Source organism: Cervus canadensis, chromosome 29 (genome assembly GCF_019320065.1).
Source record: "Cervus canadensis isolate Bull #8, Minnesota chromosome 29, ASM1932006v1, whole genome shotgun sequence".
In the NCBI taxonomy this organism is placed as follows: Eukaryota; Metazoa; Chordata; class Mammalia; order Artiodactyla; family Cervidae; genus Cervus; species Cervus canadensis.
The window spans coordinates 40,671,728-40,732,675 of NC_057414.1; the positions used below are offsets into that span (position 1 = coordinate 40,671,728).

Here is a 60,948-nt window from a genome sequence, read left to right on the forward strand (position 1 = left end):
CAGCATCAGTCCTTCCAATGAACACCCAGGACTGGTCTCTCTTTTTTTCTTCTGATCTTTAGGATGGACTGGTTGGATCTCCTTGCAGTTCAAGGGACTCTCAAGAGTCTTCTCCAACACCACAGTTCAAAAGCATCAATGTTTCGGCGCTCAGCTTTCTTCACAGTCCAACTCTCACATCCACACATGGCCACTGGAAAAACCATAGCCTTGACCAGACAGACATTTGTTGGCAAAGTAATGTCTCTGCTTTTTAACATGCTATCTAGGTTGGTCATAACTTTCCTTCCAAGGAGTAAGCGTCTTTTAATTTCATGGCTGCAGTCACCATCTGCAGTGATTTTGGAGCCCCAAAAAATAAAGTCTGACACTGCTTCCACTGTTTCCCCATCTATTTCCCATGAAGTGATGGGAATGGATGCCATGATCTTTATTTTCTGAATGTTGAGCTTTAAGCCAACTTTTTCACTCTCCTCTTTCACTTTCATCAAAAGGCTTTTTAGTTCCTCTTCATTTTCTGCCATAAGGGTCGTGTCATCTGCATATCTGAGGTTATTGATATTTCTCCCGGCAATCTTGATTCCAGCTTGTGTTTCTTCCAGCCCAAAGTTTCTCATGATGTACTCTGCATATAAGTTAAATAAGCAGGGTGACAATATACAGCCTTGACGTACTCCTTTTCCTATTTGGAAACAGTCTGTTGTTCCATGTCCAGTTCTAACTCTTGCTTCCTGACCTGCATACAGGTTTCTCAAGAGGCAGGTCAGGTGGTCTGGTATTCCCATCTCTTTCAGAATTTTCCACAGTTTGTTGTGATCCACACAGTCTTTAGCTCAGACATTTAGAAAGACCTCCTCCTTTTGAGGCAGTGACATTTGAGCCAAACACCCAGCAAGGAGTAAAGATCTAGCTTGGCTGTTGTCTGAAGATAGAGGGAGCAGCCAGAGGAGCCCCTGAGGCTGGATGTGCTCGGTCAGGGAAGGAGCAGAGAGAACACGGTGCAGGATGTTAGGAGAGGAAGGTGGACAGTGGGGATGGGGCCGCAGACAGCGTAGGACCTTTGGGTGTGGGGGCCTCTGAATTTTACTCATTGCAATAAGGACTATCATGTATGCAGCCCTACCAAAGGCCAGGTCCCGAACCCAGCTCCCCCCTGAGGTGTGTCCCTTATGCACAGAGGAAGAAGACAAACTCCAAGGTCAGGTTACCATCTGAGGTTAGGTTACCATCCAAGGTGAAGAGCCAAGTGTAAGTAGAGCCCCCCCCCCCGCACCTCTACTCCACAAGGCTCCTTGGCCTTCTTTAGTCTTCACAAGGGTCCTGCCAGGGGGCAGGGATTTTCGGATGAGGACAGTGAAGCTCAGTGAAGGAAACGACCTGCAGCTAAGGAATGCGGCAGCTGGGACTCTAAAGCCAGCCCATCTTAACCCCGAACCAGTTTCTCACAGACGGTCTTGGCCACCCGCATCAGAAGCCAGACAGGCAGGGTGATCACCGCAGCGCAGCACCTCTGAGGTGGGTTCTGCATGGGCAGGGCTCAGGGACCTACATTTGAATGAAGGCCTCACGTGGTCACTGTGCCAGGCTCTCCCTGTTTCCCTCCATTTCTTGTCTCTCCCTCTAGACTGGAGGCGCCTTGAGGGCAGGCCTGGGCTGAGGGTGCCTTGTCATGCCCCTGGAGCCCAGCACACAATTTCCACTCAGCACTCAGGAATTTCTGAATCTCAGCTGCAGAGCCCTCCTGTCTCCCCAAGTTCAGGGCCCCTCGCACCTACAGCAATGCAGGGGGAACTGCTGATTGGTGGGACAGAGAAGAGGTGGCCGGGCCGGGTGAGTGATGCCAGGGATGGGAAGGGAGGCATCCCCACCTGGTGCAGGGCATCCGCCTTGTTCGTGTGCTTCTGCCGGCTTCTCTGGGCGGCCGCCCGGTTCTTCTGTTTCTTCCTCAGCTGCCTCTGATGCTCCTCAGCGTCCTGTAGGGTGAGAGACTTGAGGGCTCAGGGGGCCCGACAGGGGCGGGCTAGCTATAAAGCCATTCCCTTCTCTTTTTTGGGGGGGGGGGGCTGTGCCGTGCGGCCTGTGGGATCTTAGTTTAGCTCAGGAGTTTAGAAAGACCTTCTCCTTTTGAGGCGGTGACATTTGAGCTGAACACCCAGCCAGGAGTGAGGGTCTAGCTGGGCTGCTCTCTGAAGGTAGAGGGAGCAGCCACGGGGAGCCACCAGGGTTCAAACCTGTGACCCCTAAATTGGAAGCCTGGAAACGTAACCACTGAACCACCAGGGAAGTCTTAGCCATAGCCTTCTTGAATCAAGTTCCCAAGGGTCCCCTCTCCCCCAGAAGCCCTCTCTGGCTCCGTTGGTGTCCACACACCCCATCACAGACACAGCACAACTCAGTGGAAAGCCAGCCTCACACACGTACTGCTCACAGCTCATGACGGGGCAGCACAAGCCCCAGACAGAACCCGCTTCACACCTACAGCCTCCTCATGGACCGTGTTGCTCTGGGCAGATCACTCACTTCCCTGAGCCCCGTTGCCTGATCTGCCACAAATGGAGGCACCAGTGCCTTCCTCACCAGCTGGAAGGCAGGCGGGGGTTAATAGCTGCTGTTCTTTCACTACTGTTTCCACCGTCAAGGTGTTGATTTCTTTAGCCCTGAGCTCTTTCTGTGAGGACAAGGGCGGGGTTTCTGATTCTACTCTGTGTTCGCTTGCCCAGCTCAGGCCCAAAGCTAATATTCGTTTATCCCACAAATATTTGCACACCTACTATGTGCCACACAGTGACCTGAGGGGACACGGAAGCAAACATAAGAGGCAGTATTTCCTGCCCTCAAGCTACTCACGTTCTTGCGGGCCAGCAGCCTAGAATGAGTGAATGAGTCCCTTCTGACAGAAGAGCGGACGCAAAGGGGAACAGCTGTGACCCTCACCCTACACTGGGGTTCATGAAACTTAGATGAAATGGTTAACCTAAATGCCCAGGGCTCTGGAAAATCAGACAAGAGGGAATGTTGGAGACCCCACAACCCCCTCCCTCAGGTCACTCTGGGAGGTGTGTTCTGAGTGTGGGGACCTCAGGCAAGACCCTGGCTTCGCTGGCTGAGGACTCTGCAACTCCTAGGTTCACGGCCACAGCAGGCCCCTTGCAGGTGCTGGGGGCCTGAGAGACTGGAGCCTGGAGGGGAAAGACCCGCCCTGAGAAGGGCTTGGGCCTCTGTACTTGGGTTCTGGACTAGGGTTCTGGACTAGGGGAATCGCAGCCAGAGAGCCTTGGGAGGAAACAGGAGGCTCCTGTAACGGCAGCAAGAGGACAGGGAGGCGAGGAGAGAGCTGTCATCAGAGGCCAAGCTCTAAACTGAAGGCTGGATCTGCAGTGTGAGAGCAGGAAAGCCCTCAAGCCAAACCCCTAAGGTGACTGAGGCCCAGAGACGGGCTGCGAGAGGCCTCCGCCCCCAACCCGTGTGAACAGAGCCGGCCCCCGGAGCCCTGGGGCATATTCCCCTTCTTAGCCCCCGAACCTGCTCCCCTGCACTCACCGTCCTGGTCAGAGGCCCGTCGCCCCCGCAGAGGTGCATGGCGGGGAGGAGAACAGGGGCTCACACCCGCTCAGGGCTTCCCTCAGCTGCTGTGACCTCCCAGTGCCCTCTTGGGGCCCAAGGAAGTGGCAGCTCTTTAAATCCCCGGTGACCACTCCGCCCCCAACAAGCCAAGTTTCAGTTTCTCCTAAAGCCACCGGCTGCTCAGAATCCCAGGCTCAGCTTGGCTCACGTGGCTGGAATTTCCTAACACGAACGGGCCTTCCGGTTAGGCCCCTTCTCTGGGATGAGGACGGTGGAGGGTGGCCAGACGAGGGGGGCTGAAGGCCAGGTGTGGGAAGGCTGTTATAGGAGAGGGCGGGCAGGCTGCCAGCGACAGAGCCAAGAGGAGAAGCCAGTGGGGCACCGAGGGCTCACCGGGGATGTGGGAGGACCCCTGGGCTCCACAATCGCAAGAGCCAGGGTCACAGCCCACTTTTGGCTCGTTGGAGCTGCGCAGCTTTGAGAAGGTGATTTATCCTCTCTGAGCCTTAGTTTCTTCATCTGTAAAGGGAGATGATACAGATATCCATTCACAGGCTTGATGTAGGAACTAAGCAAGATAATACAACCACCTCCCCCAACCCTCTGAGACTAATAATGTTGAGACAAGTCTGCAAAAATAAGCAACAGCCCTTAAATAGGCGAACAGATGGCTAATGGCTGTGTTTTCATACAACAGACCACGCAGCAGTAGACAGAGTGATGTCTAGCTGTTAAGAGCACAACTCCCAAGCTACGTGACTTGGGTACATCATTTCACCTTTCTGTGCCTCTGTTTCCAAGTCTGTAAAGTGGGGATAAAGATAATTTTGTTGCAAAGGTTACATATGTGAAGGCAGGCGAGGCACCTGAAAGCATGCCTGGTGCAGAACGAGGGCTCAACAAATATTCACAGTTGTGATGCGGTGGAAGAGTCAAAGCTGCGTGTATCATCATGTCTAAAAGTTCATTCCATCCACTTGGAAGAAAATGACAAGTGGCAACAAGATCTGAATAACACCATTTCTGTAATGTTGAATAATATGGATATGTAATTATGTAGGAAAACTATTAAAAATATGCATGAGAATCAGAAACACAAAATTCAGAGAGTGGTGGCTTGGTGGGGGTGGAGGTGGAGAGGGACTAAAGGGGACCCACAGAGACTTCAGTGTGTCTGTGACTTATCATTGCTTCAACTGTGGGAACACAGTTGTCTTGTGATAGTATTATTAGCTACACTCTGGGGTCCTGGAGAGGGAAAGGGCAACCCATTCCAGTATTCTTGCCTGGGAAATCCCATGGACAGAGGAGCCTGGTGGGCTACAGTCTGTGGGGTCACAAAGAGTCAGATACGACTCAGTGAGTAGACCACCACCACCACACTTTGGGGTAGTCCTGAAATGTTTCATAAAAAAAACTTTTGTTAAAGACCTAAAAAAACCGGAAGCCCCAGGCAAATCTGTATGGTTGCTGTATCTCTAAGACAGAGCATGCTTGGGAGCGACAGCAGTTCAGGGGATGGTGGAGCCATTAATCCCTGTCCAAGAACAGCATCATAACTGATATACAGTGAAGAGTCCTGTGGTCTGCTCACCAGAGTATCTGGGGGTTGTGCCTGAGTCTCAAGGGCTCAAGGCTGATGGTGTGGGTAAATACTGTGGATTCCATCTTCTGATAGATAATGGTTTCCTGAGAGATAATGTGTTGAAGAGTTCACAGCTGTCTCTGAGCTTATTAGAGAAGAACACTGTCAGGAATTCTCTGGTGGTCCAGTGCTTTGGACATGGCACTTTTACTGCCGTGGACTGGGTTCAATCCCTGGTGGGGGAACTAAGATCCCTACAAGACTCATGAGCAGCCAAAAAAGAGAAAAGAAAAACACTGCAATTGATTAGCAATGTCTGCCATGCCGTAATTGATCAGTGATGCCTGTCATTAGCAGGGCATTGACAGCAATAGTCCCCTGCTACCCACCCCAGTATTCTTGTCGGGAGAATTCTGGGACAGAGGAGCCTGGTGGGCTACAGTCCATGGGGTCACAGACAGTCGGACATGACTGAGAGACTTGGGCTTCCCCAGTAGCTCAGACAGTAAAGAATCTGCCTGCAGTGCAGGAGGCCTAGGTTCGATCCCTGGGTTGGGAAGATTCCCTGGAGAAGGGACTGGCTACGCACTCTAGTGTTCTTGCCTGGAGAATTCCATGGACAGAGGGGCCTGGTGGGCTGCAGTCCACTGGGTCCCAAAGAGTCAGACAGGGCTGAGCGACCAACACTTTCATAACACTTTCATGCCTAGAAGTGGGCATGAAAACCTGTTTCTGCTTTAGAGTCAGACTGGACTCTGACACCTGGCACTCTCCTCACCAGGTCTATACCTGGGATCTCAGTGTTCTCGTATATATGCTGTGGATGACCAGGAAATCATACCTGTTTACAAAGTTGATTTGAAGATGGGAAAGAATGAAATGAGAAGAGAGCTCTTTGCATATTGTGAAGTACTGTCTGGCTAGAGTCCATTCCCATTCCTGAGATTTGTGGGGACACAGGAGGAATTATGCCGCCTCATAATTTTAAATGCCTGGGTATACATGGGATTGGGCATGACAGCTGGGCCTGGCCCTCCTTGTGTGTGAAGGGCCTGGGGGAGGAGGCTGAAGTGGGGGCACCCCATGCAATGAGGCTGCCCCAACTACTCTGAATTATTTCTGTTTCCCAGAAACCAGGAGGGCTGAGGCCTCTTGCCTAAGGCGGGCACCTGAGGGGCTCATTAGGCCACAAGCTCCTCAGGGAAGGATCCGGGGGAGTCACATGCATGATGTAACCAAGGAAAAAACAGCTGGAGTTGGGGAGGGAGGGGCGAGTAGGGCTAGGGCCCAAGTATCCCCACCTCAAGCTCCTGGCCCCAGACTTGGACCCCTCTCAAGACTTGGCTTCCGGCGGAAGGGAGACAGCAAGTGTTCCTGTGACCCCTCTCAGAAGGCCACAGCCCCAGAGGAAAATCAAAGAAGGCAGGATTTATGGCTTGATGTCCCTGAGGAGTGGCAGGGAGAGAGGGACACAGAGTGGGTAATGTTTAACCGTGAATGGCCATGCCCAGCTGGCAGAGCAGGCTTCAGGGCCACCCAGTCCAACTTCTTACTTAGAAGGTGAGGAACTAATGCCCAGAGAGGCAAGGTCATCTGGGGGAAGGGGGTGGAGCTGGAGGGAGGACATACCACTTTCCTCCAAGCCCTTGGTCTTTCTCCACACCCAGCATGGAAGGCCCCAGTCCAAGAGTCCCAAGACTGGAGCACCTCCATGAGTGAAGGCTTGGAGGCCTCCCCAAACCAGAGTGACAGAGTGAGCTCCTGGGCAGCAAGATCACTGCCTGTCTTATTCTCTGAAGCATCTCCAGCACCTCAAACACTGCCTCCATGTAACGTTGTCGCTGTTCAGCCACTCAGTCATGTCCGACTCTGTGACCCCATGGTCTGCAGCACACCAGGCTTCCCTGTCCTTCACCATCTCCTGGAGCTTGCTCAAACTCATGTCCATAGAGTCGATGATGCCATCCAATCATCTCATCCTCTGTTGCCCTCTTCTTCTCCTGCCCTCAGTCTTTCCCAGCATCAGGGTCTTTTCCAATGAGTCAGCTCTTTGCATCAAGTGGCCAAAGTACTGGAGCTTGAACTTCAGCATCAGTCCTTTCGATGAGTATTCAGAGCTGATTTCCTTTAGGATTGACTGGTTTGCACTTGATTAACGAACACATGAGTGAAAGTCCGGCAGGCAGGCAGCTTGCCATCAGGGAACCCCACCAACTTCCTGGATGAGTAAAATACTTTCACTTTCCTCATTCCTAGGTTCCTGGGGGACTCTCCCTAACTAACTTCTTCATCTTACCAGTAGGGAAACTAAGGTGCCAGGAGGGGACAGTCACACAGCTGGTTGGGAGAGGCCAAGATGCATTGATTACCTTGTCCCAATTCCCTCCCACACCTCCTAAAGTGAGAGAGATGCCCAGGGTCTTCAGTCACCCAGGGAAGAGGACCCCTCTTTCTAGGTCCCGTCCATGTGCACCCCTCAGTTGAGGCCTGGCCTCTCCAGGGCACCTAGAGCGAGCTTCAGACGATGGCGAGGACAGAAAGAGGCCAGGTGTCAGCTGGTGGGGCTGAGGCTGGCTGTCGACATCCTGCCATGAGCATGGATGGGCCCTCATGGAAGCTAAGCCTCAGCTGGGAAGGGTTCACAACCGAATGGGGTATAGGACGCATGCCCAGCATATTGATGGGCAGGGCAGGAGGCTGACAGCCTGCCTCTGTGAGGGCGTCTGTGGCAGGCAGAGAGCACTTCCTGTTGGGGAGATCAGAGGCTTTCCAGAGAAAGGAAGGAAGGACATTGTCTTTGGGAAGGACATTGAAGAATGGGGAGAGGGACTTGACCCAGGGCCTGGACCTTGATCTCAAGCAAGGCATTTAACTAACGGGACTTCCCTGGTGGCCCACTGGTTAAGAATCTGCCTGGCAATGCTGGGCATGTGGGTTCAACCCCTGGTCGGGGAACTAAGATCTTAGATACTGCAGGGCAACTAAACCCACGAGCTGCAACTACTGAGCCTGTACATCGCAACAAAGACCCTGCATGCCGCCACTAAGACCCAACGCAGCCAAATAAATAAATAAACATTTTTAATTACAAAAAAACCAAACTAACCTCTTTCTGGCTTATTGTAAAATGGGGGTAATAACACAAGTATCTAGAAGTAATACATGTGAAGTGCTTAGAACACTGCCTTAGAACACAGTAAGTCCATAAATATCTTGTAAGCTTTTAACAGATGCACTTAATAAAAAGCTGATGAATTTTTTGTTCACATAGCGCAGGCTTGTCTTTTGTTTTTTTCATTAGTATTTTTATTACTATTATTAATTTTAAGGAAAAAAATGGCAGAGTGCAAGATCAGGCATGAGTTTTTTATTCTAATGAAATACATTTATGAAAAGAGAGTTAATGATTGTGTCCATACGTAAAGAGCAGCACATAATATTTGATGAAAACTGCTCAAAATTTCTCATGCTTACAAAGGAGTCTCAGTAAGAGATGGGAAATTAGCTGTCTCTAGATTCTTAGTTTGTAAATGATCTAGCTAGGCTTAAGTTACTGACAAGTTTTGAGTATACCAGCTTCAGGCACGGCTTGATCACGATGCCCAAACAAGGTCATCAGGAGTCAGCGCCTCACCCTATCTGCTCTGTCCCTGACTGGCTTCATTCTCAGGCAGGTCCTGCTCATGGTGGTAAGATGGCCACTAGAAACCCCAGCTTAGCTGCCCCAAGAGGGGCATCCCTGCTACTTTCCCATTATTCCCAACAAAGATATCAGACCTGGTTCTGCTTGGTCTGCCCTGAGTCATGTGCCTGTTCCTGACATCAGGCATTGTGGCCAGGAGACAAGGTGAGATAGGGAAGGCTGGGGTCCCCTAGGGACCGGGGATGAGGGAGGGGAAACTTCCAGAGAGCTCGGGGCACTGTTGGCAGGAGAAGGGGGACCGGATGCTGGGCTGATGTCACCTTGGCTGAGATTCAGGTATGAGGAAGCTGCCTTTCCGCAGTACATCCCTTGGCCAGGTCATGTCCCCGGGTGGGACAGGCTCGATCCCCACGTGTCTCTCACACCAAGCCCGGCACTCTCTCCTTTTATTGCCTCATGGGGACCTGTAAGTGGGAAAGGAAAGGTTTGCTAAGGGGACGACTCCAGATGAACAATGCTGGGCAAGGAAGGGTAGTGCCATCGTGGGGACAACCCACAGCATAGAGAGAAAAGGACTGACTTTCACCTCAGCACAGCACCTTGACTGTGGGGGTTCTCATTAAAGCTGGAATCTGCAAATAGCTGGGCCTCCCAGGGAGAGGGCAACTTCACGGGGGCCCTGTGATGCCATTACCTCCCAATCCTGCCAGGTCCCCTGGGGCCTCCAAAGCTTTGTGCTTCTGATTCTCTGTTATTTCTTGAATGTACATGTCTTTCTGGGAAGCTGACTCAAACCTCTGGAAGAGGGCAGGGAGTATAAATAGTAAACAACCAAGCACTGAAGAGTGGGCGAGCCTCCCAGGGCTTCTCGGGTATGGCAACAGCGACCACAGCACATGGATTTCCCCAGGTGGCCCAAGTCCCAAACAGGTTGAGTTCAAATCCCTGCTCTGCTTCTTCTATCCATGTGAACTTGGATAGGGCCATTAGTTTCTCTGGGCCTCAGTTTCCTCATCTGTATAATGGGCCATGGTGATAACCGAAACCACATCTGGACAGCAGTCACCAGCAAGCTCCTTCTTGTCCCCGTGTCCCTGGCTGGGCCTCCCTGGTGATGTCACATTTAGACTGTCCACTTTGGATAGTGGAGAAGCCCAGGCTGGGCACCCTGCTGAGACACTGGACCCTGGAGAGCAAAGACAGCCTCCCTGGCCTTGGAGGGAGCGTTTCCCTTCTTCAAACGGTTCTCTCCCCCTGAGCTTCTGTGTCGGTTCCCACAAGAGCTCTGAGAGGCAGGAAACTCTCACTAGGAGGCTAGTTTGGGAGGCGGGCAAGGGCCTGGAGCAACGGGCCTGGAGGACTGGGGTGAGATGAGGGCTAAAGCTCAGCCCCGAGTGGCCAGCGACTCATGGGCACAGACCAGAGAGCGCTCGCCACGGCTGACCCAGCCCAGGACTCATACCAAGGGTGCCAAGAGCTTTGGCAAGACAGACTGACAGTCTGCCATGGTCAGAAGATTCTAGAAATTGTCATCTAGTCTCCTTGCTTTACAGTTGGGGAAACAGGCTCAGGGGGAGGGGACTTGCCTGGGGCAGGGAGGTGGCAGAGCCAGGCAGGCCGGGTTCTGCTGCAGCCCCTGACTTCTCACTTATCCAGCTAACATCTCCCAGCTCTGCTGTGGAAATAGCAGGGACACAGGGCACCCTCAGAAGAGCAGGGAGCACTCACACCTGTGGCAGAAACCTTGGGAGAAGGACTCTGACCTTCGTTGAAGCACCGTTGAAGATGGGGCCTCCCACAGGTCCTGGGCCAGGGTTCCTAAAGCCAGGTGGGGGCCCCCAATCAGAAGAAGCCCAGGAAGTTGTCCCAGGAGAACTGGATTCACCTGCAGCTCAGGGACTGCGAGGGATGAGGCCTCCGGCAGACTTGCGCCCGCTCTGGGGCTCAATTTCCTCATATTAAAAGGAAGGAACGTGACTACTGACCTCTGAGAGTCCTCTTGCTCTGGGTGGAGGCTGGGAACAGCCTGAGGCCTATGGGGAGGGGACACCTCTAAGCAGGAGGGAGTTCCTGCCATTTGAGAGAACAGAGCCAGTATTTTACTGAACCAGGGGCTGCGCATGGAACCCAGGGTGGACGCAGGGGCACAGGAGACCCAGCGCTTCCCTGCCTTCCACACCAGGCCCCAGCTCCCACTTGACACCTGCTGGCAATCTGCCTGTGAGATGCCCTCCTTGGTTGGAGCCTGGTCTGGGCGTTGAGCTCTGTGGGGTCTCAGAGGAGAGGGTGGGGGCCAGGCCTGGGCTGAGAAGCCTGGTGGTTACAAACAAGACGGATGAGGCTCTGCTGCTTTCGGACCACGTGAGCAGCTAGGAAGCAGTTGGTGAACCCTCTGCCCCGTTCCTTTCACTCAACAGACATTTACTGAGCATCTATTATGTGGTAGGCCCTGTTCCAGGTACTGTGAACAGCTTAAAAAAAAAAATCCAAATCCTACTGTTGGGACTTTCCTGGTGATCCAGTGGTTAAGAATCTGCCTTCTAATGCAGCGGACACAGGGGACTGTGAAGCCTTCTTTACATTCCTTTTATATTGATATATGGTAGTTTCTTTAATTCTCAGATCCACCTTGCATGGCAAACATAATTATTATACTGTTTGTACAAAGGAGACAACAGAAACTTAAAACAGTTAATGATTTGGCCCAATTCACAAAGGTGGTGGTGCTGGTGGTTTAGTCACTCAGCCTGACTCTGTGACCCTATAGATTATAGCCTGCCAGGCTCCTCTATGTGATTTTCCAGGCAAGAATACTGGAGTTGGGCAAGAGTACTGGAAATGGGTTGCCATTTCCTTCTCCAGGGGAACTTTCAGACCCAGGGATCGAATCCGGGTCTCCTGTATCACAGGCAGTCTCCTGCATTGCAGGCTGATTCTTTACTGACTGAGCCAGCACGGAAGCCCCCTGCTTTCTAATGCAGGGGACACAGGTCCACTCCCCGGTCAAGGAACTAAGATCCCACATGCCTCAGAGCAACTAAGCTTGCACATCACAACTACTAAGCCCATGAGCCACAATGAAGATCCAGCGCAGCCAAAATAAAAAAGCAAAACAAACAAAAACAAATCTGTGCCCTCATGGTGCTTCTGTTCTTGAGGGGACAGAGGTGTAGGGGAGAATAAATTGTGATCAATTAAGGGAATTACATAGGCTGATAGAAGGACTTAGGTGTCACAAAGGAATACAGAGCAAAACAAAGGATTTGGAGAATGTGGGTGGGGGATTGGGCAGTTTCAAACCTAACAAGGCTGGTCACACTGGACCTCGTTGTGCTATTTGAACAGAAAAAAAAAAATTGTTTTTTTTTAATCTTTTTTTTTTTGGCCACACCCTGTGGCTTGTGGGATCTTAATTCCCTGACCAGGGATTGAACCTGTGCCCTCAGCAGTGAAAAGCACAGAGTCCTAACCACTGGACCCCCAGGGAATGCCCCCCTAAAACTGTTTGGAGACATTGAACATTTGAGCAAAAAATTGAAAAGAGGAAGGTGACAAGGAGGTATGCGTTAGAGGCGCTGGTCATTCAGAGGACTGATGAGCAGGGGAGGAACAGGCGATGGGGGCGCGGAGCATGGGGCGCACTCAGGGAAGGGGCTGGAAGGCCACTGAAGCCCTTGGGCTCTAACACTGAAAGCTACAGGAGCGCCCAGCAGACAGTGGAGGGCTTTGAGCGAAGGACGGACATGATCTGACCAGAGGTTATAAAGGTCTCTTCGCCTTGGGGAGGAGGAGCAGGGAAACCACTGGAGAGACTGCTGTAGCCATCCGGGTGAGCGGAGCCCTGGCTCTTCTGTTTAGTGGGCATAAGAGTGGTACCTGCCTCTCAGGTTGCTGAGTGAAGGCGCAGCAGCTCCTTCCTCGCCCCCTTCCCATCTGCCCCATTCACCAGGCCAGGCCCTGGGGAGACAAACAAGAAGCAGCCGGCATAGCCTTGCTCTGGAGGTTGCCAAGGCATGGGTCAGATGGACATGGAAGAGCTCAGATTTTCAAGTTCTTAATCATTCTTATGGAGAAGGGAACGGCAGTCCACTCCAGTGTTCTTGCCTGGAGAATCCCATAGACAGAGAAGCCTGGAGGGCTACATACAGTTCATGGGGTCACAAAGGGTCAGACACCACAGAGCAAGTAACACACACACACACCATCATTCTTGAGATTCTGGAAAGGTCTGAGGATGCCAGGTGCCCTGAGGAGGATGACTGGGCTGTAACAGCTCATTTTGTCATCTGGGAGTTGGAGAAGATACCTCCCCTGGCTCCCACGAGAGGCATCTGGGCTGAGACCTATAACGAGGATGCTCAGACACTCTGACTTGCCATTCAAGGCCTTCAGCTGTGGCTTGCATGTTGCACACAGGCAATGGGGACACGGTGGCCCTTGGATACTTCAGGCCCACTAAACCACCACCACAGGGGGAACGGGGTGGGGGTGCAGGAGCGGGCCAGAGTAGGACTGTGGTCCATAGGCAGCTATCGATGACTAAGTCATGTATTCAGCCCTCCAATTCTTTGTTCACTCATTAGAAGGACAAAAGCTGCACTTGGACAAACCAGGACAAAACCAGCCACCAAGTGCTGGTTGGAGCTTTCGTCATACATGTGTGATCCCCAAAATAAAACTTGCATCACAGATGTTTCACCAGAGAGAAAAACAGGATTCCTTTGATCAAAACTGTAATTTTTAAAAATATATATATAAGATGGTAAGCTTCTTCACACTACTTTTTTTGAACTCTATTTTTTTGGCCAACCCAGCCCCCCCACCATGGCATGTGGGATCTTAGTTCCCCCGTGAAGAACTGAACCCACTCTCCCTGCAGCGGAAGGATGGACTCCTAACCACTGGACCACCAGGGAAGTCCCTATAACTTCATTTTAAACAACCTCAATTGATCATTACAGTTTAAAAGAATCAAATAGGAAATTGACCTGGAGCAACCTTAAGTATATATACAAATAAATAAAATACATACTTTGGTATATACTCCTTGCTGGGCTTCCCTGGTGGCTCAGCGGTAAAGAATCCGACTGCTGGACTTCCACAGTGCTGCAGTGGATAAGAATCCACCCGCCAAAGCAGGGGACACAGGTTCACCCCCTGATCTGGGAAGATCCCACACGCCTCAAAGCAACTAAAGCCTGTGTACCATGACTGCTGAATCCAAGTGCCCACAGCCTGTGCTCTGGAACAAGAGAAGCCACCGCAGTGAGAAGCCTGGGCAAAAGCAGCAAAAACCCAGTGCAGAAATAAATTTTTTAAATTAAAAAAAAAAAAAAAAGAATCCGCCTGCCAATGCAGGAGATGCGGCTTTGATCCTTGGGTCAGGAAGATCCCCTAGAGAAGAAAGTGGCAACCCACTCCAGTATTCTTGCCTGAGAAATCCTATGGACATAGGAGCCTGGCAGGCTACTGTCCATGGGGTCACAAAGAGTCAGACACGACTTAGTGTCCTAGTGTGTTAGAGTCTGTCTTAACAATAATACTCAGTGCTAATGCTTAATGATCAACAGTTATACTTAAGTAGAGTCTTTTCCCTGGGCTTTTTTTTTTTAATATTATTGTTGTTGTTGTTCCATAATAACAAAGTTTCCTTTATGATTATAAAGGTGATGCAGTGAGTGGACTAGCTGGATCCAAAAGGTTACATCTCTGGGACTTCCCTGGCAGTCTGGTGGTTAAGACTCCATGATCCCAGTGTAGGGGGCACAGGTTTGACTCCTGGTTGGGGAATTAAGATCCCAAATGCCATGGGGTGTAGGAAAAAAGAAAAGTTTACATTTCTTAAAATTAAAACCATAAGGCCAAATTTTCCTCCTCAGACATTGGGTAAATACTTCCTTTTAGAAGGCATCTAGAACTCTATCCACAAGTTAAAATTCACTTACTTAGCTCCAAGAAACTTTCCCTTCAAAAGCCAGTTTCAGAGCTGTCAGGATTTGGGTATTTTAAGCTCATGAGTCTTTCCTGTGAATATGTATATATTCAAAAGATATATATATTCATAGTTATATATAACTACAGCTCTAGAGATCTTCTTTCCCAGTTTTCTTTCAAAGGTATTCCCCAAAGATTTAATTTCCTCAAGAGCAACCTTTCCTCCTTTCCTTAAGGCAAATGAAAATACTTTCACTAGGCTCCTAACAGGGCTTTCCAGGTGGCACTAGTGGTGAAGAACCTATCTGCCAATGCAGGAGACAATAGAGATGTGGGTTTGATCCCTGTATTTGATCCCTGTGTCGGGAAGATTACCTGGAGGAGGGCATGGCAACCCACTCCAGTATTCTTGCCTGGAGAATCCCATGGACAAAGGAGCCTAGCAGGTTACAGTCCATGGGGTCACAAAGAGTTGGACATGACTGAAGTGATTTAGCATGCATGCAGGCCCCTAACAGGTTTTTAAAAGCCCCTGCACCCCAAGTCTCCAACCCCTGACTTCTAGTTACTAGCAATTACTATTCAAAAGTTCAATACAGTTACCCCCTGGTCTCCTAATGTTTCATTGAGCTATGAGGTTTTTTTTTCAAACAGGTGTCCATTGAAATTTTACTACTCCAGCCCCAGGGGAGCTACAACAACAGCTTGGACAGGACAGGGCTATAAAGCCTGACATTTATACAAGGATTTCAACTACTATAACGAGACAAACCTAGACAGCATACTAAAAAGCAGATACATCATTTTGCTGGCAAAGGTCTGTATAGCCAAAGCTATGGTTTTTCCAGTAGTCATGTCTGGATGTGAGAGTTGGACTCATAAAGAAGGCTGAGCACTGAAGAAATGATGCTTTTTGAACTGTGATGTGGAGAAGACTCTTGAGAATCCCTTGGACTGCAAGGAGATCAAACCAGTCAATCCTAAAGGAAATCAGTCCTGAATATTCATTGGAAGGACTGTTGCTGAAGCTGACACTCACATCCTTTGGCCACCTGATACAAAGAGCTGACTCTCTGGAAAAGACCCTGATGCTGGGAAAGTTTGAAGGCAAAAGGAGAAGGGGGTGGAAAAGGATGAGATGGTTAGATAGCATCACTGACTCAGTGGACATGAATCTGAGCAAACTCTGGGAGACAGTGGGGGACAGAGGAGTCTGGCATGCTGTAGTCCAAGGGGTCACAAAGAGTCGGGCATGACTTACTGTCTTAATAACAACAACAACAGTAGTAGTGAAGTAAAACCACCCAGAAGTGCTTACAGTAATAATTTTAAGAAAGAAAGAAAGTCAAAGAAAGTGAAGTCGCTCAGTCGTGTCCGACTCTTTGTGACCCCATGGACTGTAGCCCACCAGGCTCCTCTGTTCGTGGGATTCTCCAGGCACGAATACTGGAATGGGCTGCCATTTCCTTCTCCAGGGGATCTTCCTGACCTAGGGTTCAAACCCAGGTCTCCCGCATTGCAGGCAAACGCTTTAACCTCTGAGCTACCAGGGAAGCCCCTCAAACCTGCTCCAGAGTTAACAGTTGAGGTGCAGCAATTTTCAAACTTCTGTGACTATGACCTTGTGAGTACATATATTCTGTTATAAATCAGAATCTGATATAAATATCAGAAACAAACGTGCTAACAAATACCACTTACCTTCTCTTCAAGGGCCCAGGCAGCAATGTTTTCTTTCTTTCTTTATTTGGCTGTGCAAGATCTTGGTTGCAGCACATGGGAACTTCAATTTTTTGTTGCAGCATATGGGATCTCTGACCAGGGATCAAACCCAGGCCCCCTGCATTGGGAGCAAGGAGACTTAGCCACTGGACCACCAGGGAAATCCCAGAAGTGTTTTGTTTTGTTCATTCTGTTTAACTTTTGCTAATGCTACCTGGCTGAGCTATATGAAACTGGTATGTGTGTGGCCCAAACGGTCAAATACGGGCAATTTCATCTGGTCCAATTTATTTGTGACACTAAAGTAACTCTACAGTCTACTTAGTGGGCTACTTAGTATCCCATAGTTTGAAAATGATATTGTTTAGGGGTTATTGTCATTTTAAAAATTAAAATGGGCCTGAAATTCATTTCTTTCATTTAATATGGCATGCACATCTTTCCATGCAGGTATTGGGTTGGCCAAAATGGCCCTTCGGGTTTTTGTAACATCGTATGAAAAAACCTGAACAAACTTTTTGGCCAACCCAATATTACACCTTTCTCAAAGGTTTAATAGAAACCACCACACATGATTACCCCAACTTAGGTTAACTGATGTCCACTGGAGACTCTTAGATTTCTTCCAATTACTTGCTGTTCCAAACCATGCCAAAGTGAACATCCTTGTCATAAATGTTCATGTGCTGGTGCTAGAATTTCTGTAGCATAGACTCAGGGAGGCGGGATGGAAACACACTGTGGTCTTACCTGTATTTTAAAGCCTTTGAAGAAAAATTACTGTCACTGTTTTCCCTTGGTGCGCTTGGTAGAGAGCAAGTGGGGCTGACCGTGGGGGCCCCACCAGGCACCCCTTTCTGTGCAGCCCTCATCTCTCTACAGCCTTCTTCTGCAAGATGGGAAGTTCCAGCTCACCCCAGACCTCTCCCTCTGTAGACAAACATCATGGAGGAACCCAGAGAAACAACGCTCTGTACTGCCCACCACTAGTTTAAATTGCTGCCCAAGTTCCTCAAACTCTGGGGACTCCACTATCACATCTACAAAAAGGAAATAAATCTCTTAAGAGTTGCAGGGAAGATAAAGTAGGAAATGTGGATGCTTTATAAAACGTCACAGCAATTAGCCATTCTTTTCAGCTAGTGCTGCGCTGTTCTTTTCCAATCATGAGACACAGCTTCTTCTACTGCCTACTCACATTCACCCTCTAGTTCCCTTGGGAAGGGCTCAAAACAAAGACACTTAAGCCTCACCCTTCATTTTTTATTTTATTTTTATTTTTTGGCCTCCTGGCACAGCAGGAAGGATCTTAGTTCCCCCATTAGGGATTGAACCAGCACCCTGTGCAATGGAACAAAGAAGTTTTAACCACTGGATCGCTAGGGAAGTCCGAGGCTCACCTTTTTTTTTTGGAAGGGGGCACTGAGTGGCATGCTGGATCTTAGTTGCCGACCAGGAATAGAACCCCTGCCCCCTGCAGTGGAAGCAGGGAGTCTTAACCACTGGACTGCCAGTGAAACCCCAAGTTCATCCTTCTGAGTTTCCAATCTGTGGAGTCCCTGGCCTCAGCTTCCTCACTTATTCTGGACTTGAGCACTAACGTAAAGAACCAAACTCTTCGACAGTCATTCATTAAACTACAAATATTTATTGAGCACCTACTACATGTCAGTTATGCTAAGCACACGTGAGCATCAATTTTCTTATTGGCAAAATGAAAAATGGCGCTTCTCAATAGAGAAACAATGGGCATCTTGAGCGGAACAGTTCTTTGTGCGAGTCTGTCCAATGACCTCTAGATGACAGGGGCTCTACCTTGTAATTGGAACAACTCACTGAGAGCCCTACACATTTCCTCAGGGGCATTTCCACCCGGGATGAAGAATCCCGTCCACCCTCTACGATTGATTTCGGAAGCCAGGGAATGAGGGGAAGCCGTAACACTGGCAGATTTAGGATGACGCCTTTCAAGGCCCAAGACAGTAGGATCTGGATCCTGTTTCCGCGGAACAAAGCCCTACGGTGGCCCCCAGGGTGACGTCAACGGCCTTGGGGCTCTCGGTTCTGACTCCAGAACTCTTACTCCCTCTGCACCTAAGACACAGCAGCGGAATTTCAGGTTTCCATTCCAATAAGGCCTGGGGTCCTGGAAGCGCGGTGTTCTGGTCACCCAAGAAGTGGGGATGCGAAGAGTTAACGCCAGTGGCCACGCAGAAGCGTCCCCCCAGCAGGGTAGAAAGATTGCGCATCCCAGAACCTCCCGGCGCCTTCGCGGTCACGTGGGAGTGAGGGCGGGACCAATCGAGGAGCCAGCCAATAGGCTGTGCTGTCCGTGGGCGTGACAGCCAATAGGAGCAGGGAAAGGGGTCCCGGGATACGAAGAAACGGCGGCCGGGAGGGGGCTACCGGGACATGGGGCTTCTGACCATACTGAAGAAGATGAAGCAGAAAGAGCGGGAGCTGCGACTGCTCATGCTGTATCCTTCCTGACGCCGGAGCCGGAGTTGCGAGGGTAGCGGGGGGGTGGGGGAGGGGGGGCCCCGCCGGGCGGGCAGTGTCAGGCGCCCCCTACCGGGCGCTGCGTGTGCGGCCGGCCGGCCTGTACCAACTGCCCATTGTGCGTCACGCTCGTGGGCCCTACCATCGCTTTTGGCGGGGGGGAGCCGGGAGGAGGCCGTACCACCGGCTCGAGGCTGGGGGGGGGGCCTTCGTTTCCAAGGTGTGGGCGTCACGGCGCGGCGGCCGGACCAGGTGTCCCAGTGTAGGGGGAGGCGGGGCTGGTGACTCGAACGCTACCACCGGTCGGCCCAAGCGTGGGGCCGCCGTCCTCCCCCGCCCTAGGCGCCTCCTCCCCCAGTTGGAGGGTGCCAGGCCTCGGCCCCGCCCTCAGGGTCGGCCTCTCGGGGGCGTGCGGGCCCCGCCCTACTCTCCCAGTAGAGGGCGGGGCTGGGGGGTGCGCCGTCTGCGGGTCGCTCGGTTAGTGTGGGTCCGGCTGTCCATCTCACGGCCAGTCGGAATCCCCGCGGTTGACTGCTTGTAGGCCCGAGGGCCTTGCCGACTTTCTGAGTCTCGCTCGTAGGCAGCCACATCCGTTCCCCCTCCTCCATGCCAGCCTGGGGCGGGGTGGGGGGCAAGCTGAGATCCAAGAGCTGGGCCGGCCTCACCCCCAGCAGAGAGGAGACATTTATGTGCACAAATAACTTAGTAATATTTACATCATGTCTGTTTTAAGAACCCTGAGACAGGCACAGAGAATTCACTCATCCAGTAAACATTTATTGAGCGCCTGTTCTGTGCTAGGTTCTGTCCTGGGCGGCTAGGGAAAACAGCAAAACAAACAAAAATCCTACCTTCGGACATTTTGTGTGATACTGAGGGAAGAAAGATGTTAGCAAAGTTAATAAGTAAAATATATAGCACTTACAGAGAATAATCCTGCATAAATACGGTGGTCAAAGAAGACCATACTGAGAAAGTGACAGTTGAATCTAGACAGGTGAGGGATGAATTATGTGGAGATCTGGGGAAGACTGTTTAAGCAAAGGGAGCAACAAGTGTAAAGACCTCCGAGGAGGAAGCCAACTGGTGTGTCCAAAGGACTGTCGAGGAGGGAAGTGTGACCTGAGGGAGCGAAAACACTGGAAGACTAGGTCAGATGGAAGAGGTATTTCAGGTGGGGCCTTTTAGTTCTGAACTTTTCCTCTGTTTATTAATTTGTGTGTGTGCGTTTTAACGAGGACCATTTTTAAAGTCTTTATTGAATTGGTTACAATATTGCTTGTGTTTTGTGTTGTTTCTTTTTTGGCTTTGAGTCCTGTGGGATTGTATTTCCCTGACCAGGGATTGAACCCACAGCCCCTGAATTGGAAGATAAAGTCTTAACCACTAGACCACCAGGGAAGTCCCATATTTTTAATTATTTTTTAAATTTTATTTTTACTTTGCACTTTAATTTTATTTTGCATTAAATTAAAAAATTAAAAATTTTAATTTATTTTGCAGTTGATTTTTGGGCTTCCCAGGTAGCGCAAGTGCTAAAGAATCTGCTTGTCAGTGCAGGAGACAAAAGGGACAGGTGTTCAGTCCCTGGGTGGGAAGATCCCCTGGGGTAGGAAATGGCAACCCCTTCCAGTATCTTTGCCGGGGAAATCCTATGGAGAGAGGAACCTGGCGGGCTACAGTTCATAGGGTTGCAAAGAGTCAGACGTTACTAAGCACACACATGCACATTGTTAATTTACAATATTGTGTTAGTTTCAGGTGTATAGCAGAGTGTTTTAGTTACATATATATATATATATTCTTTTTCCATCCATTTTTTGAGATGGTTGGATGGCATCACTGACTGGATGGACATGAGTTTGAGTAAGTTCCAGGAGTTGGTGATGGACAGGGAAGCCTGGTGTGCTGCAGTCCATGGGGTCACAAAGAGTCCGACACGACTGAGTGACTGAACTGATTCTTTTTCAGGTTCTTTTCCCAAATAGGTTATTACAGAATATTGAGTAGAGTTCCCTGTACTATACAGTAGGGGACGTTTCCTTTAATGAGAAGCGCAGAGAGGAAGCGAGAGCTGAGACTGGTTAGGCCACTGCAGTAACACGGGTACAGTAGGATGGTAGCTTGGATCAGGATGGAAGCAGTGATGGATGTTGATTTAAATCTTGATAGTAAGACCAGCAGCAATTGCTGCGTGATTGGCCATGAGCTTTAGAAGAAGAATGGTGTCATCAAGCATGGCTCCTAGCAATAGGATGAATGAGGAGCCACTTGCTGACAGGTTTATAGAAGGGGATGGGGAACACATTCAGGGGGAAGATGAGAGCTCAGATCGGGCCCTGTAAGATGCCGCTGCAACATCCTAGAAATGTCACCTGGGCAGCTGGATATAGAGACCAATGTCCAGGGGTGCAGCCGGGTGGGACGTTTGAATTTGGGAGTCATCAGCATAAAGATGGTATTTGAAGCCATGATCCTGGATGAGACCACTGAGGGAGTGTGTGTGGACAGGGAAGAGAACCTAGGGGCCAAGCTCAGATCAAAAGGTCAGGGCGATGAGGAATGGTGACCAGGGAAATCAGGAGGAGAGCCAGGTAAGGCCGTGTCCCGGAGTGGAGGAGGGGGCTGGCCAGGAGCAGGAGGAAGAGGGCTGAGGACTACCCGGTCAGTGGAGAACAAGGCGTCTCTAAGGACTGACCTTGGCCAGAGCAGTTTCGGGGAAGCAGTGGGAGCAAAGGTCTTATGGGTTCACAAAGGAGCAGGAGGAAGAAACTGGAGAGGGTGAGTATGGACACCAGTTCTGAGATTTGCTATAAAGGAAATGAAGGAATGAAGGAAAAAGTCAGGGGGAGAGGGGTCAAGAGAGGGTGGTGTTTGCCCCTTCTTGGTGGGAGAGACATCTGCTCATCAGCTGATGAGAATGGTTCAGTGGAGAAGGAAGCAGGATGATGGAGCTGGGATGGGGGGCAATGAGGGGAGCAATCAGCCACCAATGATCAGGGACTAAGAGAGAGGTCCTCTCGCCCCGCACTCCCAGGTGTAAGCCCCCTGGGTGTTAGAAGGAAAAAGGAGGGTAGTTTTCTCCGGCTGGTGAATGTACCCATTTGTTTGCACACAGCAGCAAAGGGTTTGGAATATTCCAGAAACAAAGAGCAAGGGTGGCTGCCTCCAGATTCTTGCTCTGGTTGTCGCCTCTGCCTGGAATGCTCTTCTTCCCCTGGTCCTTCCAAAAGCCGGCTCCTTGCAGTCTGGGCCTCGGTCCAGCCGTCTCACACTGGAGTGGAAGCTGCACAGGGCAGGGACCGTGACTCCAGGGCAGCCCCAGCGCCAGAGGTATTTCTGGAGCAGTGTAGGCCTTAAGCATGGAGTTGGCCAATAAGTTCATCAGGTTTTTCTGTAACATCTGTGGCGAAACCGAAGGAACTTTTTGGCCAACAATACATTTTTATTTTTTATTATTTGCCTGCACTGGGTCTTCATTGCCACACAGGCTTTTCTCATTGCAGTGAGTGGGGGCTGCTCTCTTGGCAGGCTTCTCATGGTGGCGGCTTCTCTTGTGAAGCAGGGGCTCTAGGGCCCATGAGTTTCAGTGGTTGCGGCTCCTGGTCTCTAGAGCACAGGCTCAGTAGTCGTGCACGGGCTTAGTTTCTCCTTGGTGTGTGGAATCTTCCCAGACCCGGGATCGAACTCGAGTTTCCAGCATTGGCAGGTGGAATCTTTACCACTGAGCAACCAGGGTAACCTAGCCAACAGTATATGTTGTGGGATGAATTAAGAGCATCTGGTCATAAGATAATATATTTTCACATTTATCGTGTAGGTCAGGCAGGTACTCAACATACTTTGATATGTGGTCAGAGAGGGGCCCTGGGATGGTGTCACCAGCCCACAGAGCCTGGGGGCTTCTCCTTAACCTGGCGCGCCCCCAGGGGCCTGGACAATGCCGGCAAGACAACCATCCTCAAGAAGTTCAACGGTGAAGACATCGACACCATCTCCCCCACACTGGGCTTCAACATCAAGACCTTGGAGCACCGAGGGTGAGCGGGGTCCTCGAGGGCAGGCCTGCCCAACACGGGGCAGGGAGGGCAGGCGGAAGCCAGACTGACCCTATAGCCCCCACTTCCCTGTCCAGATTCAAGCTGAACATTTGGGATGTGGGCGGCCAGAAGTCCCTGCGGTCCTACTGGCGGAACTACTTTGAGAGCACCGACGGCCTCATCTGGGTGGTGGACAGCGCCGACCGCCAGCGCATGCAGGACTGCCAGAGGGAGCTCCAGAACCTGCTGGTGGAGGAGGTGGGCAGGGGGCTCCCCGCAGTGTCCGGGTCCCAGTGCGTTGTGCACCTGTGTGGGTGTGTGACCACCACCCTCAGCCGATCGCCTGCGGGGTCCATGATCCCAGGGCGACACTCAGGTGGGGTCTGTTCCTTCACCCAGCCCTCACCACGTGTCCAGCACCCCTGGGGAGGCAGAGACGATCTGTACACCCGCCCCAGGGAGGCTCACAGTGCCGTGAGCAGAGCACGGGTCCATGTGGACTGAGACGTGGGTCCATGTCTCTGCAGTATCACTGCTTCACCACCCTGAGCTTCAGCTTCTGCACCTTGAGTCAGGCTTTGGGGAGGATGAAGCTTTGGCAGGCTTTGGTCTGTGAAGCTTTGGCAGGCAGTGGAGCCTGGCTCAGGAGTTGGACTGTTTGGTTAGTGATCTCAGGCAAGGCACTTAGTTTCTCTGAATCGCCACTGCATCTCTCAGATGGGCATTATATTAATAGTTACAGTGATCTTAAAATGTACTGTCTGGGCCAAAATGCTCTTCTTTAAATAAAATTTAGATTTATAGAAAAGTTGCAAAGATAGTGAAAAGTTACCCATGTATCTTTCACCTGGTTTCCCTTAATGTGAACATCTTACAGAAGTGCCAAACATTTGTTAAAACTGTTTAATAAGAAATTAACAAGTTACTGTTAACCAAACTACAGGTTTTGTTTGGATTGCACCAGTTTTTCCACTAATGTCCTTTCAGCATTTAGCTGAAAATCAGGACACTTTTGAGAGTTGAAGACGGAGTTGTTAATAATTATTCAGGGACAACAGGCCTAAGCAGCGGTCGAGCAGGTCCAGTGAGATCCTGGCTGTTGAATGCTCAGCCCTGGCCTGGCACCTCAAGTCCCTTTTTAAGGGCTAGAGCCACCATCCACATGGAGGGACTCCAGGTCACAAACACACAGAAGGAAATAACTGGAATCACAGGCAGAGAGGGAGGCCTGTCAGGGTAGTGGGACAGTTAGGGGACTGTATGAACTTGGAGGAGGGGAAGCTCATTGCCCCTAGCCCCCACAGCCCCTGGGATAGTCGTGTTCTTTTTGATGGCAGGTCATCAGGTCAGAGCAATAGAGAAGCAGAGGCTTGGGGATCATCTTGTCTATCAACTCCTCCCCTTGTCCATCACCCACTCCCCTAGTCCATCACCCCCTCTCCTTGTCCATCACCTGCTCCCCTAGTCCATCACCCCCTCCCCTTGTCCATCATCCCCTCCCATTTATAGAAGAGGAATCTGATGCACGGAGGAGAGAGGTGCCCACTGCGTGTGACTGTGCTGGAACCAAGGTCTCAGCCCAGCCCACGGCTCCCTCCAGCGTCCATCACCCCCTCCCCTTGTCCATCATCCCCTCCCATTTATAGAAGAGGAATCTGATGCACGGAGGAGAGAGGTGCCCACTGCGTGTGACTGTGCTGGAACCAAGGTCTCAGCCCAGCCCACGGCTCCCTCCAGCCCATAATGGCTGGACTGGAAGGCCGTGTTCACACTGCCCACCCTACTTGTGTCTTTGTAGTCACCATGGGACCTTGCTCTAATCTTCCAGACTGATCTCTGACCCCAGCTGCTCTGGCTGACTAGTGCAGGGGCCGGGCTGCCCTCTGAGCCTCCACCCCGCCTCCCCTAACCCTCTGTTTCTCTTCCCCAGCGCCTGGCCGGAGCGACCCTCCTCATCTTTGCCAACAAGCAAGACCTGCCCGGAGCACTGTCCTCTAACGCCATCCGCGAGGTGAGTCCAGGCCTTGGCACAGGCTCACAGAGGAACAGGGGCATGTGATTCTTTGCTAATTTATTTAGAAAGCATTTATTAGCCCCTACTGTGTGGCAGGACCTATTCAGGGTACTGGAGATTCAGTGATCTGAGACAGAGTTGTGCTCCACAGCCTGGGGGATGGCAGACCTGCAAGTAGATTATCCCCGGGATAACAATAGCCAACATGCAGTGGGTGCGTTCTCTGTGCTAGGCTCTCTGCGTGGATTAACTCAGTCCTCACAGCAACCTCCTGAGTTAGGAGCCATTATCATCATTCTACAGATGGTGAAGGAGGCTTCGAGAGGTTAGGTAACTCTCCCAAGGTCACACAGCCAGGAAGCAGACAAGCCAGGGTTTAAACCCGGGCCTACGTGACCTCAGGTTACATCTTAACTCTTACTCTGGAGCTTGAATACCAGAATGAGAAAGAGTGGGATTAGAATCTAGGTTCTGCCACTGATCAGCCGTGTGACCTTAGACGGGCTGCTTAACCTCTCTGACGTAAAATGGCAAACACTATCCCTGGCTTAAGGGGCCACGGGGGCGAATGGATGAGAGGACATTTGTAGGGCCCGTAGCACAATGTCAGGAGCCCTTGTTGCCGTCCTATTATAAGGAGGTGGTGCTGGCATGGTGGTGACAGAGCCCAGGTGCCCTGGGAGGCCGCAGATCTTCACCAGGGCCCAGGGGAGGCTTCCCAAAGCAGGCCCTTGAAGGGGCTTGGATTTCCCCTGGGCCAGGGGAAGGAAGGGGCTGAGGGCGGGCAGGGCCTGTGGTCCCTGGCCCACCGTCACCTTCTGCCCTCCCAGGCCCTGGAGCTGGACTCCATCCGTAGCCATCACTGGTGCATCCAGGGCTGCAGCGCCGTCACCGGGGAGAACCTGTTGCCTGGCATCGACTGGCTCCTGGATGACATCTCCAGCCGCATCTTCATGGCCGACTGAGCTGCTCCTGATGCCCCCACACCCAGCTCACAGTCCAGGCGCCCCCCCACCCCCCCACCACCAAGCACCATCCCTGGAAGGGTGGGAGTCCACCAGCCCAACTAACAGACCCTGCCCCCCTCCATACCCTGCTGCTGCTGCTGCTGCCCACCGCTGCTCTGTGGCCAGCCGGCTCCCGAGGCGGGAGCCCTGTCACCCTGGCTGTCCCCCTGGCTCCTGACCCGGCCCACCTGCAGCTGCGGGACCAGGAGGAGAGGGCTGTGGCTGGGAGGGGGAGGCCTCTGCTGCTATCGAGGCTGTGGGCCTCATCATTTGCTCAGCTGTGAGAATAAATCGTTCCCCGCTCCCATTCCTGGCTGAGTCATTTGTTGATTCTACAGCCCTGCAGACTGCCTAGAGCCCGCAGCCCAGTGGGGGACGAAAAAGACATCATTTCAGTCAGAGCATTAACTGTCGCTATATCAAGGGAGTGGCAGAGAATTATAGAAGCAGGGGACAGGGCATTGGAATTCCATACGGAAGAGTTCAGGTGGGCTGCCCAGAGATGACGTGAAAGCTGAGAGTCAAGGATGAGTAGAAGTTTTCTGGCCAGAGGAAGGGGAGGGACAGTTTACTGGAGCAGCTGCTACCCTCAGAGGTATGAATGAGAAAAAGGAAGGCACCCCCACGTCAGGGCTCTCGGCTTGGCGAATGGAACATGGGCTGAACCTCAGCCCCCAGCTTCCCACTGCAGCCAGGAATCTCTGCGCAGTGGGCAACTTGCACGGCTGTGTGAGGCAGCGCTGGTTCAAGCAGAGGGGCTCACAGGACAAGGCCTGAAGAGCACGGGCTCTTGGGAAACAGGGAGGGGTGATGACTCCGGTGTAGGAGGATGTAGACATCTGTTGGGTCCTTTAATGGACCGGGACCTGGCGGTCCGGAGTCAATGATAAGAAAGTGAAAGAGCCGGAGGGAGGGAGAGAGAGAAAGACACGGGGATCCAAGCTCTGATGGAGCAAAGGTGCTTTAATGATTTTGCTGTGAGTATATATAGGCTGTAGTATAAGAAATTTCTTTTGATAATGATAAAGATCAGAAAACCAGACGTACAGTAACTGTTACCAAGGGAACAAAGGATAATAATGGTCACAAGTTCAGGAGACAATGTATATCTCAAGAAAGGGGGGTGAGACTAAGCAGTTTTGTCGTAAAGAGAATGTTTTACTAAAGGAGACCCAAGCCCATCTCACACAATGACCTCAGTCCTGAGAGCTGCGTGCAATTCTTCTCACTTCTGGCAGAAGCTGATAAGGAACAGAGGATTTATGAGAAACAGCACGTAGGAATCCTCCCGTCAAACACTCCCTGACAGACATCAGGCCGGTTAGCTAACCAAGAGCAGGGCTGGGAAGGGAACTTCCCTTAAGGCTAACGGGCTCTCTTTGAGGCAGGGGCCAGGGTGGGAAAGGATGGGAAGGAACCGGGGGGACCCCAGGGTCCCCATGCTGGTGGCAGGATAAGTGGATATTTGTACAGGGTGCCCTGCTTGTAGTCCTTCCAGTGGGGACTTACTCTGCAGGGCTCTGTTTGAAGGACTTCTCACTTACATCACACTGAATTATAAGCCCAACCATATATGTCCCCGTTTATGTAGGAACAAAGCCTCCAGGAGGTCATGTGACTTACTCAAACCAGCCAGCTAGGAAGTAGAGGGGCTGGGATTTGAACCCAGCACACTGAGCCACTACACCCTGCTCACCATTTCGTGTTTGTTTCTCTGCTCAGAATTCCAGTGCCAGATGGAATTTGGCATAACATGTTTATGAGGGAAGGTGAATTTTCCTAAGGGACAGGTGAGGAAGAGACACAGATTCACTGCTGAACTGGCATTAAGAGCCCTCCCTGGAGGGTGGAGACCTACCCAAATCTGGGCTCTGTTAGGATGGGAGAAGAGAAATGGATTTTGGGTGGACAACCTTGAAATATAAACTTGTCGGGACACCCCTGGTGGTCTAGTGGTTAAGAATCTGCCTTCCAGTGCAGAGGACGGGGGTTCGATCCCTGGTTGGGGAACTAAGATCTCACATGCTGTGAGGTGACTAAGCCCGGGTGCTGTAACTACTGAGCCCTCGCGCCTGGATGACAACCCCACGTGGCAAATAAAGACCTGACGCAGCCAAATAAAATAAGAAAATAAGTACTTTTTTTAAGAGTATAAACTGTCCGTCACCATAGAAATTGAGAACCACCTGCCGTGTCTTCTGTGCAAGATAGACACCACGTCCCATGCTTCCATCCCTATGGTGAGCAGACATACCCAGTCTCCAGAGCCGAACCCTGGCTCTGCCTCTCACTGATTGATGAAGAGCAAGTTGCTTAACCTGTTTGTGCCTTGGGGTCCCCACCTGGGTTAAAGATAGTGTCACCTACTTCCTAGGGTTGGGAGGAGAATCAGATGGGTGGGGTGTCTTGTGTGTCATATGCACTATAGGTCAGCTATAATTATCTTTATCTGAACCAGTAGGAGTTCAGGCAGATCCAATCAATGTGAATTCAGATATCCACTGATCTGGGTGAGTCAACCCAGTGTTCAAGCCCTCCTAGGGGCCCTTAGTAAGCAGCATCCTTTCATTCAGAGGTGAAGGTAACTGTTCATGGTTAATGACAAATATTTCCCAGGCAAGAATACTGGAGGGCATGGGTTGCCATGCCCTTCTCCAGAGGATCTTGCTGACCAGGGATCAAACCTGGTCTCCCACATTTCAGGCAGATTCTTTACCATCTGAGCCATCAGGGAAGTCCAGAGACAAATAAGAAAAATAACAAGGTTACAGTCATCACAAGTCCTCTGAATGTGGAGGATGAGCTGCAGCAGAAAGTCTGCATCATGTGGTCAAGCTGACCCAGTGGGAATGTAGGGAGCAGACCCCCTTCCCCTGTGCATTTGCAGCTTTTCCTTCTCCCCTGCCTTCTGAGAAGGCTCTTCTGTTCACTTCTACCAGTGACGGAACTCCTATGGAAGGAGAAAGCCCAGGGGCTAGGCTGACCTAGATGGGAAAGGTCTTAGATGGATAAAGAGGGCAGAAATGGGAGAATAGGGAGCTGCCGGGCAAGGGAGGGGAGGGAATGATGGGAAAAAAGGGGACTTGAAGCCAGGGCCCTGCCAAGAGAATTCTGAAAACCAGGGGTGTGTGTGTGTGTGTGTCTGTTAATCACTCAGTCCTGTCTCGACTCTTTGTGACCCTATGGACTGTAGCCCACCAGGTTCTTCTGTCCGTGGTATTCTTGAGGCAAGAATACTGGAGTGGGGAGTCATTCCCTTCTCCAGGGGTCTTCCCAACCAAGAAAGGGGTCCTCAGAGGAGCCCTGTGTATGCTGTGAGAGGGGACACAACCCCATCCCAGCCCCCTCACAAACACCTCCGGATGAACTACCCTGTTTCCACGTTCCCAAGAGTCTGGTTTGGGAGTTTGCTTTGCGTTTCTGAAGTTATAGCACCCACTCATCTGAGTTCCAGTAAGAAGAGTGGCCACCCGTGCTACTCCAGGCTTCACAGCCTGGTGGTGGTGGGATCAGTCAGGGTCCTGGGTGCGCTGTCCAGACACAGATCACTGCCTTCAGCAGAAAGAACCTTTCTTGGACAGATACTGGGAACTCAGGGCATCTCGATGGAGACTGAACAGCTCCAAAGGCTGGGCAGCCAAACCCACAGCCGACGCTGTACTCTAGGAACAACGTTGTCCCCTCACCAGGCACTGTGCCTGTCCCTCACTCAAGAGTCAAGGCTTTCAGGAGGGAGTCCCTGACCCCCAATTGGAGCCTGGGGCAAGGAAAGGAGCTAGCACCTTTGGATTCTGAGCTAAGAGGCTGGAGGGCTGCACATACTAGCGAACTACCTCCAAAGATCTGGTTCTATGGTGCTAACAGAGGCAGGGGTGAATGGTGGACAGACCCACAAAGGAAAAAGAGAAACATCCACTGCAGTAGATTCTATATCAACATCCCCATTCTAGAGATGAGAAGCTGCAGCTCGAGTAGTTAAGGGAAACTCTTGTAGTTAGTAAGGCGTGTGACTTCAGAACCCATGTCCCCATTGTACTTCTCTGGAGTTCTTTATGTTCCCCTACCTACAGAAAACGTGAATTTAGCGAATCCTAGGGAAGGAGACAGGGAAATAATTTGCCAGTCTGGCACATATTGAACACAATAAAATTTGGGGGACTGGATGAAAGAAGGGAATTGGGAAGCAAAGAAGTCATTTGGCGATATGTGATGAGGGTTTACCATCGCATGGGGTGGGCTTATCTCTAAGCAGACCTGAGTGATCCAGTTTCCCCAATCCTTCCCCGAATCACTTGGTTCCTGCTTTACCAACCATCGAGAACTTTTTAGACGCTCCCTTGGCCAAGCGCCTGGCCGAGAATTGCACTGTCACTTGCGACCAGCTCCCTGGACCGTAGGATGAAGGGCGCAGGCCCGGGCGAGGCGGCGACTGGGAAGACAGAACTGGAGGGGCGGGGGCGGCGTGGAGGAGGCGGAGGCCGGCTGTCAGCTCCGCTCCAATTTGTTTGCCATGTCCCGGCAGGCGAAAGACGACTTCCTGCGACACTACACAGTCTCCGACCCCCGGACCCACCCCAAGGGCTACACTGAATACAAAGTGACGGCGCAGGTAGGGTGGGGCCCAGCGGGAACTTTACCCTTTTAACAAGAGCAGGGCCGTGTTTTACTTTAAGGCAAGACGCTGCTGGAAGCTCCCGTTTTAGACGACAGAATGGATTTCCCCTTTAAGGGGGGGATGGTGGTTAACCGGCTTTAGTTTACTTCTTTAGCCATCAAGGGGCGGGGCCACAGGAGGGCGCTGCTCTTTTAAAAGGGCGTGCCGGCAGTTCCCCGACTGCGAGGTGTGGGTGTCCACGCCCAATGCGAGGCAGCTTGGCGTCAGGCTGTAAATTTCTTTAAGTTAACCTGAAAACTCTGGCTCAGCCGAAATATTGATTAGGTCTCCAGTCTCTTGGAGTAAGTTTTGTCTATTGGTTTGTTTCATCTTTATATGAAAACTCTTTAAGGAGTTGAATTACTTTAAATTTTTTCAAAAAATTATGCCTGTGTATGACTAAAAATTCATACACTTCAAAAGAAGTAAAGGAATAAGCCTCTTCACAGACACAACAGGAAGTCAGTAGATTAAGAGGAAAGTTGATATATGTAGTGATAACGTTATAAGTGTATAGAGACAGGATATCATGAAAGGAATTAAAAATAGAAACAGTATAACATTATCTGTAGAATGACATACAAGAACTAATTGGGGAAGATTTTTCACTGTAAATGTTTTTGTATTTTTACAGTTTTGAAGTAGGCAACTATTAAACTAGTGCATTAATAGATATTAAAGTAAAGCAGAAATGTAAAGACTTCCTAAATGATTTAAATGCAGAATCCTAGATGTTTAAAATGGTCTTTCCTCCAATCTTTTGTGTCATTCCTGTATCTAAAAAATGCAAATATTAAAAAAAAATTACAAAATGAAAATAAAAAGATAATCCCAAGACAGATACCATATGGTATCACTTATGTCTGGAATCTAAAAAAATTATACAAATCAACTTATTTAAAAATGAACAGACTGACAGACAACAAACATGGTTACCATAAGGAAAGGGGGGTGGGGAATAAATTAGGAGTTTGGAATTAGCAGATACAAACTACTATATATAAGATAGATTAGGGCTTCCCTGGTGGTCTAGTGGTTAAGAATCTGCCTGCCAAAGCAGGGGACAAGTTCGATCCCTGATCCGGGAACATGCCACATGCCACAAAGCAGCTGCTAGTGCTCCATTGAGCCTGTGTGCCCTAGAGACCATGCTCTGCAATGAAAGAAGCCTGCGCACCACAACTGGAGTAACCCCTACTCTCCAAAACTAGAGAAAGTCCACACCCAGCAAGGAAGACCCAGTATAACCAAAAATAAATAAATAAATCTTTTTTTAAAAAAAGGATGAGCAACGAGGCCCTACTGTATAGCACAGGGAACTATAGGCAGTACCTTTTTTTTTTTTTTTGCCTCACCCCCAGGCATGTGGGGTCTTAGTTCCCTGACCAGGGATCAAATCCATGCCCTTTGCAATAGAAGCCTGGCGTCTTAACCACTGGACCGCCAGGAAAGTCCCTATAGTTGATATCTTGCAATAAGAAGTATTAGTCACTCAGTTGTGTCCGATTCTTTGTTACCCCATGGACTATAGCCCTCCAAGCTCCCCTGTCCATGGAATTCTCCAGGCAAGAATACTAAAATGGGTTGCCATTTCGTTCTCCGGGGATCTTCCCCAGCCAGGGATCAAGCCTGGGTCTCCTGCATTGCAGACACATTCTTTACTGTCTGAGCCACCAGGATCCCATCTTGTAATAAACTAATAAACTCTAATGGAAAAGAATCTGAAAAAGATTATTTATGTATGTATATATACCTGAATATTGTAAATCAACTATCTCAGTTCAGTCAGTTAGTCAGGTCTGACTCTTTGCGACCCCATGGACTGCAGCATGCCAGGCTTCCCTGTCCATCACCAACTCCTGGAACCTACTCAAACTCATGTCCATCGAGTTGGTGATGCCATCCAACCATCTTATCCTCTGTTGTCCCCTTCTCCTCCTGCCTTCAATCTTTCCCAGCATCAGGGTCTTTTCCAATGAATCGGTTCTTCACATCAGGTGGCCAAAGTATTGGAGTTTCCGCTTCAGCATGAGTCCTTCCAGTGAATATTCAGGACTGATTTCCTTTAGGATTGAATGGTTAAATCTCCTTGCAGTCCAAGGGACTGTCAAGAATCTTCTCCAATACCACAGTTCAAAAATAAGTTCAAAATCAACTATAATTCAGTAATAAATAAGAGTTGAAAAAAAGAGTCCCTGGGCATTGCTGGGTCATTTGCTGGGCATATGTGTAACTTTTCCTAGTAATTGCCAGTTTTCCAAAGTAGTTGTACCATTTTATACTCTCATTCTCACCAACACTTGATATCATCAGCATCTTTCATTTTAACCATTCTTGGTGGGTGTGTAGTATTTCACTGGGATATTAAAATTTGCATTTCTCTTATGACTAATGAGCATATTTTCATTATCTTTTTGGTCATTCAAACATCTTTTGTGGGAGTTGCCTGTTAAGTATTTTGTCCATTTTGTAAAGTTGAGTTGTTTGTCTTTTTGATATTGATTTACAGAAAGTTCTTTTTTTATTTACTATTTTCTATACTTTGTTTCCAACAATTCTTACATGAACTGCAAGATTTCCCCTTCTTGTTTGTTTGGTTTTTATATTAATTTTATTGAAGTATAGTTGATTTACAATGTTGTGCTAGTTTCAGGTGTTCAGCAAAGTGATTCAGCTATACAGATACATATATTCTTTCTTTTTTAGGTTCTTTTCTCCTTTAGTTTATCACAGAATATTGAGTAGAGTTCCCTGTGCTAAACAGTATGTCCTTGTCGGTTATCTATCTTATATATGGTAGTGTGTGTATGTTCATCCTAAGCTCCTGATTTATTCCCCTATTTCCCCTTGGGTAACCACAAGTTTGTTTTCCATATCTGTAAGTCTATTTGTTTTGTAAATAAGTCCATTTGCATCTTTAAAAAAAATTAGATTCCACATATGAGTGATGTCATATAATATTTGCCTTTCTCTGACTTACTTCACTTGGTATGATAATATCTCGGTTCACCCATGTTACTGCAAATGGCATTATTTCATTCTTTTTTATAGCTGAGTTATAGTCTGTGTATATATGTACCTACAGGAATTCTTTTGGCTTCCCTGGTGGCTTAGTAGTAAGGAATCCTGCCAATGTAGGAGATATAGGTTCAATCTCCTATTGGGAACATCCCTTGGGGAAGGAAATGGCAACCCACTACAGTATTCTTGCCTGGGAAATCCCATGGACAGAGAAGCCTGTGGGTTACAGTCCATGGGGTTGCTAAGAGTCAGGCACGACTTGAGTGACTGAGCGCACACACGGGAGTTCTTTATATATTCTGGAAAGGAGTCCTTTGACAGGTACATATTCCACAATGATTTTTCAATATAGTTTCTTTTACCCAAAATATTTTAGGCAAGCCTGTTGTAAAAAGCAAAGGCCAGGGTTTCAATGCTAGTAGTCCCCCCACAGGTCACAAGCCTTCTCTAGGCCTCCATTTCCTCATCTTTTAAATGGGCACGTGAATCATACCTGCCTCCCTAGGATGTAAAATAATGAACTGGAGATGTTTGGAAACTGTCAGAGTTACTTCAAGCTGTAGGGTGTTATTTTTTAATTCTTATGAGCATGCCCTAATGAAAACGGAGTCTTTTTTCCATGTCAGACACCAGTCTGCTCTTCACAACCCCAGTGAGTTTTCTTCCGTGTCCAGGAGTGTTCACTTCCGTGTCCAGGAGTGTTCACTTCCGTGTCCAGGAGCATTCACCCACAGAGGCTTCCTCCTTGAACGGAGGTGTGGCTCCTGGGACAGAACCTCATTCTTTAGAGAACTTGAAGGTCTTTGGTTTCAGAAAGAAATTCAGGGACTTACCCTCTGAAGAAAGTGAGATAAAAGCTGGGTTGAGGATGGAGTCCTCTAGATGGGTCTTTAGGGATCCTCCCATTTTGAGACTGGCTGGGACCTGGGACCGACCCTGTACTGGCGTACTTACACTTGCACTTAGACAAACAGAATACGAAGAAACTATAAGGGCGGGCCTAGTTGCTAAGACTCCACACTTCCAGTGCAGGGGGCCCAGGTTCAATCCCTGGTCAGGGATTTAGGTCCCACATGCAGCAACTAAGAGTCCGCATGCCACAACTAAAGGATTCCATGTGCTGCAACTAAGACCTGGTGCAGCCAAGTAAATACATACATAAACAGAAAAGTGTGTGTTGGCTGCTCAGTCATGTCCAACTCTCTGCGTCCTCGTGGACTGTAGCCCGCCAGTTCCTCTTGTCCATGGAATTCTCCAGGCAAGAATACTGGAGTGGATAGCCACTCCCTTCTCCAGGGGATCCTCCTGAGCCAGGGACCAAACCCGGGTCTCCTGCATTGCAGGCAGATTCTTTCTTATCTGTGCCACCAGGGAAGCCCGAATAGACAGATACTTTTTAAAAAGAAAGAAACTGGATGGGATGGGGAGGGAGGTGGCAGGGGGGATCGGGATGGGGAACACATGTAAATCCATGGCTGATTCATGTCAATGTATGGCAAAAATCACTACAATATTGTAAAGTAATTAGCCTCCAACTAATAAAAATAAATTAAAAAATAAAAAATAAATAAAAAGAAAGAAACTATCAGGGACTCAAAATAACTGCCTGCATGATAAGTCTAGGCAGTTGTGAACTGTGAGATACAATAAGGCCACAAACCTACTGCCGCTTCAGAGGCGCCTGGCGCAAAACGCAGGGCGCTGTGCGTGGTCCCTGCACACTGAACCACCAGGGGGATGAGCTGATCACTCAAGCCACCCCTCGGGCCCAGACCACTGATCCGCCCCCACCCTCGCCCCATTTAAGGAACCAGCCAGCCCTCCTCGGAGAGAGCGAATAAGGGTACCTGTCACTTGTTTTCCACCCATTGTGCTGCATTTGGGTCCCATTAAAGCCTTGCCTGATTTTCTCAGCCAGCCTCATCAGTTTCTGTTGATTAAAGAGTCCAAAGACCCAGGTCGGTAACAGTTTGACAGATGAAGAAACTAAGGTACGTGGTACAAAAACTTCTCAAAGTTATACTCAAGGCCTTAAACCAGGACCCCTTGATACCACTGGCTGAAGGGCTCTGCCCTTCTGAAGGGGGCTTGGAGGTAGCTGGGCCGTCTTTTACAGGCGATGGATGTCAGTCTCACCGGTTCTTGCCTTTCTTCCTCAGTTCATCTCAAAGAAGGACCCAGAGGATGTCAAAGAGGTGAGCCTCATGGGAGGAAGGGGACCATCTCCCGATTCCAGATCTGAAAACAGTGAAGGGACACTGGTAACTGTACAGAAGACCAGCCCCTCTTTCTCCCTGGCTCTGGGAGGAGGGGGTGCTGTGCCCTAATGCACACACAGCCTGGAGCCAGGCTGGGGGTGGGGAAGGCCGCTTCCCACCATTGCTCAGCCCAGTCAAGTCACGTGTCCCTCTTAGGTGGTGGTCTGGAAGCGGTACAGTGACTTTCGAAAGCTGCATGGAGACCTGGCCTACACCCACCGCAACCTCTTCCGCCGCCTCGAGGAGTTTCCAGCCTTCCCCCGCGCCCAGGTGTTTGGTGAGCCTTGATTCAGACATTCAGGCCAAAGATGGAGGGAGCATTGAGCAAAGGGGACACTTGCTGCTGAGGGCTGGATGGAGGGGATCTGAAACTCCCGGCAAAGATGTGTTTCAGACCACTGGAAGGGCCCTTGTGTGTGTGCGCGCTGAGTCACTTCAGTTGTATCCGACTCTTTGCGACCTCATAGACTGAAGCCTGCCAGGCTCCTCTGTCCATGGGATTCTCCAGGCAAGAATACTGGAGTGGGTTGCCATGCCCTCCTCCAGGGAGGGCATTCCTGACCCAGGCATCGTTAGAGACGGTCTCATTTTACACATGGGGAAATGGCTCTGCCCTGTTGTGTGTCGAGCCCTTTAATATTAATTCCTGTCCTCATTAGCCCCATTTTCAAGATGAGGAAACTGAGGCTCAGGATGAAGGGGCTTGAGCTGGAACTCCAAGCCACAAGCTGGTGTTTCTTCTAGACCTGCACTTGTCCAGAAAGAGCAGCCATGAACCACCTGTGGCTGAGGGGCACCAGAAATGTGGCTCGTCTGGACTGAGATGTGTTGTACAGGCCGAATACACTGAAAAATCAATGTAAACTATCTCAGTAGTTGATATATTGATTACATGTTCAAATGAGACTATTTTGGATATACTGGGTTAAGTAGAATATATAATTAAAATTTAATCTGTTTCTTTTTATTTTTTTTTAAATGCAGCTCCTAGAAAATTGTAAATTACATATGAGGCTCATATATTATATTTCTCCTAGACAGGGCTGGTCTGTTACTTGTGTCTCTGGACTCACAGGAGATGTTCTTTTGTAGCAAGGTGAAAGGTCCTCGCTAGCAAATTATGCCAGGCAGTGGGATAACTCCCCCTGGCAGCACGGTAACTAGCTCAGAGTTAAATAACTCTACATGATGCCTGGAACAGAACAGAGAAGCTGTAAACATGGGGCTACTTTCTGTGTGACCTTGGGCAAGTCACTTCTCCTCTCTGAGTCTTACTTTCCTCCCTAATACATCGAAACCTGCCGGGGTCCAGGCTCGGCAGGATCCAGGGGTACCCTCAGGATGAACGGCGTCGGCGAGAGATAGAAGACATATGAGACCAGCCTTGATAGGGCCAAGTCTGGGAGGGAGAGAGAGAGAGAGAGTGACCAGACAGGGGATGCAGCAGAGTCTGGCCATGCTTTATTTTTTACCGTAGCTTTTATACCCTAAGTTAGTACATTTCCAAGGGGAAGATAGTTTAACATTACATCAGCTTGTCCTTCATGAAACCAGGGTGTTTTCTGCATACTTCTTTGTTTATGAGGGTCTTGTACATTATCTTCTGACCTGGGGGCCTATTAACATTTTATGCAGGTCAGGTGAATGTAAACCTATTTTCTGTTTCTATGGTGACCTTAACTGAAAGGTAGCAGTCTCATAGGGCAACAGTACAGAGTAGAAGTATAACCTTGTTAACACAAAAATTAATCCTTCTGCAGAAGTTGTCAGTTGCATTTATCTAAGAAGTTTACCCCACACAGACTCTGCGGCTTCAGTGAGGCAGCCTCTGCCTAGCACTCCTGGCTGACAATTAGCAACCATCTCATTGTTACCACACTAGGGCTAAGTTCTTATTTCTCTAGATCTTCAACTATATTAACAATGGTTTCTATAACTCAACCGTAGCACATTAAAAGCAAAAACTTAGCAAGCAAAACACAGCAAGCAAACGTCAACCCAATAACCACCTTTAGAATAATTTTTCTTATGTTTTCTTAATAGGGCTTCCTCACTCCCCGAAGGGCTCTATGTCTATTGGGGCCTTTATATGATCAGGTTATTTATGCTATTTTATGATTAGGGTATTATGAGCAATCATGCATATTAGTACCAAGGGCAATAACGCATTTGCCAAACAAACTAAAACTAAAATACCAACAAAGGAGTTTAAATTAAAACACTCCTTTCACTCTGGATAATCTCATAAAATACCACCACCGGGAAACTTATTGATTAAAGTTCTAAATTGATTCTTATTTGGAAAGAGATCGGGGAAGGCCTTCTGCCTGTGTCACAGAAATTAGGGAGTAGTCTATTGAAGCAAGCATGAGAAAGACAGATATCATCTTTAAGGTGAGCTCCGGGGGCAGCTTTTCGAAATCCCTGAAAACCTGATCTGCCTTGCCTGTCAGGCTTTCTCCTCGTGACCTTGTCATTGGTGGGATCTTGTGAGCTGGCCTTTTTGAAACCCCTGAAAACCTGATCCGCCTTGCCTGTCAGGTTTTCTCCTTCATGACCTTGTCATGGGTGGGATCTCGTGCGCTGGCTCCGGCAGAAACCATCTGAAATTATTTGTTTCTTGTTGGTTGCCTGCTTCGCCCTGTCTAGGATGTAATAACCATGAGGGCAGAGACCTCACTTGCTCTCATTCGCCTCCTGAACTAACCACATAGTAGGTGCTCCATACTCATCCGGTAAATGGATGAATAGGGAGATAGGTCCCTCTTTGCAAGACCCTCACCCCAGGCAGAGCCAAGGAAGATTTCTGAGAGAATGGGGTGGGGGCCAGTGGGCTGCTCAGATCCTCTCAGGCAGGACCAGGAAAAGCGGCCTGGAGGCCAGAAGTCCCCGTGGGTCACTGTTGTCTCCTTGTCCCTTGTCCTGGTGGGTGCAGGCCGGTTTGAAGCCTCGGTGATTGAGGAGCGGCGAAAGGGGGCCGAGGACCTGCTTCGCTTCACTGTGCACATTCCCGCGCTCAACAACAGCCCCCAACTCAAGGAGTTCTTCCGGGTATGTGCACCTGCTCTTCCCCGGTCCTCAGCACCTGGGAAGCTTACCTGCCCACACGCCGTCCCCTGTGACTCCCCCGGCTGGTCTTTCTCTTGTGCAGGGTGGGGAGGTGACTCGGCCCTCCGAGGTGTCCAGAGACCTGCACATCCTTCCCCCGCCCCTGATTCCCACACCACCGCCCGACGAGCCCCGGACCCAGCCGCATGAGACTTGGTTGTCGCAGCCACTTCCTGCAGAGAGAAGGGGCCTTGAGGAGTTGGAGGTGCCAGGTATGTGGGGCGGGAGAGCGAGCCAGGGCTAGAGGGTCCAGAGCCTGTATGTTTGGGGGGTGGGAACCACTCCCTCCTCAGTGAAAAGCCATTCCCGACTCCTCTACCACCATCCTGCTGAGGAACTCTGCACAGGTCATTTTCCTTTTCAGGGCTATAGTTTGTTAATCTGTAAAATGGGCACAAACCTTAAGAATGGATTTGTCTATGCCCATGGTTGCTGCAAGGCTTCAGTGAGCGGGTAATGACATTTTGAAAGCTGGGAAATAATAATAAAAGCAGACATGAATGACCCCACTGATCTATTCCTCAGCGGACCCACCACCATCCAGCCCTGCTCAGGAGGCCTTGGATCTCCTCTTTAACTGTGGGAGCACCGAGGAGGCATCCAGTTCCCCTGCCCGAGGCCCCCTCACCGAGGCTGAGCTTGCCCTGTTTGACCCCTTCTCCAAGGAAGGTAACAAGTTGGGACGAGTTGGGTGGGGGTAGGGTGAGGGGATGGAGCTGGGCAGGAGGTCCTTACCTGTAGGGAGGCAGAGGCAGCCATAGCCCCCAGCTGCACCTTGCCTGTGTAAATCGGAGAAAGGTGCCCCACTGTGGGTGAAAGGCAGCTTTGATGAGAATTAGAAGCAGTGCCCCTTCCCAAGGAAGGTGTTGGAGAAGACTCTTGAGAGTCCCTTGGACTGCAAGGAGATCCATCCAGTCAATCTTAAAGGAAATCAGTCCTGAATATTCATTGGAAGGACTGATGCTAAAACTGAAACTCCAATACTTTGGCCACCTGATGCTAAGAACTGACTCATTGGAAAAGACCCTGATGCTGGGAAGGATTGAAGGTGGGAGGAGAAGGGGACGACAGAGGATGAGATGGTTGGATGGCATCACCGATGCGATGGACATGAGTTTGAGTAAGCTCTGGGAGTTGGTGATGGACAGGGAAGCCTGGCGTGCTGCAGTCCATGGGGTCGCAAAGAGTCGGACACGACTGAGCGACTGAACTGAATTGAACTGAACTGCCCCTTCCCACGGAGAAGGCAATGGCACCCACTCCAGTACTCTTGCCTGGAAAATCCCATGGATGGAGAAGCCTGGTAGGCTGCGGTCCATGGGGTCGCTAAGAGTCGGACACGACTGAGCGACTTCACTTTCACTTTTCACTTTCACTTTTCACTTTCACTTTTCACTTTCACACATTGGAGAAGGAAATGGCAACCCACTCCAGTGTTCTTGCCTGGAGAATCCCAGGGACAGGGGAGCCTGGTGGGCTGCCGTCTGTGGGATCACACAGAATCGGACACGACTGAAGTGACTTAGCAGCAGCAGCAGCCTCTTCCCAGGTGCTTTTGCTGCCCTGGCCAGCTGGGTAGCCCAGCACAGTGAGCAACTGTCGAGGAAGTGAGCCACTTCCCACTGTGGATCCCCTCCCTGAGAACGCTTTGAAACCAGCAGGGTGTCACACTGCCCTGAGAGGGCCTGACTTCTTTTGCTCGGAGCCGGAGGTGGAGGTTTCCTGGCTGGCTCAGGGTCTGGCTGTAGATCCTGAAGGCTATAGATCCTGTCGGTGAAGGGCAGTGAGGTCTGGGCTCCAAGGACAGCAGAGGAAGCCCCTAGGGCAGCCTCTGGCGTGTGAGGGCAACAGATGTGGAAGGCCCCCCACCCCACCCCACGGAGGCCCTGGTCCTGAGCTCTTTGTCAGATCAGGAGCTTGACAATCCCCAGCTCTGAGACTCAGGATCTTTTCATTTTAAAATTCTCTGAGTTTATGCTGTTACTGCAGCTCGGGTGTTGAAGTGGTCGATTGCACTTCGGGTCATCATGACAGTTTCATTTTGGCTTCCTCAGCTGTCTTTTTCAGCCTGTTTTGTTGGCTTCCCTTCTTTACCCTTTGGTGATCTCTTGGGCAGGCCCTGAGCTTTCTGATCATTTCAGGCACTTGAGTTCTCTCACTCTGATGTCCGATCCAAATCAGGACCTCAAGTCTTTCATCCAGTTTTCAGCCTTACCCTGTACCTACCCCCGCAACTCGGGCCTGATTGGTGGCTGGGCCCCTGGCCATGGTAACCAGGGTGTGAGGAATGTCCCTTGGAGGAGAAAGGCAGGGGTAATGTCACCGTGGCTGATGAACCTGGCTACAGAGAGGCAGGATCCAGGCACTATGCCTGGCCCCAGCCAAGCCTCCTGGGGTGCCCAGTGCCCAGGTGCTTGGGCAAGAGCCTGGCAAGACTCTTCAAAGGCAGCTCCCATAAGATATTCCCTCGACCCATGGAAAAACTCCTAAATCTTCGCCCCCACCAAGCTGGAAGGGCACTTTGCTCAGATGCTGCCTCCTGTCCTTGCCCCACTTTGTAGGGTCATCCAGCCAACATTTTACCATCAGAATTCTCCAGGTGAGGAGCTGGCACTCATCTCTCTCTCTTCGTCACCAGGCTCTTGAACTCAAGTACTAGGGTGTCCCAAGATCTCTTCTGTCTTCTGCTTCATGAGCAACACAGGAAGGGCTATAGTCCAACTGGAAAGTGAAATGTCACCTTACCTTCCTATAAGGCCCCTGGTCTCCACATGGGGTCCCTCTGGTGGGGCTCTAGAGAGGCCTACCCTTCCCTCTCCAGGCCAGTGGTGTGCAGTGGTGGTTCCTAGTCCTGTACTTCCCTTTAAAGGCCTTTTCATCCAAGGTTCACCAGATTGCTAGCCTTCTTTTGTGGAATCTACAGAGGGAATCTTTCATCATCTCCTTGCCAGTCCTAGAGGATATATGAGCCCTTCTGTCTGGAATGTGTGAATACCTTCCACCCAATTCTTCCCATTTGGGGCCTCAGCTGAAATTGAAAGACTTTAAAAAGCCTGGAGGTTCTCTGGATCCATCATTCTAAGATTCCAAAGCTTGGAGCATTTCTACCCTTGGCCTGGCATGCTTGGCCTAGCATCCTTCAATTAAATTTTGTGGAGGAAATTCTTGAATTTGTTGTAGTCAGGAGGGAAGTAGAACCGGTGACCCAGAGCTTGCAAATTAATGTTAATGATGACTCACCTGCAATGCAGGAGACAGAGGACACCCAGATTTGACCTGTGGGTTGGGAAGATCCCCTGGAGTAGGAAATGACAACCCACTTCAGTATTCTTGCCTGGAAAATCCCATGGACAGAGGAGCCTGGCAGGCTACAGTCCATGGGGTCTCAAAAGTGTCAGACGCAACTGAGCATGCATGCACACAAAGAAAGTATTAGGCTATGTTGTACATGTGAAACTCATATAATATTGTAAATCAACTATATCTCACTATAAACAAAGAATTAGGGAAGTAAGACTATTTTTACAAAAGCACACAAACTCCACCAACCAAATAGATCATGGCTAGTGTGCTATGCACAAGTGGCTTTTGGATTGCTCAGGCACTGAGAAACCCAGGACAGGTTGGTGGGCCAGAGAGGTCTGGTGTTGGGCAGCAGGCCCAGGGAAAAGGAAGGCCAGTCTGACCTGAGTCCTCCATATCTGATTACAGAAGGTGCAGGACCCAGTCCTACCCACGTAGGGGAGCTGGCAGCATTGGAGGCAGAATCTGGAAGACTGGACCAGGAACCCTGGGAGCCAGGTGGACAAGCAGAGGAAGACGACGAGGAAGGAGAGCCCGCCCCTGCCTATCTGAGCCAAGCCACAAAACTCATCACCCAGGCCCTACGGGACGAGAAGGCAGGCGCCTACCCTGCCGCTTTGCAGGGCTACCGGGATGGCGTGCACATCCTGCTCCAGGGAGTTCCTGGTGAGCAAGACTGGAGGCTGGAGGGTCAGGCCTGGGATCTTGGATGGTGCAGTGAAGGGAAAGGAAAGTGAAAAACAAGGATCAGAATTGCTCTTCACTGACCAGTTGTGTAACCTTGGGCTGCTGCTTTATCTCTTGCGGCCTCAGTTTTCTTATTTGTAAAATGGGGAGCATATATCTGACTCCCAAGGAACAGGGAAAGACACATGGTGATGCTCTGTGGACAGTAAGGAGCTAGACCAGGGGTTCTAAATCCAGGTACCTGCTGAGCCATTCTGTCTTCCCAGGTGACCCATCACCTGCCCGCCGAGAGGGTGTGAAGAAGAAGGCGGCCGAGTACCTGAAGCGGGCAGAGGAAATCCTGCACCTGCATCTGCCCTAACTCCCACCCCGAGATGGGAGTGGACCCGTTCCCAGGACTCTGGCTCCAGCACTGCCAGCCACCCTCTTCTCTTCCTGGTGCCTGATCACGTGGTCCTATACCTGGCCATTCCTGTATGTAACTGGACCAGGAATGAGAAAAATAATGAATTCTCAGCTCCCTGACCACACCTGCCACGTTGGAATCAGGGACTCACACGTCTGAGCCTGCCTGTCTCTATCTTGATATGGGAGGCTGCAGCTCTGGTCCGTAAGCCGTCTGTTATCCATCTAGAACCGGGGTCTGCAAACTACTGCCCACAGCTGGATATGCCCCACTGCCTTTTTTTATAAGGCCCATGAACTAGAAGAGTTTTTACTTTTTTTTAATAGTTGAAAAAATCCAAAATAATAATATTCTGTGACAGGTGAAAATTATAATGAAATTTAAGTGTCTAAAAAATAAAAGTTTATTGGAACACAACCAGGCTTTTTCATTTAACTGTTGTCGACCGTTGCTTTCTCACTACACCAGCAAGGCTGAGTGATTGGGCTGTGACCTGTGACCTGTAAATCCAAGACTATCTACTATTTTGGCTCTTTGTAGAAAAAGTTTGCTGACCCCTGATCTAGAAAACAGGGAGAAGAGTCCTCAAGGAAACAGAAAAGAATGGCAGTAAAGCCGACTGAGTCAGGTTATCGGGTGAAGAGGAACCAAAGCGGGTGGGTCCCCACTTGGGTCGGGTGGTTCAAAGCTAAAAGGTGTTGCGATTAGAGAGCGGGAGCCCGGGAAGGCGTGGCTCCACGCCTGCCCCGCCTCTCCTGCAAAGCGATTGGTTGCGAAAGGGAACTATAAAGTGGTGCATCATGGGAGTGGTCCGACTACAGCGGTGCACTGTGGTTGGGCTTTAGCGGGACACGAGCTTGAGGAACTGTTGGCGACGCTGAACTACAACGCAGAGGATCTCGGGAGGCCTGCAAGGAGGTCTGTGGGAGGCGGCAGGACTCGGTGAGGACGGCGGCGGCCAGACGGGCGGGGGGAAGGCTCAGACGAGGGCTGGGAGGCGGGCCGGACGGGGTTGCCCCGCCTTCGCCAGCCTTGAAGTGCTCTCCTGCAGAATGGGGTGAGGGGCCGCCGCTGTCCACTGGATGCTGAGCGCCCGTCCTTTCCCCCGCAGCCCACCTATGCCCGGCTACGAGCTTCCCGTGGGCACGTGCCTGGACATGTGTCCGGCTGCCGAGCGCGCCCAGCGCGAAGAGGAGCGCCGTCTGCACCGATTCGAGGTGGCGCCGGGAAGCCACGGGGACCGGCCCCGAGCCGACCCGCAGCGCGCGGTGAAGGAGTACAGCCGGCCGGCCGCCGGGAAGATCCGGCCCCCGCCGAGTCAGCTGCGTCCGCCGTCCGTGCTGCTGGCCACCGTGCGCTACCTGGCCAGCGAGGTGGCCGAGCGCACCGACGCGTCCTGCGCGGAGGTGGCCAGCTTCGTGGCGGACCGGTTGCGCGCTGTGCGGCTGGACTTGGCCCTGCAAAGCGCGAGTGACGTCGAGACGGCGTTGGTGCTGGAAGCGGCTCTGGCCGTGCTGCTGGCCGTGGTGGCGCGGTTCGGACCCAACGCGACGCACGGGCCAGTGGACCCAATGTTGCTGCAAGCCCAGGTCCAGGAGAGCTTCGGTTCTCTGCGCCGCTGCTACGCGCTGGGCGCCGGTCCCCACCCCCGCCAAGCCACCTTCCAGGGCCTCTTTCTGCTGTATAACCTGGGTGAGTCAGGGTCCCCGCGGCAGAGCAGAGGCCGGGACAGTGGAGGCCGAGAAAGGGAGAAGCTTTCAAACCTCACTAGTAGCTCCCTCTCCATCCTAAATGTCTCCTAAATGTGTGTCTTAGCCATTGCACAAGATTCACTGAGCCCCTACATGAACCTTCTGACTCGTCCCTTCCCTTCTCTGGGTCTCTGCTTTCTCATTATGAAAGTGGAGGGGATAGCATTGGAATGGGACAGTTGAACCTAGATAGTGATTTTCAAGCTTTTTCTTTTAAACCTCCATTTCAGTCAGTATTGCAAAACAGCCAAGAACACATGTGCCAACAAATATATCTGAGATAGAAGGTTCAAGGCTAGATTTTTTCCTATGGATGGATGATGCTTTTTAATTAATTCTACTTAATTTAATGAAATGCTGTTGACTTAATGACCCACTAATGGGTCGGTCAGTTCTAAAGGAGATCAACTGAATATTCACCGAAAGGACTGATGCTGACGCTGAAGCTGAAGCTCCAATATTTTGGCCACCTGATGTGAAGAGCCAACTCATTGGAAAAGACCCTGATGCTGGGAAGGACTGAAGGCAGAAGGAGAAGGGGGCAGTAGAGGATGAGATGGTTAGATAGCATCACAGACTCAATGGACATGAATTTGAGCAAACTCTGGGAGATAGTGGAGGACAGAGGAGCCTGGTGTGCTGTAGTCCTCCGGGTCACAAAGAGTCAGACACAACTTAGTGACTGAACAGCAAATGGGTCAGAAGCTTCAGTTTACCCAGGGTCCCAGTGTTGTCATTCTCCTCCAAAGGGGAGAAGCAGAATTTGAAAAAGAAACTGCCTCACCAGGTAGACAGCAGAAGGTGTGGCAGAGCCAACTCCCAAACCTTGGGGCAGCTAGGGCCGTGGAGAAAGGGCTGGGCTTCAAGTCAGAAAACTTGGATTTGATTGGGTCACCTTCTTAAATATATATGAGCTCTAAGACAGTCAGGCAAGTCATTAAATGATCACAGCCTCTTTCCTTCATCTATAAACACTGCCTCACTTTATTATGAGGACCCAGGCTGTTTGATGGGATTCTGGAATCACTGGCAACAAATTCTGATAGTGATCAAGAAGGGGCTAAGGGGTAGGGAGGGTGGGCTTGGCTTGGGATGGGGCGTGGCCATAGCAGGAGCAGGTGGGGGAGGAGTGAGTGGGGGGGGGGTCAGAGAAGGTGGCTGAAGATTCATGAAGGTGGGAGGGGGATGGGGGAAACCTAAGGGGATGGACTTCCCAGGTGGCACCAGTGGTAAAGAACCCGCCTGCCAAAGCAAGAGATGTAAGAGACAGGGGTTCAATTCCTGGGTTGAAAAGATCCCCTGCAGGAGAGCATGGCAACCCACTCCAGTATTCTTGCCTGGAGAGTCCCATGGACAGAGGAGCCTGGCAGGCTACAGTCCATGGGGCTGCCAAGAGTCAGACACCACTGAAAGGGGATGGCACGGAAGGTGGGCCTGCTCCCTTACTCAACATCCTCATGCGGGCTTCTCACCCTTCCAGGCTCGGTAGAGGCCCTTCACGAGGTTCTGCAGCTGCCTGCAGCCCTGCGTTCCTGCCCGGCCCTGCGCGCGGCCCTGGCAGTTGACTCCGCCTTCCGGGAAGGCAATGCCGCCCGCCTCTTCCGCCTGCTCCGGACGCTGCCCTACCTTCAGAGCTGCGCTGTGCAGTGCCATGTGGGCCGTGCCCGCCGGGGAGCCCTGGCCCGCCTTGCTCGTGCCCTCAGCACCTCCAAGGGCCAGACCTTGCCGCTGGGCTTCGTGATCCACCTGCTGGCCCTGGATGGGCCCAAGGAGGCACGGGACCTGTGCCAGGCCCACGGACTACCCTTAGATGGACAGGAGAGAGTGGTGTTCCTGAGGGGTCGTTACACTGAGGAGGGGCTGCCACCTGCCGGGACCTGCCAGGTACTGGTGGGGAACAAACTTGGAGGGCGCACTCTGGAAGACGTGGTCATGGCAGAGGAGGAAGATGAGGCTGTGGACAGACGCACGACCGAGATGTGAAGAGGACTGTGTGGTCTCCCAGAGCCCCAAGACTGGGGCTGAAGCACTCAGGTTTCCTTTTTCATGATTCCCACACGATACAAGGAACAACAGCTTGGCTTGATTTATTTGTGGAGAGCAGGGAGGAGTTGAGATGTGCTGGGGGCGTAGGGGAAGAGGAACCCAAACTGGACCATGCCCTGTCCACCCTGGGCCTTAGTTTCCTTGCTGATCACTGGGGGGTGGCTCTGGTGGTCTCTGAGTTGACATCTAAGGTTGGCATTATGTGTCCCATCTTCACCCATCTGCTACCAAGAGCAGCTGGTGGTTTTGCCATTCCCCTCATCCCTGTCTCCTGTTCACCCTCTGCCAACCAAGATCCAGCAAGAGGGTAATTTTCATCTGGGGCTTGTCACTCCCTTCAAGTGTCCACACTGGTGAGACCCCTCAGAAGTTTGAGAGGGTCCTGTGGTCGTGCCCTTTGCTAGCATGAAGGGAGATGGGGACACACTCAAAGAAAACTGGAGGGGGAGAGGGTAGGATAGAGTGGGGGTGGGAGCTGAAGAATGAGGGTGGGGTCAGAGGTCAGCCACGGGCCTCAGGGTGGCTGCTGCGCCCTCCAGGGCTGCCACCACGATGCTGAGCTGTCTCTGCACCTCAGCCCAGGCTGCAGGTTCATGGCCTGTGTTCTCGGCCTGGGAATAGGCATTCGACAGGCCGGGGAATGTGGCCACAGAGCCGGTGCGGGGTGCCCAGAGCACATGGCTGAAGGGAGAAATGGGGGAGGGTCAAGGTCATGCAGGGGCCAAGAGTGAGCAGAGCTTCAGCCTGCAACAGCTCCTGTATACAGCTAGGGACAAAAGCACCTCTCTTCTGGTAGTGGGAGGAGATGTAGGCTCTAGTCCCAGGGTGACCTTAACTGATTTGCTTCCCCCACTCTTTGAGCCTGGCTCCCCAGCCATCTCAAGGTACTGGGTTGTGCTCTAAAGGCCAGCAAAAGTGACATTCTGCTCCTTCGGGTGGGTACCCACTGCCCAGCCTCATTTCACCACACCTCCCAAGAGCTTTGGACAGGCTCACTTGTAGTAGCGTTCTTCCGGGAAGGCTTGTGAGTTCAGGAAAGTCCGTTCCAAGAGCATCAGCTGGTCATTGATCATCCGCACCTGTAGGGGACTGAGGGTGACAGGACCCTCTGGTCACCCTACAGCCAGTAGCCCAGCTGCCAGCCTGCATCCTGCCCTGGATGCTGCCCTCCCAGACACCTGCTTGCAACCCTTGCTTACTCGGGGGTGCCCTCCCGCAGTGTTGCTATGCGTTGGTTGAATGACGTGGCTGCCCCCTCAAACTTCTCCACTGCGGTCACCAAGGGTCCTGTGGGGGAACAGCCAGCATCTTAGCCCTGGGGGTGCAAGGCTCCCCATGCCTTGATATCGGGGTCTCCGTACCGAAGCTGATGTTATGCTGCTCCAATAGGTCCCGGAGGTTCTCGGCAGCCTGCAGGAAGCTGCGGAGGGTCTCACTGTAGTCACTGACGTTAAGAGGCAGGAAGAGGCTGTCACTGAGCCGGAGAAGCACGCTTCCTGCAGTCCGGGCCACGGCCTGATGGCTGCTGAAACCTGTCAGGGAGGGCGATGAGGCCAAGCTCAGCCTTCAGCCCCGCCTCCTCCCGCCGCAGGAGACCCCTTGCCCCCTTCCTCACCAGGGTCCAAAAACTTGTCCACGTAATCAAAGGTGTCAAAGGCCGTGTGGTAGGTGGGGTAGATCCGGGCTGAGGTCTTGCTCTGAGGAAACAAGACCCACGGGTGACAAGCTTGGGATGAGAAGTGGAAGGAGGAGTTCAATGTAGAGCCATTATCTCAAGTCAGTTGTCACCACACCTGTGAGGCAGGTTCTAGAGTTCCCACTTTACAGAGGAGGAAATGGGCTCAGAGAGGTTAAGTAGCCTTCCTGACATCACACAACTAATAAGTGGCAGAACTGGGTCAGGTGCCAGTTTCCCGTTTCACATGAAGGAGAACGTGAGGCTTTGCAGTCAGACAGGAGGATTCAAATCCCAGCTCCACCACTCAGGAGCGGAGTGGCCATGGAGGGGAGAAAGGATATTTTGGAGCATCAAACAGGGAGACAGGCTGGCACTCTGCAGCCCTTACCTCATTTTACCTTCAAATCACCTGTTTTATACTGTTCTTTATTTTTTTTTTCCTTAATAAATTCTGAGTGAATCTTGCCACAGTACATGGGCTTTATTTTTTTTTAAATTTATTTATTTATTTTTTCAGTGGGTTTTGTCATACATTGACATGAAATATACTGTTCTTTAATCTATTCTGAGACAAACGTTTTTTCACATTTTAAGATCTCTGAAATTAGGATGCTTCTTACAGTCAACGTCACCCTGCAATCAACTGACCGTGTATTTCCCCTCCCCTGAATAATGCATATCACAACAGTGCATCTTATACTCAGTGGTGTCTTAAATTTGATAAAATAACATAGATGAGGATGAACATGCTCAAGAGAGGTAAAGAAACTTGGTTGAGGTAGCACAACTACTGAGTGATGGATTCAGTTCGCACAGGAGCAGCCCGAGGGAGAGGAGGGGGCTAGTGGAGCAAAGTACCCGGCTGGGGACTAAGGGGTGCCTGCTTACCCGGTCATAGGTGTAGGCGATGTCCATGGAGGAGATGCCCAGGAAGTGAATGAAGGGGGCATAGTCGCTGCCAGCGCCCAGAGTCCCCACACTATGGGAAGGAATATGGTTAGGCTGCAGGGCGCTGAGCCTGGGGTCCAGGGGTCCCCATCCCGGCTCTGGGCTCACCTGGGGACCAGGCCGTACACGGAGCTGCTACGGTTGTAATATCGGATCCAATTGCCATAGATGCTGAGACCGCTGGAGCCCGGTGCGGAGATCTGAGTGGAGGGGAATCTAGTCTGCGGCTGGCCCCTCCCCAGGTCCGACAACCAGGCAGGTCCTCCGCGCCACCCACCAGGGTTTCCAGCCCTTGCACAATCCTGCAGGTCCTACAAGGCCCTCCCCGCAGCCTCAGCCCCTCTCCAAAGTATCAGCTCCGCCTACCCCCTGTAGCCCGCGCCCCGACACGCCTCCTCCCGCCCCGCTCCCAGCCCCTCCCCTTTCCACCTGTTTGGCTGCGGAGAAGACGACGCTTTGGACCGGGGGCGTGCCCTGCACCCTCAGGGTGGCATTGGCTGTGAGAAGATACAAGGAAGACTCTACTCGGGCCCCACCCTTTTGGGTCCCCGCTCCCCGAGTCAGCCCCGCAGCCCCTCGTACCAAACACCGAGATGTCCACGTTGATGTAGGCCACGGCACGCTCCTGCAGCTTGCTGAAGAACTCCTGCAGGTGGACGCGACCGCGTCAGCCCCGCGCGGCCCGCCCCGGGAATCCCCTGGAGCGCCCGGCTGCGGGGCTCACTCACCTCCGTGAATTCTGTGGAGCCGATGAGCCCAAACTCCTCTGCCCCCCAGCTCGCAAACACGATTGATCTGCGGGGACGCCAGGTGCCTGGGGAGGGGGATAAAGTGCTGGAGGGCAAGATCCCCCAGATCTCGGGGTGGCTTAGGGGGAAGGTTGGGCATGTGGAGGGGAGGGAGGGCTGGAACCCACAGGGCAGCTGGCGATTGGAGGTAGGTCTTGGCACCTCCCGGGCCAAACCTTCGTTGAGGCTCCGCCCTCTTTTTACCAGGGCCTCTCCTCTGCTGTGACACTCCCAACTTTGCCCCCGCACACACACACCAATCTCCAGTGGGGCGGTCCGTTCTGCCAGAATGCCCTGCCCCTCTCTTCTCTCTGGATGTGATGATTGGAGATCCCCTAACTCTCTTCCTGGCATCTTCTGCAAAACTGGCCCCTACTCCTATTCATTTAGTGATGAAACACTCACATTGTCCTTAGAGCATTATCCATATTGAGCCAGTCCTTACAAGGTCTTGAGAGACAGACTCTCATTGTCTCCGTTGATGAAATGGAGCCACAGAGAGGTTTAATGACTTGCCCAGGGTTACACAGCTGGTAGGCAGCAGAGCCAGAGTTCAAATTCAGGGTCTGGCTCCAGAGTCCAGGGGCTTAACCAACGCCCCACATCGCTCTCATAGCCTCCTGCAAGCTGGCTCCCATCTCCAGTCTCATGCCCTCACTGCTCTTGCCACAGTCCTCAGTCACCTCCTGGAAGCCTGGAAGCCTCCTTGCTTGCCCCTCACCTCCTTCAGACTCCCCTCACCCTCCATGGCACTGTGTGCTCTGGGCTGTACTCCCATCTCTGGCTGCAACTCAGTCCCCTTTGATCATTTCTCATCTTTTTGTTTTAAATCAAAAAAATTTTAAGTATAAAATGATTACATGCTTGCAATGGAAAGTTCCCACACCTTTTTCTGCCCAAAATGCATAAGCTGAATCTAATCCGACAAACCGAAATTGAGGGACAGTCAACAAACTGAATATCAGGATCAGGAAAGAAAGAACAGCTAAGCAACGATTACAGATGACCCATGCAATTACTACATGTGCAACCTGTGCTCCTGGATTGACTCTTGGACCAGAACATTCTGCTCTAAATGTTATCGGAGGGACTTCCCTGGTGGTCCAGTGGTTAAGAATCCATCTTCCAGGGGACACAAGTTCGATCTCTGGCCAGGGAACTAAGATCTCACATGCCTCGCTGTAACTAAGCCCTGTGCTGCACAAGAGAAGCCTGCACGCTGCAACCAGAGAAAGCCCTTGAGGGGCAGTGAAGACCCAGAGCAGCCAAAATATAAACAAATAATTTTTGAAACTTATTGGGACAATTGGAAAATTTTTTAATTTTCTGATTCTGATCATTGTAGTGTGGTTATGAAAGAAAATGTCCCTATTTTTTAGGAAATACACAGCTCTGCCACCTGGTCCAGCCACTCTTTTCCACCTGGATCCCCATGCCCACCTGGAACTGCCACCTCCCTGAGCTTTGGCTTCCGCCTGGAAAGCCCAGTAGATATTTTCCCTAATAGGACGTTTCACAGTTGTCATTACAGCCAGAATTCTGGGGTTCTCTGGGGGACATCCAGTGCCTAGAGCTGGACTGGCACATAGTAGGCCTGGCTGAAGTGTTTGTGGAGTTAACGACTGTCCCCCTGCCTCAACCAAGCTGAGACTCCTTGAGGGCAGAGCCTGGGCACGGGCTTGCTCGCGACCACACCTGATTTCACTTCACTAGAGGGGTGCAGAAGACCCTCAGAAGGTATTGCAAGAGTTCCCTGCACCACACTGGGCTGCTTGAGCGAGGCCAGGGCTAGTGTCATGCATGTCTGCCCCCAGGGTCCTTAGGCTTGGCACAAGTGGGCACAGGCGAATGCGGGAGTGGAGGGGGTGTCAGCGCCCAAAATTCAGGGAGGACTGGCTTTAGGTGCCCTCTTGGGGAGCGAGCCCCTGGACCGGGGCAGGGCGGCCCGCTCACCCTTCTTCAGCAGAGTCCCCAGGACGCGGGAGAGCTCCAGGAGGACGGCAGTACCAGTGCTGGGGTCTACGGCTCCGTGAACCCAGCTGTCCCGGTGGTTTCCATATAGCACGTAGCGATCTGGCAGGAGGAGCAGAGTCAGAAACCTCAGAGGAGCGACGGTGGGCGGGGCAGCCAGGCGGGGCCGAGGGGGCGTGGTCAGCGGCGCCCACGGTTGGGCGGGGTCCTGGGGGCAAGGGGAGCCGTGAGGAGGCGCTCACCTGGCTCCACAGCCCCGCGGATGATCCCCAGGACATTGGAGGAGTTCCGCAGCTCCAGGCGGTTGTGGACACTCACGTTCACCTGGCTGGAGGGGGACAGGAGTCTTGGCACCACCCACTGCCCCCTCCAAAATGCAGGAAAACCTGAGGCCCAGAGTCAGAAAGGAACCTGGCAAAGTCACCTGCTTGGAAATACCAGGAGAGACAGCGAGGCTAGAGCCCAGCTTTTCTGATTCCAATTCTCCTTCGTACTCACTCGGTTACTGGATACTCAGTGTATGTCAGCATCGTACCAGCTCTGGGCAATGGCTGAGACAGACATGGACCCCACCCTCGTGGGATCTCCCACTCCTGGAGCATCCAGACACCAAGGAAGTGAGCAACTGCAGGCAGTGGAGGAGCTTGGGGGGAACACTGACAAGGTGCCTGGTGGTTGGTGGGCTGTTAGGGCAAGCCAGGAATGGCAAAGCCTGGGGAAGAGTGTTCCATCAGTCGGAACAGCAAGTCCAGAGGCCCTGATTTGGGAAGGAGCTTGGTGTGTTCAAGAGAGGGGGTGGCTGGAGAACGGAGGTCCAATGTGAGGTCGGAGGACTCCACAGAGACTTGTGGGGCACACAACTGATTCACAGGCTCCCCAGGACAAGACAGGTATTTTGGAATCAAGGAGGGGTTGGGAGAGAGGAGAAAGGGAAAGGCCAGGCCTCGAAGTGAGCAAAGAGGAAACCCAGGGTCAGGGAAGCATAACCGACTTCCCTGGTGGTCCAGTGGTCAAGAAGCCTCTTTGCAATGCAAGGGAGACGGATTTGATCCCTGGTCCAGGAAGATGCCATGTGCCATGGAGCCGCTGAATCTGTGAGCCACAACTACTGAGCCCACATCTACTAAAGCCCACATGCCTGAAAGCCTGTGCTTGGCAACAAGAGAAGCCACCACAATGAGAAGCTGGCACACCACAACTGGAGAGCAGCCCCTGACTGCCGCAGTGAGAGAAAGCCTACGTGCAGCAGTGAAGACCCAGCACGGCCAAAAATAAACAAATAAATACATAATTAAAAAAAAAAAGAAAGCATAACAAGGGAAGAGAAGGGGAGAGTTGGGGGAGGAGGGGGCTCCATCTTACCTGTCTTCTGGGAAGATACCATTCAACCGGAAGCCTGGCCCCAAATTGTAGTCACAGCCCAGTCCTCCCTGCCAGTCAGCCGGTGCTAACTTTCCTCCAAGGTTACTGGGGAGGAGGGGGAGGCCCTTCAGAGCAAATAGGGACGTGGGGGTTGAAGTCGGGGGGCCACCACCGGAGAGTGGGCAGGAGACCCCAGGGCACAAGCTCACCAGAGAAGGACTCGTGCATCCTCGAAGCCAATGGGTTGAATGGGAATTGGGGGAAATCCAGAGGCATTGTCAGAGTTTAGGCGGAAGGAGGAAGGCGTAGCTGGAAGGTAAGGAGTCAAGGGATCCCCAAAATACTCGAAGTAGGAGCCTCGCTCCACGCCTGAGGGAGGCAGGCACCAGGAGTGTGGGAAGGTCTCGTTCGGCAAGCTCTTCCCATCGTTGATGTCTTTGGGGTCCGTGTACACTAGCACTCCAGCCACCCCGTATTTGGCAGCATTCACAGCCTGCAGGAAGCCAGAGGAAGCTGTGTTTAGGGAAGGGTGGTGAAAAGGGGGCACATCTCACATTGCTCCTCTTCTTCCCTTCATCACTGTGGAAGCCAGGACAGGTCTGTCTTCCTACCAGCAAGATGACTCTTTTGCAACAAGTCATTTGTTGCAGTGCTGCTTGAGACAGCAGAAGATTGCTGAATGTAGGCAATGGCTTCTCAGCGGGGCAATTAAACTGAGGTACCCTACAGTGTATAAAGGAAGGAGTAAGCACTATTCATAGTAGCCAAAAGGTAGAAACAACTCAACCGTCCATCATTGATTTACAGATAAGCAAAACCTAGTATATAGCATGCAAACGTAAATTACTCAGTCTTAAAAAGGAGTGAAGAAAAAAAAAAAAAAAGGAGTGAAGTTCTGATACATCAATGAACCTCAAAACATTCTGCTAAGTGAAGTAAACCAGACACAAAAAGACAAATATTGCATGATTCCTCTTACGTGAGGTACCTGGAATAGGCCAAGAAAGTCAAATAGAGGTTACTCGGGGCTGCAGAGGGAGAATAAGGGTGTTAAAGGGTACAGAGTTTCACTTGGAACCGTGAAAGCAGTCTGGAAATGGGTCGTAGTGATGGCTGCACAACGTTGTGAATGTTCTTAATGCAATCGCAACATACATTTAAAAAACAGCTCACCGGGCTTCCCCAGTGGCTCAGTGGTAAAGAATCTGCCTGCCAAAGCAGGGGACACGGGTTCAGTCCTTGAACCAGGAAGATCCTGCATGCCTCGGAGAAACTAAGCCAGTGTGCCGCATCTGTTGAGCCTGTGCCCTAAAGCCCGGGAGCTGCGATAAGAGAAGCTACTGTAATGAGAAGCCGTGCTCGCTGCAACCAGAGAAAAGCCCTCACAACAGCGAAGACCCATTAAAGAATGGTTAACGTGGTCAAGTTTATGTTATGTATATTTTAAGTCAATGAAAACAAAACAGTACATTAAAAAAAAGAAGATCAAGGACAGAGTTTATGCACCACTTGAGAATGATCTCCAGAATGACTTTTTGTTTGGTTGGTTGGTTTGGGGTCGGTTTTTTTTTTGTTGTTGTTGTTGTTTTTTGCCAGGCTGAGTGGCTTTTGGGATCTTAGTTTCTCGACCAGGGATGGAACTCGGGCCCCCTGCAGTGGAAGCAAGGAGTCCTAACTGCTGGACCATCAGGGAATTTCCTATAAGATATATTAAGATGAAAAGAGCACAGTTCAGAACAGTGGGTATTGTATGCTACTTTTATATTAAAAAAGAGAAAGAAATGAGAATATACCTTCATATGTTCTTCTTCCCAAGGAAACTCTGGATCACATTCCATAAACAAACAAATAAAGCTACCTCTTTGGAGGGTGGCATTATGAGGAAACTTTTTTTCATCCTATACTTTTTTTAAAAAAACTGAGTTTCATTGTCTGTATCATTTTACCACATCTGTTCCCCTTTCCTTTCTTTTTTTTTTTTTTCCCCACCAGCTCTTATCCAGGGTACTTCTTTTATGTATGTATGTATGTATTTTTACTTTTAAAATTGTGATGAGAGGGCTTCCAGTTCAAGATGGTGAAGTAGAAGGATATGCACTCATCTCCTCCCACAAGAGCACCAAAATTACAATTATCTGTTTAACAACCATCAACAGGAAGACGCTGGAACCCATCAAAAAAAAGATACCCTGCTTCCAAAGACAAAGAAGATGCTGTAGTGAGAGGGTAGGAGGGGCACAATCATGACTAAATCAAAGCCCATACCCGCCGTGTGGGTGACCCACAAACTGGAGAACAATATACCAAAGAAGTTCTCCCACTGTTGTGAATGTGAAGGTTCTGAGCCCCACCTCAGGCTTCCCAGCCTGGGGATCTGACAAAGGGGCTGGAAACCCCCAGGGAATCTGACCTTGAAGGTCAGTGGGATTTGATTATAGGAGTTCCACAGGACTGGGCAAAACAGACTCCAGTCTTGGAAGGCACAAACAAAATCTTGTGGGCACCAAGACCCAGAGGAAAGGAGCAGGGACCCCACAGGAGACTGAACCAAAGCTACTTGCTAGTGTTGCAGGGTCTCCTGTGGAGGCGTGGGTCAGCAGGGGCTCACCACAGGGATGGGGGCACTGGCAGTAGCACCCCTGGAAGGCCCCCCTTCATATAAGCTGTCTTGGAGGTTGCCATTAACCCTATCATAGAGCCTATAGGCTCCAGGGCTAGGTCCTCTTAGGCAAAACAACTAACAGGGAGGGAGTGCAACCCCACCCATCAGCAGATAATTGGATTAAAGCTTTACTGAGCACAGCCCTACCCACCAGAGCAAGACTCAGTCCCTCTCATAAGGAAGCTTACACAAAACTCTTAGCCCATCAGAGGGCAGACAAAAGAAGCTAGAAGAACCACAATTGGCTAGAACAAAAACCACATCACAGAAAGTTAATCGGGATGAAAAAACAGAAAGTTACATCCCAGATGAAGGGACAAGATAAAGCTCCAGAAAAACAACTAAATTAAGTGGAGTTAGGTAACTTTTCAGGAAAAGAATTCAGAATAATGATAGTGAAGATGATCCAGGATCTTGGAAAAATAACAGAGAAGGTGCAAGAAATGTTTACTAAAGACCTAGAAGAACTAAAGAACAAAGAAACAGAGATGAATAATACACTAGAAAGAATCAATAGCAGAATAATTGATGCAGAAGAACAGATAAATGACCTGGAGGATAGAATGGTGGAAATCACTACCACAGAATAGAATATAGAAAAGAGAATGAAAAAAAAAAAAGAAGACAGCCTAAGAGACCTCTGGGACAACATTAAATGCACCAACAATTGTATTATAGGGGTCCCAGAAAAAGAAGAAAGAGAGAAAAGACCTGAGAAAATATTTGAAGAAATATAGCTGAAAACTTTCCTAACATGGGAAAGGAAATAGTCAACCAAGTCTAGGAAGCACAGAGTCCCAGGCAGGATAAATCCAAGGAGGAACACACTGAAGCACATAGTAATCAAACTGACAAAAATTAAAGACAAAGATAAAATATTAAAAGCAACAAGGGAGGGACTTCTTGGTGGTTCAGGGGCTAGGACCCCTTGCTCCCAAGGCAGAGGGCCCAGGTTAGATCCACGGTCAGGAAACAAAGATCCCAATTGCCACAGCTAAGAGTTTGCATACCACAACTAAAGATCCCGCATACCACAAGGAAGACTGAAGATCTCATGTGCTGCAACTAAGACCCGGGGGCAGCCAAATAAATAAATATTATGTATTTTTTAAAAAAGCAACAAGGGAAAAATGACAACATACATGGGAACTCCCATCAGGTTATCATCAGCTGATTTCTCAACAGAAACTCTACAAGCCAGAAGGGAATGGCATGATAATTTAAAGTGATGAAAGGGAAAAACCTACAGCCAAGAATACTATACCCAGCAAAACTCTCAGTCAGACTGATGGAGAAATCAAAAGCTTTCCAGACAAGCAACAGTTAAGAGAATTCAGCACCACCACACCAGCTTTACAACAAATGCTAAAGAAACTTCTCTAGGCAGGAGACACAAGAGACTAGAAAAGATCTACAGACTGGAAAAGATCTACAGAAAATAAACCCAAGACAATTAAGAAAATGGTAATAGGATCATACATATCAGTAATAAATGTAAATGGATTAAATGTACTAACCAAGAGACATAAACTGGCTGGGTGGCTGAATACATGTGCATGTATGCACTTCCACTTACTACATCACTCTGCTTGACACCCCAAATTGTATGTAATTATTTTATATTGTTATGTTAACATATTCTCATTATGGCTTGCAATTATAATCTTTTATTTTTGTCTAGCTATCGATTGTGAAAACTGATAAATATGTTTTACTATTGTAGAAAAAACTGTGATGAATACACATAACATAAAATTTAGTATCTAAGTATATAGTTCAGGGACTAGATCCCACATGCCACAACTGAGTTCACATTCTGCAGCTAAAAAGTATCGAGTGCCACAACTAAGACCCAAGGCAGCCAAATAAATAAATACCGGAAAAAAAAAAAAAGGAGTACAGTTCAGTGGCATTAAGCACATTCCTATTATTGTGCTACCATCACCTCCATTTATCTCCAGAACTCTCTTCATTTTGCAAATTTGAAGTTCTTAACCCACTAAACACTAATTCCCTAGTCCCATCTCTTGTTCTATACCTTTTTAAATTTAAAATAAGTAAGTAAATAAACATTTAAAAACCATAGACAGGGCTTCCTTAGTAGTCCAGTGGTTAAGAATCTGCCTTGCAATGCAGGGGACACAGGTTCAAACCCTGGTCTGGAAGATTCCACGTGCAGGAGGGCAAGTAAGCCCTCGAGCCACGACTGTGGAGCCTGTGCTTCAAAACCACTGAGGCTTGAGTGCCCTGGGGCTGGTGCTAGACAACAGGAGAAGCCACATGCACCGCAATGAAGAATAGCCTCCCACCCTGCTGCCGCAATTAGAGAAGGCCCGCATCAAGCAACCATGACCCAGTGCAGCTAAAAATAAAATAAATAAATAAAATAACAATAAATAGCAATAGGCATGGAATCCTCCATCAAAATTCTGTATGGAAAAGAAGCAAATTGGTGGGTGGGAGGGGACAACAGGAGGGATTTAAGTCAGATATTCAGGAGAACAACTTCACAGGAGGACTTAGACTTCCAGAATATGAAAGCTGAAAATTTTGCCCAATTCCTTTATTTCCCAGGGCTCAGGGATGTTGGGGGAGGCACCCATGGTTACATAGCACATAAGTATTCTTTGGGCCTACCCATGGACTAGAACCTGGGTGGGTGGAGGCCCATAGCAGCCATCGTGGGTGGAAGGAGGAATCACCCCCTTCTTCTGCCCCAAGCCCAGGACTTGGTGCCCCACTCAGCACTGCTCATCCCCTTCCCCTCACTCCTCCTGTCCATTGCCGGCCCCTCTCCCTACCCAGCCCCTTGCACTGGGGGCTGCTGCTTACCTTAGCCCCGCGCCCTACACCCCCATATCGGGTCAAGACGATGCTGTCTTGGAGTTTGACTGCCTCTTTCTGTAGTTCCTTGAAGTCTTGTTCCGAGCCCTGGTTGGCGTAGACGAGGGGGCCCTATTCCCAAGAGAAGGTGACTTAGAGCCAGGCCCAGGAAAGAGAGGGAAAGGCTGAATGGCAGGATGAAGGATTTAGATCCCGTCCCCCGACCTCACCCAGAGCTTCTCAGCTCCCCAAGACCAAGTCACACCTGGTTTTCTCTGCGCTCTGTGTCCAGGTACCCTGTAACAGGCCAGGCCTGGAGCAGGGCCCGTTAGTGTTTGTTGAATGACTAAGTGATGGGCAAAAGCAGTAGTAATGCAGTGTGGAAGCGAGTAAATTCTGGGTGGGGGCTGAGCCCCAGTTGAGGCACTTTGCTTCAACAGCCCGTGGGGTCAGGATGGGAGCAGCTGAACTGGGAACAAGGGGGAGTTGGGCCATGGCAGTGGGGAGGGGGTATCCCAGGCCCACCTGTGGGGTTCCGGGAGGAGCATACGCGGCATAGGGCGGCACCACATTGGGGCCCCCCTGCTCCCCGGTCACGTTCTCCTCACTCTGTCGGCAGGAGAAGAGGACAGCCCCAGTGGAGTTCACTGTCGAGAGAGGGCGGTGTTGGGGCGAGAACCGGCAGCTCGCCCAGCCCCCAGGCATCCCGGAGCCAGAGCGGGAACTCACCCACATCCACACGGTTGGGCTGCTCCCCGCTGGGGAAGGACAGCAGCACCTCGTACTCAGTGGTCCTGGCTGAGTCCAGGCCGGACTCCGGGTCCTGCCAGCGCTGCAGCAGCAGCTGCACCAGAGCCTCATCCCGGGGGCTGGTGGCCAGATGCGGCTCCTTGGAGAGTTCTCTGCAGGGTGGGCGGGAGAGGGGTGGGTCCAGGGTCAGGGAGAGGCCTCTGGCACACGGGAGAGGCGCAAAGGCAGGCCTCTCACCTAAGGTTCTCCCGGATCCTGTTGGCATCTAGCTGTTCCATGACGGTCTCGAGGATCTTCAGGTCCAGGTCCTGGGAGGCTGAGGCACTGGGGGCTGGCGAGTCAGCCCCCTTGGGGATGGCAAAGTGACCCACAATGATCCCCAGCCCCAAGAGGGCAGCAGCCCCCACCACCCCTCCCAGTACCTTCACCCACTGCATCCTGTGGAATCTTGGCCAGCTCGGTGGCCACCTTATAGATGGGGCCTCAGGTCCGGTTAACCATTATCTAATGTGCGGCCCTGCCCTTTGGTCACTAGCTGGCAGAGAAAGGACGGGACGTCCCAAGGAAGCTCCTTACATCCACCTCGATTTCTGCAACATTCACTTGGAAGAGACTCCCGAGGGGCAGCAGATCCACACGTGGACACTGAGGCTTGGAGATGGGCAAGGTCTCACCCACTGTCTGCCAGTAAAAGAGGCCAGGTCAGGACTAGAACTCAGAGCCC

The 60,948-nt window shown here is 50.8% G+C and overlaps 5 protein-coding genes across 9 annotated transcripts in view; 3 read left to right on the plus strand and 2 right to left on the minus strand.

Annotated features, from left to right (window-relative positions):
* BATF2 (basic leucine zipper ATF-like transcription factor 2) overlaps positions 1–3,767 on the minus strand; it is an 8,059-nt gene extending 4,292 nt beyond the window's left edge. The window contains exons 1-2 of one of the 2 annotated variants that reach the window (XM_043452607.1): positions 3,541–3,767; positions 1,869–1,973 (exon numbers count right to left, since the gene is read on the minus strand). In XM_043452607.1, the coding sequence (XP_043308542.1) occupies positions 1,869–1,973; positions 3,541–3,579 (144 nt within the window). In that variant the 5' untranslated portion in view covers positions 3,580–3,767. The remainder of the gene's footprint in view (positions 1–1,868; positions 1,974–3,540) is intronic. The other variant, XM_043452606.1, reaches the window with a different exon arrangement.
* Positions 3,768–18,475: 14,708 nt separating this feature from the next.
* Positions 18,476–26,315, plus strand: ARL2 (ADP ribosylation factor like GTPase 2). 2 transcript variants are annotated; one of them, XM_043452346.1, is made up of 5 exons: positions 18,476–18,925; positions 22,877–22,987; positions 23,083–23,245; positions 24,918–24,998; positions 25,832–26,315. In XM_043452346.1, exons 1-5 carry the CDS (start codon positions 18,861–18,863, stop codon positions 25,964–25,966), a joined length of 555 nt encoding a protein of 184 aa, XP_043308281.1. In that variant the 5' UTR covers positions 18,476–18,860; the 3' UTR covers positions 25,967–26,315. The 2 variants fall into 2 exon arrangements, with proteins under 2 accessions (XP_043308281.1, XP_043308280.1); XM_043452345.1 differs by lacking the exon at positions 18,476–18,925 and adding an exon at positions 19,420–20,121 and having other exon boundaries at positions 22,768–22,987.
* Positions 26,316–30,407: 4,092 nt separating this feature from the next.
* SNX15 (sorting nexin 15) lies at positions 30,408–43,862 on the plus strand. The gene is made up of 8 exons (XM_043452349.1): positions 30,408–30,617; positions 35,843–35,878; positions 36,098–36,218; positions 38,877–38,992; positions 39,093–39,261; positions 39,575–39,718; positions 42,761–43,018; positions 43,306–43,862. Exons 1-8 carry the CDS (start codon positions 30,519–30,521, stop codon positions 43,398–43,400), a joined length of 1,038 nt encoding a protein of 345 aa, XP_043308284.1. The 5' UTR covers positions 30,408–30,518; the 3' UTR covers positions 43,401–43,862.
* Positions 43,863–44,227: 365 nt separating this feature from the next.
* On the plus strand, positions 44,228–47,370 carry SAC3D1 (SAC3 domain containing 1). 3 transcript variants are annotated; one of them, XM_043452412.1, is made up of 3 exons: positions 44,228–44,387; positions 44,557–45,137; positions 46,677–47,370. In XM_043452412.1, the coding sequence occupies exons 2-3, from the start codon at positions 44,564–44,566 to the stop codon at positions 47,177–47,179; spliced, it is 1,077 nt and encodes a 358-aa protein (XP_043308347.1). In that variant the 5' UTR covers positions 44,228–44,387; positions 44,557–44,563; the 3' UTR covers positions 47,180–47,370. The 3 variants fall into 3 exon arrangements, with proteins under 3 accessions (XP_043308347.1, XP_043308348.1, XP_043308346.1); XM_043452413.1 differs by having other exon boundaries at positions 44,260–44,363; XM_043452411.1 differs by lacking the exon at positions 44,228–44,387 and having other exon boundaries at positions 44,394–45,137.
* NAALADL1 (N-acetylated alpha-linked acidic dipeptidase like 1) lies at positions 47,260–60,679 on the minus strand. Its single transcript, XM_043452409.1, has 18 exons — positions 60,462–60,679; positions 60,204–60,376; positions 60,000–60,121; positions 59,484–59,606; positions 54,199–54,482; positions 53,990–54,094; positions 52,870–52,955; positions 52,610–52,729; positions 50,597–50,682; positions 50,451–50,514; positions 50,298–50,365; positions 49,977–50,068; positions 49,809–49,899; positions 48,858–48,939; positions 48,604–48,774; positions 48,442–48,529; positions 48,239–48,331; positions 47,260–47,923 (listed from the first exon to the last, which is right to left on the minus strand). The coding sequence occupies exons 1-18, from the start codon at positions 60,659–60,661 to the stop codon at positions 47,737–47,739; spliced, it is 2,235 nt and encodes a 744-aa protein (XP_043308344.1). The 5' UTR covers positions 60,662–60,679; the 3' UTR covers positions 47,260–47,736.
* Positions 60,680–60,948: the final 269 nt, after the last annotated feature.

Excerpts from the sequence above, each read along its gene's own strand:
- ARL2 (XM_043452345.1), top strand. The coding sequence starts at position 19,959 with ATGTGGAGATCTGGGGAAGACTGTTTAAGCAAAGGGAGCAACAAGTGT. Across the intron at positions 20,122-22,767 it reads AGATGGAAGAGGTATTTCAG|GTCAGGCAGGTACTCAACAT; the intron begins GTGGGGCCTTTT and ends TTTATCGTGTAG. Across the intron at positions 24,999-25,831 it reads CCTCTAACGCCATCCGCGAG|GCCCTGGAGCTGGACTCCAT; the intron begins GTGAGTCCAGGC and ends CTGCCCTCCCAG.
- SNX15 (XM_043452349.1), top strand. The coding sequence starts at position 30,519 with ATGTCCCGGCAGGCGAAAGACGACTTCCTGCGACACTACACAGTCTCC. Across the intron at positions 35,879-36,097 it reads ACCCAGAGGATGTCAAAGAG|GTGGTGGTCTGGAAGCGGTA; the intron begins GTGAGCCTCATG and ends TGTCCCTCTTAG. Across the intron at positions 39,262-39,574 it reads TGAGGAGTTGGAGGTGCCAG|CGGACCCACCACCATCCAGC; the intron begins GTATGTGGGGCG and ends TCTATTCCTCAG.
- SAC3D1 (XM_043452411.1), top strand. The coding sequence starts at position 44,528 with ATGCTGAGCGCCCGTCCTTTCCCCCGCAGCCCACCTATGCCCGGCTAC. Across the intron at positions 45,138-46,676 it reads CTTTCTGCTGTATAACCTGG|GCTCGGTAGAGGCCCTTCAC; the intron begins GTGAGTCAGGGT and ends TCACCCTTCCAG.
- NAALADL1 (XM_043452409.1), bottom strand. The coding sequence starts at position 60,661 with ATGCAGTGGGTGAAGGTACTGGGAGGGGTGGTGGGGGCTGCTGCCCTC. Across the intron at positions 52,956-53,989 it reads GGTATCTTCCCAGAAGACAG|CCAGGTGAACGTGAGTGTCC; the intron begins GTAAGATGGAGC and ends GTCCCCCTCCAG. Across the intron at positions 48,332-48,441 it reads CTGCGGGAGGGCACCCCCGA|TCCCCTACAGGTGCGGATGA; the intron begins GTAAGCAAGGGT and ends TGTCACCCTCAG.